Source organism: Phoca vitulina, unplaced genomic scaffold, assembly GCF_004348235.1.
Source record: "Phoca vitulina isolate PV1807 unplaced genomic scaffold, GSC_HSeal_1.0 scaffold6, whole genome shotgun sequence".
NCBI classification, from domain to species: Eukaryota; Metazoa; Chordata; class Mammalia; order Carnivora; family Phocidae; genus Phoca; species Phoca vitulina.
In genome coordinates this window covers 62443191-62515279 of record NW_022589709.1, presented here as the reverse complement: position 1 = coordinate 62515279, position 72089 = coordinate 62443191, and the positions used below count along the sequence as shown (strand labels likewise).

The window sequence follows — 72089 nt, the reverse complement described above, 5'->3', positions numbered from 1 at the left end:
TTTTTTAAGTTAGTTTTTAGTATTTATTTTGTCTACTTTTCTTTAAGAACCTCTATTATTCATATAGTAGATCTTTGATTGTTTTTAACATTTGTCACTTTTTTCCAAATGCTTTTTTTATCTCTTTTTACTTAAAAAAAGTAAATATTTCTCTTAAGACCTTTGTTTTTCCTATTTTTTCTTTCTTATGCTCCTAGTTTGGCCTTCATGTCTAAAATTGTTTTCTCCTTTTATTTCTAATTCTTTCTTGAATTCTGTCATCTCATTTTCTAATTTTGATTTATGCTATTTTATTTCTTACTTTTTAATTTTTTTTAGGTCGTTTTGAAATAGCAGATTAAAGTCTGTGTGTTTTATGGACATCTCTTTCTGGCATGCTCTCATTGACTTTAGGGATGTTATTCTGCTCCTTATTCTGTTTTTAAAAATAATAACTTAGTGTGGGACTTGACTTCAATACTTTCATGTTGCTTTTTTTTATGTGAGATTAGTTTTCTTTAACTTTTAGAAGGAGGCTTGGTTCATGTAGCTTTCGTAAAGTATTAACAAAATATGAGGGCTTGTGTTCTTAAATTTCCTGGTTTTGTTTCCCTCTCCCACTTGTATCTGGACCATCTCTTTCCATGGTCTCTGTCATCCATATCCTTCTCAAGTTTGATTCCACTAACAGCCTTTTTGCTACAGTGTGGGGCTCTGGCCTGGAAGGGAACTCTGGCTGATCATTTTCAAAAGTTCATAGACTCTAACCGCTTCAGATGCTGTTGTGCACTTGGCCCTGTGGTTGTAGGTAAAATCCTGCCACTTTTAGCTGCTGTTTTGTAGTTGGCCTGCTGTGCTTTCAGTGAATTCCTGTAGGCAGTTTTGGTATCTTCTGTTTTCATATCTGGCAGATATCCTATAGCTTTTCTGTGCTTCCCCTTGTACAGATGCAAATACTGGGCAGATCTTGTGGTTGTCCCCACCCACTTATGTTTTGGGTTTTATAGAGCTGATACTCTGTCACCAAGTTTGGTTGTAAATGTAGTCTATAGCTTTTGAGTTGTAGTGTCAACTTGCTCATTTTTTATTTAGGGGTTTGGTTTCCAGTACCACTCCATCCTCCTATAGCATTCTCAAGAAACTAGTAATTTTAAGCCGAAAATAAATCAGCCAAATCTCTCTTTGAATCAACTATATGGTTATTCTTTGTAAATGATAAAACTTCTTCGGGTGTGCCAAGATGATCAAATTTTATTTTTACAAGAGTGAAACAAAATGCACATCTGCTTTTTTCTAAACCACACTGCTGTGTCTCTTTTCTTGGAGCCCTATCAAAAATGACATCACAGAATGGAATATATTGTTCCTAATTTAACACTTTTGGGGTGGTTAGATCATATGCATGTAAATGTTAGAGAAGTGTTGAGATCTTTGGAAATCATTGTGTTAAAATATATGTTTCCGTTAGTGCATTAATATTATAGATGAAGTGCAGTTCCTGACTTCATACACAAGTGTTAATGAATAGACACATTTACCTACTGATTAAATATAAACAGCTTCCCCCACATTGATGGCTGAACAGACTAGGGCTTTAGAAAATTATTACTTAAACCTTTACCTGGCAGTCTCCTCAACTTTCCATGTGATTTATGTGGCGACTGATTTACCAATGGCTTTAAAATGATCTTCACTCCCTTGGCCGCCTGGCTGGCTCAGTCAGTAGAGCATGCTACTCTTGGTCTTGGGATTGTGAGTTCAAGCCCCATGTTGGGGGTATGCTTAAAAATAAATAATTTCTAAAATAAATAAAACAATATTCACTCAGAACTAGAGCTTTTTAAGATAATATAAGATTCCTTGACTAGGCCACTCTGTCAAGTATAGCCTCATAAGATCATAACAGATTACACCTCTCATAGTTTTATTGAAGAGATAATATTCAGTAGAATTTATTTTCACTTAGACTTTATTGTTGTAAATCAAAGTATAAAATGTCTTAGAAAAATTATTTAAATGCCATCACAGATTGATGGATGGATAGAAAAATGGATAGATGTTTATAAACATGAAGTGAGCACAGAAAAAAGTTAATGATAGAATCTAAGTGATGGGTATAGATACGTTTCCTGTAAAATTCTTTCAACTTTGCTGTATGCTTGAAAATGTTTGTAATAAAGTATTAGAGAAAATATCATAAATGTTAAACCTCTGTGAAAGTGAAGTAGAAGATACCTTGGATTTCACTCTAGAATCCTTATTTAAAACCAAAGTTTGTAAGAGCTAGAAGAATTATACTTTGAAAGTTTCTTCTGTGTGTATTCAAGCACATTTTTGTCACTTGTATGAAGGAAGAATTTCTTTAAAACAGGTTGTATCTGTTATTCATGGAAGCTCTCTGTCCCAAATGGCTTCAGGAAGGAGGTTTCCTTGATACAGGCTTAAAATAAAAATCAAATTAAAAAAATTTTTTTGAACTGGGTGCCAGAAGATGCTTTTATAGACAATTCCCTCCCCACATACTCATGCCTACGATAGGGTTTTGTTTTTGAGCTGTGACAGGAGGGATGTGTTTGGGGCATAGGTTCAAGAAGATTGTAAAGTGATGATGGTATCTTTGCTACCTGCCCATAGCATGGGTTTGGCCCCTCAGGATTAGAGAAGTAAAGGTCAGAAAGTAGACCTCCTGCAACTCTGGGCACCAGCCCATGTGGGGCTTACATGTCCCAATGTTCAGAGAGTGAAGGTGGAGGCCATTCTGCCAACTAGCGTGGAAGTCAGGTCAGCTGTGGTATGTTGAGGGCTGACAATTAGAGGAACATCCACAAGCAGCATCCTTGGCCTGGACCTCATTGTTCTCAGAGTGTGAGCCTTCTGCAAAGACCTCAGTGGGGTTCATTCAACTAGGTTCCTGAGCAGTGATGAGGACATCTGTACGGAAGAGGAAAAGGTGGTGGACCCACGTGAGACTGCCGTGCCAGACTGGGTAGTAGACAGAGATGAATCTCCCTTTGGTGGCTGATGGAAACAAATGAGGGATGCTTTGAGTACATTTATTGTTTGAGAATAAGTGCCCTAAAAAGCAGAGCCTGAGATGGAAATTCTTATTCAAGTAATTCATTTGAGAACTGTTCTCAGGAGAAGGGTGTGAGGAAAGCAAGATGGAGCAAGGGGAAGACAGCTACCCAAAAATGAGGTCTTAGGTAGAGGTTAGCTTCAATCAGACCTCACAAAAAGCTCTGGAGAGTAGATTGCACCTCACAACTGGTCCCTGAGGCGAAGGGAGTTGGTCTTCCATAATTTTCTATCAGCCAGTCATTGGCTGAAGTTTGGACCAGCTGTAGAGGTTTGGAACAGCCTTCCAAATGAAGAGGCTCCCGAGGGCAATTCTTTGGAGAAAAAGGAAGCTGTGTCTTATTAAAATCCAAACTAGAGTAGTGGGTGCATGGCCTATAAAAGGGAGCTGAGTGGGGCTTCCTCTTTCACAGGTTGGGGTCTCTGAGTCATTGTAATCTAGGTATAAATGGGAAGTGACCCTCATTTTATAGTCTCAGGCTTTTGAGGCTAGCCACACTCACCAAATATTGATCTTAGATTATCTTCAAGCTTGTAGACCACAAACGGGTAATGTGCTTTGCCTTTAGGGACTATACCTGATTATAGCATTGTAAGCTCCATACTCACGACTGGATGATTTTTAAAATATGAAAGGAGTAATAACAGTGTAAAAAGAAAATTTCATTCAGGGTTAGCTCTCAGGGAATTCAGTCCTGTTTCTACAACTTCTGTGACTTCGGCCAAGTCTTTAAACCTGTCTGGGTTCTTGTTAGATAAGGGATAATTGACATTTGCTACAACCTTAATATTTTGCTTATTCTATTTAGAAGGTAATAGGGAGCCGTTGAAAGTCCTCCAACAGAGGCCGTTTGGTTTAAAGTATCTTGAAGAAAGGTGAAGCCAGTAACACTGGGGGTACTGCCTGGAAGAGTGAGAAGCAGAGAGACAGACTAAAAGCTGACACAGTAATCAGACTTGAGGTAGTAAGGCCTTCCCTGCTTCTTCCCTCAACCAAACTAGGTTAGAGTCCCTGCAGAAGTCTCTCAAAGCATCTTGCAATTACACATTCAGTGTTCACTTTATCCACTAAACATTACTTTGCATAGGGGCAGGAACCATGCCTGTCTTATTCATCATTGCATATCCAGAGGTAGACACCATGGTGTCCAGCAAATATTTGCTGAATAAATGAGGAGCTTGAATAAAATAGAGGAATGTAGTTTAATTCAATTGGTCAAGAATAAATGACAAGTCTTGGTATCTGATGAAGGAGAAGAGTGACATAACTTTAAAGCTTTGAGCCTGAGAGGGCATTAATAAGTTAGAAGGGTAAGTCTATGAGTTTTCTGTTGCTGCAGAACGAATAACCTTGGATTAAAATGATGCACAATACACCTATTGGGTGGGGAATCTGGGCACAGTTTAACTAGGTCCTTTGTTTAGGGTCTCACAGGCTGCAATGAAAGAGTCAGCCAAAGCTGATATTCTTCTCTGGAGTTTGGGTCTTCTTCCAACCTCGTTCAAATTGTCAGTTGAATTCAATTCCTTGTGATGATAGGACCGCTCAGCAGCTAGTGGCTGTCTTCTTCCTAAGTAGTTCACAACATCATCATTTGTTTTTTCAAGGTCAATAGAAGAATGTCTTTGTTCAATTCTCTTCTTTCATGGAAGGGATACACCCTGTTTTAAAGGTCTCACCTGATTAGGTCAGGCCCACTTAGGATAATTTCCCTTTTGATTAACCCAAAGTCATCTGATTGGGGATCTTAATTACATCTGCTCAATTTCTTCATCCTTGCCATATTCCACTGGCTAGAAGCAAATCACAGGCTTTACCCACACTGAATGGGAGAAGATAACCCAAAGGTGTGGATACCAGGGGGTAGGAATCACAGGGAGCCACTCTGGAATCCTACAGATCACAGTAAGTCAGCTCCATCCTTGTCACATTTGAATATTAGTGGGAGACAAGAAGCCAGTGATGGGTGAAAGGTCATATGGACTTGTGGGTTGGACACAGTTGGTACTAGGAGAGAAGGTTTATTATCCAGAGAGGAAAGCAAAGGGACAAAGACACTCTAGGTTTTGGGAAGATGTATACTATTTAGGAAAGGAAGTGGACCTAGAGAAGAAGAGAAAGATCAGCAAAATAGAGGAAAGGAACTCAGAGTGAACTCTCACATAAGCAGGAGGGAATTTCAAGAGCTGGGAGATTAATAAAGTTGAAGGTCACAGCCCTGGAGGGGAACACTGGCAAAGCCATCCATTTGACCATGCAGTGACCTTAGAGAACACTGGTGTGGTGCTGCGGTGGTGGCAGAGTCGAGGCTGCGGGGAATTAGTGAAGCAGGGGCTGGTAAAGTAGCGGAGGAGGAGTGTTGGGTCGAGGCCTCTGAGAACTCCCACATCTGTCAGGGGCTGGGCTGGGTCAGGAGTCACTGCTTCTGCAAGAGAATGAGCTTCCACCGGGGCCTGTTTACTCTAGCTCTTCCTACACCGCCCTCTGTTGACTTCCATTCTGCAGTGTGAGGTAACCCCACAGTTTGCCTTCAGGCTGTTTGGGGGCTCTCCTGGGCAAGACAAATGAGACTTTTAGGAGAAAATATAAGTAATCTACCAACTTGGGGAATCGGAGGTAGGGAGCCTTTCTGCTCTCTGAATAATTAAAAATAGACTCTTCCATCTAGTTCGTGACTTGAATTTTTAATGATGAGTAAAAATCCCTTGCTTGGTTTCTTTTTGGCCAGGCCGCATTTCTTTCAAGTCAGGAGCCCAGTTGCCCTAGATGTTTTGCAGAAATCAAGTAGAATTCTGAGGAAATGAAATAATAGGAAGCATTAAGCAATTTTTGGGCCCAAGACAGATATTCTGAGGCTCTTGAAATAACCAGTATTGAAGAGGTGTCTCATTAATCAAATGCAGTGTTGCCATATAAAAGCTAAATTTAATTCCAGTGTAGGAAATCCATAAATGGGGCAGTTTCTCTTCATGGCATCTCAGGATTGTGTTCCATTCTGTCTCCTTTCATTCAAAAGATCAACCTGAAATAATTTTGTTTTTATTATGAGAGGTGTGTAGCTAACAAAGACCAACACAGTGTCATTTGATTGTATCAATATGGCAACAGTGTTGGACTTTCTTGTATCTCACTGTCATTATTTGTTACAAATCCTTACTTCCATCACCAAGCAATTCACATAAGTGTTTTCATCTTTTTTTTTTCTTTATCATTTGTTCCATGTTAAAAATTCCTGGTTATAAATACTATTCATAGAGAAATAGGATTAAAACCTACAGCTTTAAGAGTTTATAATCATCTCTGCAGCCCACTGCGTTCATCTAACATTTTAAATGGATTTTTCCATCATTCTAAACCAATAGGGTAACTGCTATACACACTGTTGTAAAGTGTATTTCATGGCTCACTGGGTTTTTCTGTCTTTAACTTTACAATATATGTAATTTGATTAAAAATTTTGGCTGGTCGGGATAAGGAGAAATAGAGGGAAATTGCTCTTAACGGAATCTGCAGTGTGCCTGGGATTATAATTGAAGCAGAAATGAACATCTTTCTCTGTAGGAAGTTAAAGAAAGGCTTTGTTCCATTTTTACATTGGAGATCATCTGTTATTGTAACCTAGACACCTAAACCCACTCCAGATTCAAAATGTGCCATTTATAAACATGCATGCCAAGTTTCAAATGCCCTTTTTAATGTTTGCATATAATTTGAAGCTTGCAATGCCAAAGTAAAATACAGTTTCCATTGTATTGCATTACCCACGCTGCATGTGAGCTGCCTCTTTTCTCTGACATTACTTGAATAGACCAAGCATAGTTTGACTTGGTTCAAAAGAGGAATGTTTCTCGGCTCAACTGAAATGATTGCTAGGTAGAAGCTGCCAACTTCATTTTCCCCCCACAGAAATGTACATTTTTCCCTATTATAAAATGTACTTATAATAGAAATGAGACAGTTCCCAAGAGTGTGGTTATCCAGAGGTAATCTCAACCCAATCTGATTAGAGGCAAGTGGCTCATGCCTCAAAATGCTCCAGGGTATGATTATTTTATGATAACCATACTCTGTATCATGTCTTATTGATTAACTAATAAAGCGTCAGCATTTCTATTTAGAAGAAAAGCTGAGAAACCAGGGGAGGATTCTGGTTCTAGAAGGAAGTGATTCTTTTGAAGGACCCAAACTACCTCTTTTGTGCCAACTTTTTACAATTTTGGGTGGAACATGAAAAGTCATCACGTGCCTATTTTCACATCACTTTGGCGATAAGATCATTCGTTTGTTAAATCTGATGTATTGATTTATATTTAAATGTACCATAAATTGTTGCCTCTCTCTGTTGTGAGAGGAGAATGTGTGAGAGCAGAATGACATTTCTTTAAAGAATGCTGCATTTTGTTCTCCTCATCCAGATGACTTCATTGCACAGGTCCAGGGAAATATAGATAGAACCCGAAAAATATAGCAACCAGCTTGCTATGGAAGCCATATGCTGGTAATATCAGCTAGCTTTGGAGTGAGAAGAGCATATGACTAGCAGGCAAGTATTTTGCAGCTAGAATAGCTCTTGGACTACCACTAGGAATGTGTCCCATGGCATATAAGTCCAACAATCAAGTACCCACAATATCCATATCTCTCCCAAAGGCTATGACTACGTGTATATGAAAAAAGGTGGGATAAGGAATTGAAGCAATTACCTTACATGATTCAGTTCAATTCAACAACCTGTTTTGTCATAGTTACTTTATGTTTTCATTGTAAATATAAGCTTATGGCCCAAATTACCAAATTATTGCCTCAGCATTCCATTTTCTCTTACTATGTAGAACCAGCTAATATATTCAAATTCAAAAATGTTCCACAAGTAATAGTGTCCAGTGGAGTTCTTGGTGATGTATGTTTTTGATGAAATTTCACTATCTGAGAAGTATCATCTAGTCACTTCTATAATCATTGGTCAAGAGGCCCTGGGTGTTGGGGTCAGGAGATCTCTTTCACTCCTCAATCCATATCCTTGGCTATACATTATTGATGTCACTCTAACAAAGATATACATAGGATTAGCTTAATTTATTCATTCCTGCTTTAAGTATCCCACTACTCACAGAGCCAGTGGTATTTTTATCTTCAAAATCCAAATCTGCTAGAATGGAATTTCTAATTTCCCAAAGAACATTTTACCAGAATCTCTATCTTTAAGGTTTAGGTTTAGTATTTGTCACGGGAACCATCCAGACTGTTTTCATAAGGACCTTAAAACTGATCAAACTGATTATTGAACACACCTCTTCCTATTAATCTGATATTGTTTCTTGCCCTTTTAAAAACAGGATTTTACTGCTCATCTCTTTTTTTCTCCTATGATGGCAGTGTTGTTTTTTTTCATCAGACCTTGGTTTGTGTTGCTTGTTTGTTTGTTTCTTCTGGACAGACACACTCCTTCTAAATTATCTTTGACAGTCTTGCACAGCAAGATATGAAGGCTCTGCCCCCTACGTTCTCAAAATTAAGGGAACACTGAACTCGCAAAGACTGATGATGACATTTGTACTAAGAAGAGCTGTCCAGGAAGAGCTCCCCCAACTTTTCTCCCTGGAGTGAAGAGCCAGCTACTCCATTGGTTCTGATCTTCGCAGATGTTAACAGATCCTGGGTGAGGATCAGCATAGATGAGTAATGATTGGTGTTCTCATGTTTTTTCTTCTGTTTGCACTTATTATGGAAGGGAGGCCTCATTAAAATGGAGCCAGGAGGCCAGAAGGGGGAGCTCTCGTGCCCTACCACTCCTTATCAAATGTAGAACCCACAGGAAGAGCAGAACCTTCCCAGACCAAATGAATACTGCTTTACTAGCCCGCAGAAGAAAGGTTTTCTCCTTGCCTGGCAACAGCCCAGCCAATGAGAAACTGCCACAGCTCTGCCTGTGAAAAGCCACTGCACTTCAAACTCCTAGTTTACTCCAGTGGACTTTTTGTTTATAAGACCCCCTCCCAGCTCCTCCCTTTCCTCTGTAAGAGTGTTCCTCTCCTTTGTTCTCTTGAGTTGCCTGTGGTTTTGACATGGCTTGCATGTCCCAAATGACAATTCTTGGCTCTTCCCAAATAAACCCATTTTTGCTGGCAAAATAACTGAGTTTTATCTTTAAGGTTAACATAACTGAAGCTGTTCTGTTTTGGTTTGGGTTTTTTTGTTTGTTTGTTTCACATTGACCAGTGGAAATAATTTAGGTATATGAACACATTTTAAGATATTGTGTGTCCTTCTATCTCTGACCTTCTCATGTCTGGGTCTCTGGCTGTTCCTTTTGGGTGTGTAGTTCAGTAACTCCCACATTTAGTTAGCACAGGCTACATTACACTGCAGTAACGCACAATTGTGAAGTTGAGGTGTCTTAAAATAACATTTATTTTTCATTCTAGAGGTGAGAGTATTGGTCAGCGGGGTAGGCTCTGCCCCACATAACCTCACTTTAGGACCCAGGCTATCAGGAGCATTGCTGTGCCCTGGGGCAGTGGAAAAGAGAGCTCTGGGGAGTCCTGCATAGGTCAAGTGTTCTGGCCCAGAAGTGATACACACTGACCAACATGATGCTCATAGTCCATCCAACAAGGATTGTACCAGAGAGAACAGACAGGACAGAGCTATTATAGGTCTGGAGTAAGGGAGAGCTGGAAGCACTTGGTGACCAGCATGAATGACTATCACATCCCCTCAGTTAAAACAATAGAGCAGGCTGCCTGGGTGGCTCAGTCAGTTAAGTGATCGACTCTTGATTTCAGTTCAGGTCGTGATCTCAGGGTCATGAGATTGAGCCCTGAGTCAGGTTCTGTGCTTAGCAGGGAGTCTGCTTAAGATTCCCTCCCTACCTCTCCCTCTGCCCCATTCTCCCCCCCGACCAAAATAAGTAAATAAATCTTTTAAAAACAAAACAAAACAATAGAGCTACCTTTTTCCAGATTATGGAGGAGCTCATTAGCTTTTCTTCTCACATTACCTAATAAATCCTTACCATACCTCAAAACCCCAGATTAAAGATACTGTCATCAAACTTTAAGGTTTGAGGGTACATTTATTAGTTTTCTATTGCTGCATGAAAAATTACTGTAAACTTATTGGCTTAAAACAATCTGTATTTTTTATCTGGTACTTTCCATGGATCAGGAGTCTGGATATGGGTTAGCTGGGTGTTATGCTCAGAGTCTCATCAGGCTGAAATCAAGGTGTCCGCAGGGGCTCAATGCCATCTGAGGCTTAGGTTCCTCTTACAGTCTCACTGGTTGTTGGGTGAATTCAGTCCCTTGTGGTTATTGGAGTAAAGTCCCTAGCTTCTTGCTAGCTATTGGTCAGGGACAACTCTCAGTTCCTAGCAGTCACACTCAGGTTCTTTGCCACACAGCGTCTTCTAGAAGCAGTTCGCAGCACAGTTGTTTGCTTCTTCAGGGTCAGCAGGAGATGCTTCTTCAGGGTCAGCAGGAGAAAGCTCTCTGACTTTGTTGATCTCTTTCAAGGGCTCTGCTGATTAGGTCAGGCCCACCTAGGATAATCTCTCTTTTGATTAACTCAAAGTCAACTAATTAGGGGTCTCAATTACATCTACAAATCCCTCTGCCATATAACATAATGTAATTATAACATAACGTGATGTATCAATGCCATTATATTTACAGGTTCCTCTCACACTCAGGTGGTAAGGGGGATTATACAGGACATATACACCGAGGGACAGGAACCTTGGGGGCCGTCTTAGAATTCTTCCAACATGGAGACATAGAGGGACCATATCTGTGCAATTAGAAGCCAGTCTTGCAAGCTGGTAGTGCTTGGGACCATCTTAATAGCTGGCTTTACAGAAGAATTTGTTGTTTTGTTCAGTGCATCAATACCCAAAACATAAAAAGAAGGAGAAAGGGAGGGAGGAAGGAAACCAATGTGAAATGACATCAAGTTGAGATGGCCATGAAGCGGTGAAGGAGCCACACGTGAATCAGATCAGCATCCCAAATGCTGAAGTTCCAGTTTATTTCCAAGTGTCACACTGTCTCTTTAATATAGATAAATGTGGCATTCTTAGATGGCCCTTGGTGTATCTTATTGTGTCTCCTTTTTGATACAGCATTTCTTTAAGATTTCCTTTAAAGAAACTTACTGTGTTATTCTTTTCTAGAGAGCAGCACACTGGTTGCTTTGCTTCTTGCTCAACTGCCTAAGACGGCTCATTATTCTATAATATGTGCAGTATTGCCCAGAAGTAATTTTCCTTTTATTTTTGCCCACAAGGTGGAAAATTAAGGTTGAAATACAACTTTATCTTTGCTTTTCCCAGAAGAGGTGACAGTGTAGTTTTTCCTGCCTGTTTTTCAACAAGCAATGAAATATTATTTTGGCTACAACTGTTGACTCCTTCATTCTATTTTGGCAAAAGTTTTATGTAGAGAGTCTCCTGCCTTTGTTTATGCCCTAGAGGCCCATGCTAGGGTCTTGCAGGATGGGGGATCCACTTTCAGAGCCTTTGTGACCTAGTTTTTCTGCCTGTCACTGCTCTCACATAGGCCTTCACATGCTACTCTTCCTTTTCTAATTGGAGAGGCTCGTTCCCCATCTCCTCATAACATTTCTGCCCAGGAAATACCACTTTTTTTTCACTAAAGAAACGAGGAAGCTCTAACAAAGACTTGAATGTTGATGGTTTCAATTTCTCTTTGGTCCTGAGTATGCAATACTAGTAGAAACATTGACCAAGAGAGACTCTACATGTTAAGAAATTTTATCTTGATTTCATTATTTTCTGTCCCCTGTTGGTCCTTTTTAAATAAATTCCAATGTGATAAAGTATTTAAAGAACTTTAATAATGAAGAACTACTAGGATTATCTTTTAGGCCCACTTTTATACACATCTTTTCCTCTAATTACATTTAACATCATTTCGTGACCAGTACCTAAGGTGAACTAATTTGATGGGAAAGCATTTTTTTTTCCAACTAAGGAATGTTTAAAGAGTCTATAAGGTCCTGAAGCTTCTATTCAATATTCATTCAGCACAAATTCTCGAGGCCTGGGTTTGAATTACTGTTCTGCCACCTCCTGAGTATGAGTCTTATGCATATTACATATTTCTCTAAGTCTCGTTTATTGTCTGTAAAATGGGTGTAATAAGCTCTAGCTCCTTAGGTCATGAATATTCAAAGACTGTAATCACATAAAAAATATATTACATTATCACCAAGTTAGGAATCCAAGGAATGGTCTAGTCATTTAATATAAAGAAATACATAAGTACAACCCATTAACTGATTATTAGCGAAAAACCATGGCATCATCTCAGCAGATGGAGAAAGGTATTTGAAAAACTTCGACATTTAATCATGATTAAAAACTCTTAGCCAACTCTGAGGAAATTCCTTTATTTGATAAAGATATTGACTGAAAACCTAGAGTAAACATTTTTATTAATGAAATGTTAGAAGCATTCCATTTAAAATCAGTCCAAAGATAATAGTACTCATCTATTACCACTTCTGTACTTAACATTATACTGCAGTTACTAGTCAACACAGCAAGGTATGAAAAAGAAAGAAAAGCATAATGGTTGAAAAGCAGGAAACATGATTGATAATATTTATGGAGGGTATGACCACTTTGGAGAGAACCCCAAGGAACCTACGTACATAATAAGAGAGTTTTTCAGGCTAGTTTGATTATATGATTAATATATTAAAACCAAAATTTTATTTGTATACTCAAACAACAAACAGTTGGGAAACATCTTTTAAAAGATTCTCTTTTATAAAGAACCTAGAAATTAGCCTAACAAAGGACTCCCCAGGTTGGTATGGAAAAGATTATAAAACTTGCTTGAAGTCCTTACCCAGCATATATTTCATGGCCAATAACTATAATCACTAAGAATTATGTGCAGATCTTCAACTCCCTTGCATTTTCATTGCATGCTGGCCTGCTTAGCCAAAATCATAGTCATAGCCAACACTCCCTCCACCCTAGCCCCATACCTGTGCAACTGAGTGTGACTAGAGTAAAATAACACAAACATGCCTGCTGGTTTCACTTTAAATTTAGGATTGCTCATTTTAACTGGGCCCTACTGCTTCCCTGAAACTATGCTGTGTTTTTTTTTGGTCCATTTCTATTCCCATTCTCCTATACCAGTGTTTTCAAAATGGGTACATGAACATAGAATCACCACGTAATCCAACCATTCCACTCCTAGGTAGACACTCAAAAGAATTAAAAGCAGGTACTCAAACAGAAATTTGTACATCCGTGTTCAGAGCAGCGTGATTCACAATTGCCAAAAAGTGGAAACAACCTAAATGTCCTTTGACAGATGAATGGATAAACGAATGTGGTATTTATGTATAATGGAATGTGATTTTGCTTTAAGAACAAGTGAAATTCTAACACAGGCTACAGCATGGATAAACCTTGATAACATTATGCTGAGTGACATAAAAGGCAAGTACTGTATAATTCCATTTATATGAGGTAGCTAGAATAGTCACATTCATAGAGACAGAAAGTAAAATGGTGGTCACCAGGGGCTGGAGGGAGGGAGGAATGGGGAGTTGTTTAACAGGTACAAAATTAGAGTTTAGGAAGGTGAAAAAAGTTCTGGAGATGAGTAATAGAGATGGTTGTACCACAATGTAAATCTATTTAATGCCATTGATTGTATACTTAAAAATGGTTAAAATGGTAAATTTTATATTACATATATTTTACCACAATTTTTAAAAGGGAACATATCTGGGACACCTGGGTGGTGCAGTTGGTTAAGCATCGAACTCTTAGTTTTGGCTCAGGTCATGATCTCAGGGTCATGAGATCAAGCCCCACGTCTGGCTCTGCGCTCACCGATGCATCTGCTTAGAACTCTCCCCCCTCTCCCTCTGCCCCTCCCTGCCTCTCTCTCTCTTCCTAGAATACATAAATAAATCTTTTTTAAAAATTACTTTAAAAAAAGAACATATGAAGGCTTCTTACGAGATTCGTGGTCGAGGCAGTCACTTTGTAGATATACTCTTTCCCAAAACTAATGTGCCTAAGAATGTCTGAGATCCAGGAGTCCTCTTTCACGTTTGCTCTTCTCTTCTTTATGAAAAAAATATTTTCAATCATGCATCTCATCTATTATGAATCTTATTATGGAGCATGGCCCTGGTGTGTAAGAAACTAGATAAAGAAATAATTTGAAATATTGTTGTACATGTTGAGAAAATGAATGAGTCATTGTTGGGAAATATTTATTACTACAGCTCAGTTATATTCCAACTCTTTACTTTTAATTAAGCTGAACAAGAACTAATTGAGTTGTCAGCAGATAGATCATTAAAAATAATTTTTAATGATCGATATAAAATATTTATACAGATAATCATTTCTTGAAATATAATTAATATACCATGTTGTATTAGTTTCAGGTGTACAACATATTGATTCAACAATTCTGTGCATTACCCAGTGCTCACCACAGTAAGTGTAGCCACCATCTGTCACCACACATTATTACAATATTATTGACTATATCCCCTATGCTGTACTTTTCATGTCTGTGACTTATTTATTTTATAATTGGAAGTTTGTACCTCTTAATCCCCTTTATTTATTTTGCCCATCCCCCCACCCACTTTCCCCCTTGCAACTACCAGTTTGTTCTGTGTATTTAAGAATGTTTTTGTTCCTTTGTTTGTTTATTGTTGTTGTTGTTTTAGATTTCCACATATAAGTAAAATCATATGCTCCTTGTCTTTCTCTGTCTGATTTATTTCGCTTACCTCAATACCCTCTAGGTCCATCCATGTTGTCGCAAATGACAAGATCTCATTCTTTTTGATGTGTGAGTAATATTCCATTGTGTATATCTATTGATGGACACTTGGTTGTTTCCATATATTGGCTATTTTAAATAATGCTGTAATAAGCATAGAGATATATGTCTCTTCATGCATATTAGTGTTTTTGTTTTCTTCAGAGAAATACTCAGAAGTGGAATTACTGGGTTATATGGTCTTTATATTTTTAATTTTTTGAGGAACTTCCATACTCTTTTCCATAGTGGCTACACCAATTTGCATTCCCACCAACAGTGCACAAGGGTTCCCCCTTTCTCCACATCCTCGCCAACCCTTGTTATTTCTTCTTTTTTGATTTTAGCCATTCTGACTGGTGTGAGGTGATATCTCTTTGTGCTTTTGATTTGCATTTCCCTGATGATTAGTGATGTTGGGCATCTTTTTATGTGTCTGTTGGCCATTTGTATGTCTTCTTTGGGAAAATGTCTATTCAGGTCCTCTGACCATTTTTTTTAATTGGATTGTAGATCTTAATATATTTTGGATATCAACCCCTTATTGGGTATATCATTTGCACATATCTTTTCCCATTCATTCAGTATGTTGCCTTTTCTTTTTGTTGGTGGTTTCCTTCACTGTGCAAAAGCTTTTTAGTTTGGTATAGTTCCAATAGTTTATTCCTTCAGTTAGGAATATACACATAAGATTCATATAAGAACTCTTTGCTTTTACTTAAACTGAACTGAAAAATAATTTTTGATAATAGATATAAAATATTTATAAAAATAATTTTCAATCATTGTGATTTTGATAAATAACTCAGGAGTTTCAAAAATTTTATAACTTTGCTTTAATAAAACTCCTCTTCCCAACTAGTTATAAGTGAATTTATATCTTATGCAATGATAAATTTATGGTGAAACATTTTAGATGTCATTTTAAAATGTATGAGGAGATACCATCTTTCAAAATTATTTTAGGAGGTATGCAAAGAAAAAAATTTGATGACTACTAAGTTAGTTGATTACTTGATATTTTTTCCTTTCTGCACAAAGTGCCAGCTTTTCCCAGATTCTGTCAGCCGATGACCCTGCTTTCTCTTACACTGAGAAAATTGAAGCAATCAAAAGAGAACATCCACAAACCACCAACTTCATGCACACACCTGCTAGCTTCTGCACCACACCACATCCCTCCTGTTCCTATAGATGAACTCCCCAAGCTATTAACTAAACCTAAGCCCCCTCTTTATGCCCCAGGTCCCACCCCATCTTATCTATTCCAGGGCATTGCTCTAGCCATTGACCTCTCTATTGTGTCATCCACTGTTTCTCCTTAATACAGAATCATTCCTGTTAGTAAACAGATACGCTACTATTTCCTTTTATCTTAAATACAAAAACAAAACCTGTCTTGATCCACATTCCCTTCTAGTGACCACCCATTTACCTCAAACCCTTTATATATAATTTTACAATTTACAGCAAAATTCCTTGAAAGAGTTATCTATTCTCAATTCTTTTCTCTCATCATTCACTCTTAAGATAGACCTGCTTTGGTGAGGCCCCTACCCATTCCCACTGCTCTTTGTCAGTGCCACCAGTGGGCTCTGCTTTGCCACGTCCAGTGGTCAGTTCTCAGGCCTCATCTTACTAGACCTGTCAGCAGCACTAGACCCATGAGACCTGTCCTTGAAATGGTTTCTTCATCTGACTTCCAAGACCTCCTAATTCCCTCAAGTTGCTTTCTGGTCACTCAGTACTCTGTGGATTCCTCATCTATTCAGCTTCTTGGACCTCTTCTCTTTTCTGTCTATATGCATTACCTAGTCATCTCATTCAATCTCTTGTCTTCAAATACCATCTTCTCTGCTTGTTCCAGGTATCTGCTCTTTCCCTCCAAGATCTCTTCTCCATCTTTCTCCAACCTGGTCTCTGCCTCAGGTGGTTGACTTGTCTGTACTTTATTGACAGGCCTCTGTGCCTTCTCACTTCTAGTTGGTTGTGACCAACAACAAGCTGTGGCAGCATAGTCAGGGAAGAGAGAAGACTGATGTTGGGATATTTATTTCCTCAACCCCTTCTTTGTGGGGACTCTTAACCAAGATGACTCCTCTCAAGGCCCCCTTCTCCACCTAACTTTCTGTTTCCAAGTTCCCATAACGCCTACCTCTCCTGTTCTTTTAGAATTTGGAACCCTCAGGATGTTCAGCGATTCCTTGTATTTCTTTGCACGCTCACCTCTAATAATCCCTTTGTAAATAAACACTCCTGAAATATTCCTAATTTGAGTATGTCATTGTTTTCTGTTGGGACCCTGACTGTTTTGGTGTAGATGACTTCCAAATTTATAACTTTATTTGGAGTCTTCCTTCTGAACTCCAGTCTTCCATATCTAGCAAGCAACAGAGCACCTCCTCTGATCCATCTAACAGAAATCTCAAAGTTATCATGTCCAGTATTGAGCTCCTGACATTCTCCCTCCAACCTATTCATCCACCACTCTTCCCCATCTTGGTAAATATGTCTGATGCTCAGACATATCTCTCAGGCTAATCAGTCCTGGCCTCCTCTCCCACCTCCCGTCTGCTCTGTCAGCAAGTTCTCTTGGTGCTACCTTTCACTGGCCTCTTCTCACCACCCCATTGCCACTACTCTGATCCAAGACACCATTATATTTCATCTGGATTATTGTAGGAGCCTCACGGATGGCCTTCCTGCTTTCTCCCTGCTTCATCAGTTCCAACACAGCGGCCAAGGCAGTCTTGTTACACACAGTCAGATCATGTCCCTCCTCTGCTATCAGCCCACCCTCACCCTGATCTACGTGATGGGTCTCTGTCACCTTTCTGACCTCATTTATAATTCCTGCCTTTATTTTCTGCACTCCAACCATTGTGGGCTCCTCAGAGTTCTTTGAACAGACTAAACCAGCCTAAACTTGCTGTCCCTCTGCTTGAGATGCTCTTCCCCTAGAAAGTCATATAGCTGGTTTCCCCACTATCTTCTGAACTTTTACATATTTATTACTTATTTATTTTACTTTTATTTATTCTTTTACTTATTTATTTTGTTTATTATCTTCTCCCAACCAGAATATATGTTTCACGAGGGCAGGGATTTTTGCCCTTTGGAGTAGTGTCCAGCACAAAGCAGTTGAATTTTGAATGAAATGAAAACATTAAAAAAGACCTAAATAAATGGAGATACATGGTTTTATTAAATAGGAAAGCTCAATATTATAAAGATGTCAGTTCTCCTCAAATTGATGAATTCAGTGCAATTCCAATAAAAATCCCAATGGAGTTTTTCAAAGAACTTGACAATTCTAAACATATATTAATGAGCACAGCCTAAGAATTGCTAAGCACTCTTGAAGATTAAGGTGGGGAATCTGCTCTTCCAGATATCAGCACTTTTTTATCAAGTTGTGGTAATTCAGACAAGGTGGTATTGATTCAGGACTAAACAAATTGGTAATAGAACAAAAGAGAAAACCCTGAAGCAGACCTATGCATTATGGCAACTTAATATATGACAGAGGCAGCTCTGCAATCACTGGAGGAAGGAAGGATAATTCAATAAATTGTCCTGGAACAGTCAGTTATCCATAACAAAAAAAATGTAATTGGATCCCTACCTCACACCATACATAAAATTAATCCCAGATAAATTACACATAAATGTGTAGGACAAAACTTCAACATTTTTAGCAGAAAATAGATCATTATCTTTATGACTTTGACGTAGAGAACCTGCTAGAAATGACCAAAAATTTGCTAGCCATGAAGAAAATATTGAAATATTTTTGTGTACATAAAAATGAAGAACGTTTGTTTATTAAGAGACACGGTAAAGCAAATGATTATTATTCAGAATATATAAAGGACTCCTAGAAATCAGTTAGAAAAATACAAATATCCCAAAATGAAAATGAACAAAGCCTTGAACAAGCTTTCACAGCAGAAACACAAATGACCAATATTCGTGATAATATACTTAATCTCTTTAGTAATCAGAAAAATTCAAATTTGCATTGGAAATCACAGGATTTTTGTTTTTATTAAAAAGTGTCATAATACAAAATGTGAGTAGGGATATGGAGCAAATGCAATACACACTGCTGGTGGAAATACCACTTGGTGCCCTCATGGGGAAAACAGTTAGGTATTGGCCTCTAAATGTAAACACTCACTTGGGTACCAGGAGACCTGTATAGGAATGTTTATAACAGCACTGTTTACAATAACAAAAATCAAACAACTCCCCTCCAAGAATTAAGAGGTTAGAAACAACCCAATGTCCATCGACTGTGTAAATAAATTGTATTAAAATCATATGATATAATATTTTAGAACAGTGAAAGTGAATGAACCACAACTACACACTGGCTTTCTTTCTAGTCCTATTGGCCTGTGTTGCCCCTGTCCTGGCAGCTAACGCAGCTCAGCTCTAGGACAGAATAGCCAGTCCTTCAGGCAACAACGTGGACTTTCAGTGTGAGCCCTTTTTCCTTCTCCTTAAACTCAGCTTCTGACTCATTTTGCCCCTGGCTTCACATTCCCTGGACCTCACCCCTAAACTAGGCTCAGTATGCGAGAGTGCGGTTAAGAGATGATTTGTGAACAGTGTTAGGCTTCTGACAGGAAGAGGAAGGAGAGAAGGGACCTCAGATAGGCAGCCATTGTCCACTGCAGATCTCCCTGGACTTACAGTGGGGTTACATCCTGATAACCACCTCATAAGCTGAAAATATCCTAAGTCGAAAATGCATTGAATACACCTAAGCAACCAAACATCACAGCTTAACCTACTTTAAACATACTTAGAACACTTCCATTAGGCATTAGTTCGGCAAAAATCATCTAACGCAAAGCCTATTTTGTAATAAAGTGTTGAATGTCTCAGGCAGTGGATGAAACACTGTGCTGCGAGTGAAAAACAGAATGGTTGTCAGTGTATCATTGGTCACCCTTGTGATCGCGTGGTTGACTGGGACCGGCTGCTCACGGCAGCTGCGCAGCATTAGGAGAGAGTATCGTAGTGCATATGGCTGGCCCAGGAAAAGATTAAAATTAAAAATTCAAAGTACAGTTTCTACTAAATGTGTATCGCTTTCGGACCATCATAAAGCTGGAAAGTCGTGTCCACCTGGGTTGTAGGTCAGACACCGTAGCGCTGGTTGACACCTCTTCCCTCTTGCCCCGCTGCAGACTCCTTGAGGGGAGCGGCCATGTCATCATTATCCATGCATTCCCCCAGCATGGCACCTGGCACATCTCAAGTATTCAAGTAATACCGAACAAAAGATGAGTCTAAGAAAGACCTAACTGGTCAGACCCAACAGAAACAGAAATCAGGTCAAGAGCCTCTTTGCCAGAATCAACACACTCACTGGGAAAGATGGTAGCTACAGATAAGGAAATGGGGAAGATGACAAACCAAGAAATAGAGGCATTTAGGGCTTTCTTTGGCTAGCAAAACCAGAGCGTACTGGTCAGGGGCACTGGTCCTCCAGAGCAGCAAAGTGTATAGGACACTTGCTTTTTGATGCACATCCTATGTGGCAGTAACTCCACAACAAGGTGATGTTTTCTTGATCTTAGAAGGAGCACAGCAGAAGCTTTTGTCCTTCAGTTGCCGGGGCGGGGAACATGGCTTACCATTCAACTGGAACAGTATTTTTGGCAGCAAGGCCTTTTAGTAGCTTTTCTCAGCCATCCCCTGCACCAGCCAGCCCCTTACTGGATGGGCTGGCTGGCAGCATAATGCCCTGGGCCTGGTTTCCCCAATTAGCCCGGTGTTAATGTTTTGTATCCCTCTGGCGATGACTAATTTACCACCCCTGTGTCTGAGGAGGTACAGAGCATTCAGAGAAATTTTCCTGACTTCTGGTCAATAGTGCCAAGACCTGGTCAGTGTATTCCAGCATTCAGAACAATTGTCTCTCATTCCTGCCTCCACGCTGGGGTCACCTCATGCAGTGATGTGCTTTGTGCTTTGCACAAAGGTTTTGCTGAGAGGCAAGGGGAGCTGAATCCAGACTACATTTTGCTCACTAAACCTGGAGGGAGGGTTTGCATCCTGTACCTGCCTGGAGGAGGGAGCTCTTTCTTCTTATCAGGGGCATCCACTGCTGGCCAAGCCTGGGCTTCGGCTGCCCAGAGAGGTGCCTTCACCCAATGGGCACAGAGATAAGTACTGCCTTCCCATCCTGTCCCTAGGAGGGACCCAAAAGCATTGGACTGATCTGCGATTGCTCTTGCTGGGAGTGAGACCATCTGCAGAAGGGCCATGATCATGGCCTGTGTTCTCAGCCCTGCTCCTGAGAGTTTTGAATCTTCCTGATCACTGCCTATCTGTGAGCATCCTCTGCCCAGCCTGCTGGCCGCCTGTGTTCTGGCTCCTTGCCTGGCTGATTCCTGGCTCACAGCTTAGCCCCGAGCTTCCATTTGTGCCCAGGCCCCTGCCTGGCTGCTGACGCCATCCCTGGATGCTGCTGGTCCTGGCTTTCCGTGCTGACTCTGGGCTTCAAAACTTAAAGGCTTAGCACTCACAGTAGCCTCAGATCCAGACAAGAAGGGATTGTTTTCCACCGAGTAAAGTATTTCTGTCCAGCCCAATAAGACATCGTTGAACAGCCGGGCTTGACCCACTGGTGCACTCTATACATACCCCTGTTTACAGATGGCCTCATAGACCCTTCTGTTCCAGGCATACCTCTACCCCATTCTTCTGGTCCATGACCACAGAGTTCATTCCACTCTTATCTCTTAATCTCTCTAGATTCTCTCTAGATGTGTATCTCTCTAGATTACAGATGATCTTTCTCAGTATTGTTTGCAGCAATGTGCTCAAATTCCAACTAACATCCTTCATAGCTTGACCCATCTCCCAAGATTCCCCAACCTGTGCCTCCCCCAGGAGTCACCCCATCACACCACATACACACACACACACATATGCATACATGCCCATGTGAGTGTGTATACATGTGCACACATACACACAGACCCACAGAGCCTGCTTTGGATTTAGGGTCCAGAGATTATTTGGCTTCTGAAGCCATATGCAGGATGAGTCAGAAGCCTGCAAAGAAAATCCATGTTGTTACTGGAAGGACTGGCTGTCCCATCCTGGAGCTGAGCTGCGTGACTTGCTAGGATAGGAACAACACAGGCATATAGGACCAGAAAGAAACTCAGGAGCGGGGAGGAATAAAAGATCAGGGAAATTGATTCTGTCAGAATCCTGGGAGAAAAGATCACACTTTGAAAAATGTGTTTGGGGAGCACCTGGGTGGCTCAGTCGGTTAAGCGTCTGACTCTTGACTTTGGCTCAGGTCATGATCTCAGGGTCCTGGGATCGAGCCCCACATCAGGCTCCACACTCAGCAGGGTGTCTGTCTGCTTGAGGATTCTCTCCCTCTCCATCTGCTCCCCCACCACTGCTCTCACACACACTCCCTCTCTCTCTCAAAATAAATAAATAAATAAATTTTTAAGGAAGAAAGAAAGATATGTTTGGGAGGGGTGCCTGGGTGGCTCAGTCAGTTAAGGCATCTGCCTTTGGCTCAGGTCATGATCCCAGGGTCCTGAGATTGAGCCCCACATGGAGCTCCCAGTTCATCGGGAAGTCTACTTCTCCCTCTCCCCCTGCTTGTGCTCTCTCAAATGAATAAATAAAATGTTAAAAGAAAAAGAAAAACGTGTTTGGGAGCCATCATGCCTCCGGCTCTTTTGCTCAGCCCCCGCCCCTTATCTGACCAGAAACTATGAACAGTCCAGCTCCCCTTTCCCCCATAATTCATTCTGGCCACCTAGTCATTCCAACACAACTTCTACGGCTTAAGCTCCAGGTGCTTGCCTCAGTCACCTTGGCTATAGGAGACTACTTTGTGCTGGCCTCCCCACCCCCAGCAGCTGGCCCTCTCCCACAGGGGGATCCTGGCTTTCAGGCTCCACTTCCTGCACCCTGGCTCCTGTGAAATGTATTTCAGCACCTCTAGGGCTGAGATCCCTTCTTGATGTACCTTTTCTACTCTCCACAGCACCTACCATGATTCTGTGCACATATCACACCATCAATGTTTGTTGACTGTTTGATGGACAGATTGATTATAAGCACACATTCCATCACATCTTATAAAGTGGTGTTTTTCAAAGAGTGCTGGGAGGATCCTTTGCACCAGAATTTCATTGGGTGTTTTCTAAAATGCACATGCTTGGACCGACCCCACCACACACAGACTAAATCAGAATTTCTGAGAGTGTAACTGTGGCGGTTGCCTTGTAATGGATAGAAGATGGCCACAGATGGACATTTCTGCCATCAAGAGGTGAGGTCTATTTCTCCTCTCCTTGAAATTGGCCCATGGCTACTCTGAACAATGAGGGGAGGCTATGCCAGTTCTAGGCCCAGCCTTGGTCTCTGGGAGGCCTGGAGTATATGGAGGGACCCTAAGACTGCATGAGGAGGAAGAAGAGTCCAGCTGAGCCAGCTCTCCATTCATCCCCTCCAATTTGCTAGGTGTGTGGGTGAAGCTGTCTTGGACCCTCCGGATGAGACCAGACACCAGCTGAAAACCAGTGGATGACCCCAGGTGATCACCTGGAGCAGAAGAGTCACCCAGCTGATCCTTGCCAGAATTCCTAACCCACAAAATTATGAAATGGAATAAGTTGGTTGTTGCTTTAAACCTCTACGTTTTGTGAGAACTTGTTACACAGTTATAGATAATAAGAATATGCAGATGTCACAAATTCTCCAGGTTATTCTTGTATATCCTAGAATTTGAGTCATTGTTGTAAAGGGATCTGACACTTAATGAGTAAAATTTTATCTTAAAGAAGAGAAGAGGGGCGCCTGGGGGCTCAGTCGTTAAGCATCTGCCTTCAGCTCAGGTCATGATCTCAGGGTCCTGGGATCAAGCCCCGCGTCGGGCTCCCTGCTCAGCGGGAAGCCTGCTTCTCCCTCTCCCACTCCCCCTGCTTGTGTTCCCTCTCTAGCTGTGTCTCTCTCTGTCAAATAAATAAATTAAAAATCTTTAAAAAAAAAAGAAAAGAAAATATAATTCACTTCACAATTTGTTGTTTATATATCCTAAGGGAAGGAATATATGGTAAAATAAAATCTCATCATTTATATTGAACTCATTTTGTTTATTGGACAGTTCTGACCATAATACAAACAAAAGAGGGCCTCCAACTCTCCTGAACTTTTCTAGACAATTCAGTTGCCTCAGACAGTGTTAATAAACAATGTCATCCCAATGGAATAAAATTCAGCTTTGGATTTAAAATGTAGTGAGTCCTGACAACATTTGGTTTGGATTGGACATGTTTCCTTAGTCTATGCTTCCAGGCCAAAACTAAGAAAACTGGGGGGGGGGGGGGGGGGGGGGGGGGGGGGGGGGTTAGTCTCTTGGGAGTATATTTTAAATCTGAAGCTTGTGGGTTTCTTTTGGGTTTCATAATGAAACTTTTAGACTTGTAAGTCACATGACCAACCATGACTTTAGCCATAGTTTTGGACGAAAACCACAGGACCCTACAAACCCCATTGGGATTAGTGATTTTTGTTTTGGTTTCTCAACAAAGCAATTTGGACAAATCTGAGAAATTTTTACAGACTCAGCAGAGATCGGTGTGAAACTCAGCGTCTTCCTTGGATGCTTCAGCTCAGCTTCAGTGGGTTTGGACGGGTCCAGTGCTTAAAAATGGAACTCCAAAAGCATAAAACCACACAAGCCAAAAATATTTTCCAAAATGAGTTTAACTAAGCTGAAGCTGCTGGGATTTGTGCCCTCTCTTTGCAGACAAGTAAATGTGCCCCTTCCAACTAGATTCCCAACCTGGCCTTCAAGCTCATTGGGTCTGCTGCGTCACATGCTAAGCAGAGCTGTCTCTTTAGAACAGAACCCTGGCCTCTTTAGATGCCCTTCAGAGGTGGCAGTGTGTTTCCCAAAATTCAATAGTTCAAAGTCTGGCAAGAAATCAACCCCACCACCTATTTTTATTTTGTTCATCTGAAAAACAAAGTGTCCATATGGTGGCATCACTTGAGAATAGCTGACAAATAAATACAATAATCCTTAAAGCCAGTGGTTCCCAAACAACCAGTCTGGCCCATGGCCGGGCTGCATCAACACTCCTTGAGGTTCTGGTGAAAAATACAGATTCCCAGGCAGCTCTCCAAATCAGAATTTCTTGGTGGGAGCCCAGGAATCTTTATTTTTCATGAGTTGTTCAGATGATTGTATACATCCAAGTTTAGGAAGCACTTTGGTGTTGAAAAAATATGACACCCCAGCTCTGGCCAAGATGGAGTAATATGGATTGGATTTATCCTACTGCCTGAAACAGCTAAAAAATGGCAACAAAATGTATAAAAGAACGGCTTTCAGACCCTGGATATCAGGCAGTACGGGATGATGATCCCTGAGAGGGCAACAAATGATTTTCCAGATCTCAGGAAAGGAGAGCGAGACAACGCTTGGTGCGTGATAATCACATCTACAGGATGAAATTATTAGGACGTGATTTTCTTTTACCCCATGAAGGATGCTTGTTCACTTCACAGAAGACTCCTCACCTAGTGGGGACTGGCTGAATAAACCTGCAGGCCTTCCTTCCAGTGGAGGTATTCAACAACACTGGTGTGCAGATGCTGATCAAGACCAAGGCCAAGCAAGGATTGGGTTTGCAATATGCTCCCGTTTGTGTTTTAAAAATAGAGGTATTTACATATTACAATATGCAAAACCTTTCTGTCAGAAACCTAAGAGAGTGGTACATTGGTTGTGTCTGAGGAACAAGCCTGACAAGCTGGGATGAGGTGGGAGGAAAACAAGTTTTACTGGATACTTTCTGTACTGCTCAAATATCTTAAAATGATCATGTATTTCCCTTTAAATGAAAAATTAAAATAAACGAGTCATCCTAAGGATTTCTTTAAATATTTAACCAGGGGCGCCTGGCTGGGTTAGTTAGTAGAGCATGCAACTCTTGATCTCAGGGTTGTGAGTTCAAGCTCCATGTTGCAGGTAGAGATTACTGAAGAATAAATAAACTTAAAAAAAAAACCAATAAAATCAATAAATATTTAACCAAATTTTATTTGATTTTCACAAACTCACCTATTCTGTAACTCTTCAGGAAGATATTGACCATGTAAAGCACTTGATATAATACACACCCATTCGGTAATTTATTCTCTGTATCATTCACAATTTAGTTTGTCTTTATTCATCTGACATATAATAGAATATTACACACCAAGCAGTGACAACAAATTACATCATTTATTGTGTTTCAACTTATTTGAAAAACAGGTTGTTGCCATTCCCCGTTCATTTCCAAAATATGAGTTTAAAGTTATGTAATTGTTTTTGGGGTCTGGCACAGTCCCACACAATGCCCACTGTCAATTATCTGGTCGTATCCACATTCCTGCGGTTGTTTCTAAAATCTACAAAGTATTCTATTTTAGACTCCCAAGGGTCCAAAGTGTAAGATGTTTGTATAAGGTCTGTGTTTGCTCTATGCATGGGTACACGTAAGATAAAGAAAACTTCAGGCTCAGAATAAATGTTCTTCCCTCAGGCAGGGTCAGCGTCCTGACTGGATGTCCATGTTCAGGCCTCTGGATTATGAGGAGCCCTTCTTAAGGGGACCCAGCACAACCTTTCCTGTTGTGCTTTTTCCACTCTTCTGAAGGATGGCACATACATGTTTTTGTTGTCAGGCAAAAGAGATGAGCTATGTGAATTACCTAAAATTTTGCTTCTGCAGATCATAAGGATTTGGGAAGTATAAAGAACTAAAAGCCCCAAAGAACCAAAGTCAGAGAAAGTGATTCTGGGAATCTAAGTAACTGAGAAATCAAATCCATTCTTTTTGATATTCCATTGTTTTCTCCGCTCATCCCGATTCTCACCACAGGACAAACAAGGTCAATTCCTTCTCTCTTAAATTCCTTCTCAAAAACAATGGGAAAAGAAGCAAAATATGGATATGTTTGTGTTGGCTTGTGGCAGCATAAACACTGGGAACATATGTAAGAAACTAGCAATATGGTTACCTATGAGGACAAGAGATGGGGGTGGAGAGGGCCTGGGGTACATGGGGACACACCTCTCAACATGTACAGTTTTTTAAATTGAGGTATAGTTGACACACAGGGTTACATTAGTTGCAGGCGTACAGCATAGTGATGCAATTTCTCTATACCTTATGCTGTGCTCACCACCAGTGCCCATCTGTCACCGTACAATGCTATTACAATGCCATTGACTACGTTCCCTCTGCTGTGCCTTTCATCCCATGACTTATTCATTCTGTCACTGGAAGCCTGTGCTTCCGACTCCCTTTGACCCTTTATGCCCATCCCTGCTAGCAACTGTCAGTTTGTTCCTATACTTATGGGTCTGTTTCTGTGTGTGCCCACTGTCTGCTTGTGTGTGTGTGTGTGTGTGTGTGTGTGTGTGTGTGTATGTTTTAGATTCCACGTATAAGGGCAATCATATGGTATTTGTCTTTGTCTTATTTCACTTAGCATAATACCCTCTATGTCCATCCATGCAAGATCTCACTCGTTTTTATGACTGCGTAATACTCCATCGTATATATTTCACATCTCCTTTATGCGTTCATCTATGAAGGGCTGCTTGTGCTGCTTCCATATCTTGGCTGTTGTAAATAATGCTGCTATAGACATAGGGGTGTGTGTATCTCCTTGAATTACTGTTTTCATTTTCTTTGGGTAAATAGCCAGGAGTAGAATTACTGGATCATATAGTATTTCTATTTTTAATTTTTCGAGGAACCTCCATACTGTTTTTAACAGTGGCTGCACCAATTTACATTCCCACCAGCAGTGCATGAGAGTTCCCTTTGCTCCACAACCTCGCCAACACTTGTTACTTGTCTTTTTGATTCTAGCCATTCTGACAGGAATAAGAAGGTATCTCATTGTGGTTTTGATTTGCATTTTCCTGATGATTAGTGATGTTGAGCATCTTTTCATGTGTCTATTGGCCATCTTTATCAACATATACATTTTTATAGTGTTTTCATCTTGGACCATGTGAATGCATCACCTGTTTTTAAAATTTAAGTTAAAAAATATTTCTCAAAGCTTATCTCTTTCCATAAAACCTTTATATAACATGCCTAAGGCTAGGTTGAATGGACTGGAGTTGCATAAACCGAATAAAAACAACAGGAAGCTGGAGCTCAATCTCCACTTCCCCCTTCCTATACTTATCGTTTTGGATGAAAAAAGATCTCCAATAATTATCTAAGAGATTTCCTTCTGGCTGCCATTTTCCATGGCTTATATCAGATGAGTCTGTAGGTTCCTAGAACATTTTGAAAAATAAAAGACAAAATTCTAGTTTGGGTAATTTTTCCTTTGGGAGACATTTTGGGTATTCACTACAGAATCACCTGTGTGAAATAACAGAAGTCAACAAAACAACGAGGATCCTGGGAAGAAAAAGCAATTGTGCTGTGTGTATGTGTGTGTGTGTGTGTCACACACTCATGTGCAGGGCAATGGGGAAGAAGGCAGAGAAGGCCTGGAGGTATTTCCCAGTGTAAACATTAGAGGTTTAATTTTTGCAAAGCAGCTTTTCTGGTGAAATATTGCTGACTGTATTTGGAAGTTGATAATATAATTCAGTTCTCCTCTGGGCATTGTGGGTATACTATGATTTTCTTGGTTGAAATGCCTCCCTCCCCACCCCAGAATAGTAGAAAGAGTGAATAATTTCATATTGGACACTTTCCCTTTTGGGGAATAATTTAAGCACTACCATATGTCTTCTTATTTTGTCCTTCTACTGTCTCTCAAGAACCGCTGGGCTTTGAAAATGCAGAAACAAAGCAAACACAAAAGAACACACTGAGATGTGTGTGTGTGTGTGTGCGCGCACACACGTGCATGTGCACACATGTCTGTGTGTGTGTGTGTTTAAAAGCACTCTGTGGTGATTGCCCAATCACTGGGCCGTGGTAATTATCCAGGAAGGTGTTTGAAGATATGCTCCACTGAAGGGGAGTGATAACAACCTTCAGAAACTGTTTAATCCTCAGGAACTAAAATCAGTCTGATGGTGGCTGCACAAAATGGGAAGGAATAATCATTGAAATTAGACCCAAGGAAGAATGCATGAAGTGTGCCTGCTCTCAGGCGCCAGTGTCAGAACAGCTCAGGTCCAAGGAGCATACATTTGACCTCAGATGAATTCTGGAGTGTTTTCCCTGCTCCAAGTCACTCCTGGTGAGTTGGTGTCTCTCTCCCACATGTTATGTGGCGTGGTTGTCCCATGTCCACAGTGACCTGCCAGATCCGCAGAAGGAGAAGCCTATTTCTGAAGCGTCTAAATCAATCTAGAAATTATAGTCTAGTTATTTGATTTTTCACAGTTCTTTGCCTTCTTCCTGCACTGACGAGTTATGTAGCTAACTTTATTCACATCAAACAGCGATGGAGGTTAAAGTGATCTCCGATTTGGAACCATATCATTTACTTGAAAAGTGCAGGGATTCTTTAAGTACACTCAATTCATGAGCACCCAGCCAACCAGATTGTTCAGGAAGCCTCTTATCTCAGGAAGCTGATTAAATTATAAAAATTATCAAGACATTTATTTCAAAGATACTGAGAAAAATCAGAGCATTCTTGTCAGGTGCCTGGGGCACTTTTAAAATTCGACCCCAACATTCTTTAACATCTTCTCATCAAGAACAGGAACCCCTGAACCTGCTCTTGAATCAGGATGGGCTGGTGACTTCCCTGAGCAATAAAGTGTGGCAGAAGCATCGCTCTGTGGCTTCTGAGGCTAGATTAGAAAAGGCCATGCCGCTTCTACTTTTCCTCCTGGGGTGCTTGCTCTGGAAGAAGCTGGCCGCTGTGGAAGGAGTCTCCCTCCCCTGAGAAAATCTTGCTGGGCAGGCTTTTGGTCACAGCCTCGCTGAGCTTCCAGCAGTGGCCAGCAATGGCTGCTGGCCATGTGGACGGGCCATCTTGGACACGCAGCCCAGTTAAGCCTTCAGATGTTGCCGTCCCTGCCAGTCAGTGTCTGACTGCAACCTCAGGAGACATTCCATGTGACTGAATTTATAGCCCACAAAACCCTTTTTTTAAAGTTGTTTTTAACACACTGGTTTTGGTTAACGCCACCAAGTTTTGGGGTAATTTGTTATTCGGTGCCAAGGGGAAGGAAGTTTCTCTCCTTTGACACACCTCATCATTCCAGCTGCTTACTTTCACTTCTGAGTGTTTACCCTGTGCTGTGTTAATCCATTTTTCCTTTGGTTCATCTTCTCATCCTCCACCCATACACACACACACACACACACAGCCACATGGCCACGGCCACCCGAATATGCACAAAATCGATCACTTGGCTCAGTTTTACTCCCTAGTTCACGCAGTTCAAACCTCATTTTTCAGCCGATAAAACATGGGTCTGCAGGGATTAAGTGTTAGTCCAAGGTCACAGGGCTCAGTAGTGGCCCAGCTGGAAGTAAACCCAGGTCTTTAGACACCCAGTCCAGTCCTTCTCCCACTAATTACTTTCATTTTCCACTCATCTCCTAAAATAAAATGGGTCAATCCTTGTCTAGTCCAAAGGCCATAAACTCTGAAAGTGCCAAACAGACCCCTGGGCACCGCGCCTTGTTTGGCCTTCCGGCGGTTCCAGCGGTGACCGGTGGGCTCCTGGTGAGGAGCTGCCGGGGGCCCAACTCCTGGTAGGAGAAGAGGGGCAGTGAGTGAAGAGAAGAAAGAGGGAAGTGCCAAGAGGGCCTGCCCTATGCCTGCCTTCTTCCTCGCAGGCCTACATTCTGAAGGCCTCACGCTAATCATGGTCGGAGTGCAGGCAGGGATTCCCGAATGTGCTGGAAAACTGCCAGGTAACCCCCCTCCCCCAAGCTTCTATGTGAGACCCTTCTCACAAACAGAAGTGTTTTTATTTATTTTTTTTTTTAAAGATTTTATTTATTTGACACAGAGAGAGACAGAGAGAGACAGAGACAGAGACAGAGAGCAACCACAAGCAGGGGGAACTGCAGGCAGGGGAGAAACAGGCTCCCTGCTGAGCAAGGAGCCTAAAGCGGGGCTCGATCCCAGGATCCCGGGACCATGACCCAAGCTGAAGGCAGCTGCTCAACCAACTGAGCCACCCAGGAGCCTCCAAAGAAGTGTTTTTAAATGGGATATTGTGTATTTCTGAGTCAGGCTTGGAAAAGGTGAGCGACTGGAGCCAAAGAGTGGGAAACCCTCTGTTAGACAGGACTGGTGCTGGTTAAATGTGGGGAGCGTGTATCTGTGTGTTTTATCTGCCACTGAGAGGAGCGGGCAGGCTGTCATTAATACACTCTCTGCTGCCCACGGCCCCAGCATTGCCCCAATTTTTCTAAGCCCTACAGCATTGTCATATCATTTGTGGCGAGGGAATTAGAGCCAGTGAGTAAGAAGGCCAACTCCTGCACCCCCCCGTAATGGTGTATTTCCATTCCTTGAGCTGTCTTGCCAACAACCAGCTCTCCCTTCCACCCAGCTCTCCACCATTCTCCTACACCGAAGGGTAAAGGATGATTAAAAGTCGTTTGTATGAGGTGTGGTTTCGTTCAATATGTACTGTTGGTTCTGCAAATATGCCGGTGGGACGTTGACCATGCATGTTATGTGTCATATGCCCCTCTGTTGGCGGGCATCCAGTGGAAAGCCTGAAAAGCAAGGGAGGGGAAGTGGATATTTTTTCTGCTTTTGAAGCACAGGCTTTAATAAAACAAAAAACAAAACCCCAAGAGTTTTGAGAAAAAAATACCACATAATTACAGTTTTGTTAATCCTTCATGGATTCCTTACGCTGTACACAATTTGCCTCTCAAAAAAAGCAGCAGCAGATTCATTCGACTGCCTAGGAGTCATAAAATTGTGTTAAAATAAGTATATCTCATTTTCTGTGCTTGATATATTCTGGGAAAGTTATATGTAAATTGAATTTTTGCAAATTTGGCCTTATTTCAAATATTTTCAAGGTGTTTTCAATTTAAACTGGTACCATTTTGTAAAGCAAATAATAATTTGGTAATGCAAATAGTCACTCCCTAATTTATTTGTTTTGTAAGTTTGGGCTGTTGTATTTACATTTTTTTCTAGAAACAAGATACAGCAAGATAAATGGTGACAGACAGTAAGACACTAACATTAGTAATACAAAGTAAACATTTTAAATATAAATGAACTATTTTTAGTTTTAGAAATTTAATCTAAGAATTTATATTTTTTTTAAACAACTTTTATCTAAAGTAAGAACTTGCGCCTGTCGCAAAGTAGGGCAATCTGGCAAAATACTGACATAGCAAAATACTGAATTTATCCTAAGAATATAAGAGGACAATGTGTAAAAATGTATGTACCAAAAAAAAAAAAAATCAATTGCAGCACTGTTTGTAATAACAAAAAGTTAAAAGGAACCCAAAATAGAGAGGTCAGTAAGAGAAGTCGTTTAAATAAAAACATTATTTCATTTTCGTGCAATGTTTAGTTACACTGCTATCAAAAGAGTGAAAGTGAGATACCATTTTCACCTACCATGTAGGCAACAATTTGAGAGTTTGTTGACTTCCTGTCGACGAGTGTAGGGTAATGAGGGGGTCAGAAGTGGTGTGGGTTAAGTACATAAAACACTTCCTCACTGGGTGGTTGTCTCCAGGAGTGGCGGTAGTTTTGGGTACGATCAAGTTTGCCAGTCCACAAATATTCTGGAGACTGAGACACTATAATCAATGTGACATCAACTTGAATTATTTATTTTAAAAATACTCCAAAGCCATTTTATATATTTAAGAGATTTAAAAAGAGATTTGAAAGAGTTACACTATTTAATGAGGAAGTATTAAAGTTTAATTTTCCTAAGATGTTTTTACTAGAAACATCTCTTACTGTTCTTTAAGGAGAAAATATGTATCCAGCTCTTTCAAAACAAGTTCTAGATAAGACCATCTTGTGTATTTGAAAGTTGGGTAGTGAATGCACTACATTTGGTAATACTCAGCATTACCTACTTCTTGGGTCTCTTTCAGGGAAAGGGTATACTTGCTCTTTAAAGTTTACTTGATTAAAATAAGTTAAGAACTACTTGACAATTCAGTTTATGGAAATGGACTGTTATTTAAGATGTGATCCTAAAGATTTCCATTTCGTTACCAATTTCTGTGTGTGTGTGTGTGTGTGTGTGTGTGTGTGTGTGTGTAGTACAGAAAAATAGAGATAAGGATACTCACCAATAATCACACCATCCTAACTTAACAAATTTTTTTGTCTGTTTCCTTCCAGGAGTTTTTCTTAGTATTGTTATGTTTTTTAAAAAATACAAAATACTGCAGATGTACAGAAAAATACAGTGAATAATAGACTAGAACTCCTGTTTGCTTCAGTATGACAAATTAGATACCCTGAACATCCCTTGCTGAAAACAACTAAAAATGCTAAATAAAATATCAGAATTAAAAATTATTTTTAAATGCATCACTGGGCTGGTAGGACACTATGAAATATTCAGAGGCAAATAAAGTGAGAGCAGGAACCCTGGAAGGGAACTGTGCTCTGAATTTACCCTTGTCCGTGGAGGCATCTGAAGAGCCCTGCTGGCATTGACCTTAGGTTTTGATGGTGGCGTGGGGGTAACACAGACAGGAGATCAAGGCAAGAACCCCATCAAGGTGAAGTCTAATAGGAGACACCCCCCCCCATAAAGCTAGGACGCCAGTGGGTAACGCCTTCAGTATACAGGTGAACTAGGTATAAATCCATTCCATAATGGGAATAGCAAGGAAACTTGCTTATCTTGACCATTGTGCTGGGTAGAGGAGGGAGAAAAATCTCCCTTGAAAATTTATAACCACAAGCAAACCCACACAGGGATTTGTGGTCCAGAATTTACGTTATCTGCGAGGACCCAAAAAACCAAAATTTTATTTTCAAGTGGTTTCAGGTTTTAATTGCTTCCAAACACATGGCATAAATAAAAGAAATATTCTCTGGAGGAACCCACCTTCAAATCAGGCCTCAAAAAATTCCCACAATTAAACACAAGAGAATCTGCCCTGAATGTCAAAACTCACAAAACACACAAGCAATCAAGACACCATGGGGGATATCCAAGAAACAAAATAGGAGAATCAGACACGAAATAACATTGAATATTATAATCATATGTAAGATAAGTGTATTTTTAATTGGCAAAAATTAATAATAGAGGGGATTTAAATATACAAGGAAAAAAGACTAAAAGTAATGATTTTGTAAATTTGCAAAACAAGTAGAATTTCTAAAAATAAAAAAATATATAATTGAAATAAAAACCAATGGCTTGGTTAAACAGAAGATAGGCACATTAAAAAAAAAAGGAAGAAATATTCTGAATAATGAGAGTGGGAGACAAAGAGATAAGAAATATGAAAGTCAAAAGACTTAGAGAGTAGATAAGATACTACGTGAATCTAACTGTAATTTCAGAGAACAGACTCAACTTCACTAGTAATCAGGGGAATGCAGTGTGAAACAATGAGATGCCATGTTACCTTTCTCCTCTTGTTAAAATTCATGATACCTAGTTCTGGCAAGAATATTAGACAACGAAGAAGTATTTTAGTATCTAGTGGGGGGTGTAAGTTGGAACAACTACTTTGGAAAGCAGTTTGGCAGTTTTTGTTTTGGAGGTTTTGGTTTGTTGTTTGTTTTTTTGTTTTTTGTTTTGTTTTGTTCTGTTTTGCAAATTACTGCATACTCCCATTCTTCAAGAAAGGAACACATATGAGTCCAGCCATTACAAAGCCCAGGGACAAGTTGTATCTTGTTCAGCTGCAAGGGCATCTGCAAAGAGAATGAAAGGTGGAACTGAGGCAGTTCTGGGGATCATCTTGGTCATTCTTTCAACTAATGATTACTGAAGGCCTTTTCTGTAGCGTAATAGTTTAAAGGGCTTACCTCTCCCAGCTAGAGTCAGTTCTAACTTTTTTGGGGGTGATGATACGGTGTGAATCCTCAAATCTGCTGTTTCTCCCTGTAGATCTCACTGTTTGGCTGTTTACTGCCCTTTAGACTTCCCACTAGGGATAGTCCAGAGTACATGAAAGAAGAGCACAGTTCATTCCTCCTGTCGCTGGGAAGGAAAGGTGGAAACACAGTTGAAATCCTTCACTCTCCATCCTGCAAGATTCCCCTCAGTTCTGACCTGTGCCTGACTCCTCCGGCTAGTCTTCTTAGGCAGTTCCCAGGCCTCATTTTCTATAGCAGTCACTTGGTTATTACAAATACACTTGTAATGAAATTTCTTGTAGTGGGGTTTAACTTGAGAGGGAAGTTTCTCATTGCTTGATCATGATTTTTAATTGTTTGAATGCCAGAATGACTCTACATCTCATTGTATATAGAATGTATACAATGTACCGTAAGCAAAGTTAATCATTAGTAAAGATTTCTTGAAAAAAAAAAAAAAAAGACTAAAAATATAAATGAATGGATGACTTAGCAAAAATTGGGGAATTACTTTTAAATTTTATTTACCAGTGTGGTCCCTTGTCCTTGTGTGACAGATACCTTTAACTGGAAATCCAGAGAGGAATTGGCATATGTATATCAAAATGTATCATGCTACATATAGTCGAAACCTAGGTGGAGATACTGGGAAGCACTTTGTCCTATAGCTATAAATTTGGTATTCTATGATTTTATAAAATTGGCTGCATCTAGCAAAAATAACAGTATCTCCTGAATTGATGTATCCATACACTTGAATGTACTCTCAAATAGGCCCACTCAAAGCATTTTTAAACCTTAATTTTCCAATATCAGATCTCATTTTTAATTAAGGCTTAACTTCCACTCTCCCTTGCATCTCCATAAAAGGATTAGGCCAGGCCACATCACATCTGGCTGGGTCTGTGATGTCTTGGGGATTTATGAATGACAAGTGATATTAGAACTGGGGTCGTGTGCAGTCATCCTGAAATCAAAAGCTGAATGCTCCCTTCCCAGCCGCATAGGGTTGGGGTAAACAGGTCATCAAAGGCAGCATCCTCTCTGCACTCTCCTTCTGTTTTCAGAATCTTGCCTCATAAAAATTCAGAACCAGAATCTTGTGGCATTCTCTAATGAGTAACCTGTAATCAAAAGCAAAGCTGTTTCTTTCTTAACATTGGTTATGAAGGGGGCAAAGGAAGAAAGAGGCTGGAATGGGTGTGAAGGAGAATCAGAAGGAGACCAGGGTGGGGGGCACTGGGAGTTCACCAGTAGGAGAGACTGCCTTTGCACCCGCCCGGGAGACTCATGGAAAGGGAAGGTCATGGGCCTTGTCTATCGGAGTTCCCACTAATAAGATGAAAAATATGCAAACCAGTGAGTTCACACAGAAGTTCAGACATTCTTGGGGCATTACAGAGAATTATTTTGAAAACATACAATAAGATTATTGAGGGGCTGGTTTGTCAGTAAGCAGCAACGGAGGCTCTGGGAACGTGGGAGCCTTTCCTGAAACCACACTGGTGACCGCAGGTCGTGGAGGGACACTTGTCTCCCTGTGAACAGGGCTGTCTGTGTCCGGCCCGTGTGTATCGTCCATGAGACCCGACTGGGCAGCCCGGAGCTGTCTTCATTTTCTTAGTGACCGCTGCCACCGAGGCTGTGTTCAGTAAGACTCCTGGGGTCACGCCCTGACTACTTGAGGCCCCGGGCTTCTGCCTCCCCTAAGGGTGAAGTGCTGGAAAACAGGAAGGAGAGGAACAAATATCCCTAAAGATTTCACTGGGAGAGACAGAGACCTACCCGTAGACCTGAAATAGCATCATAAGATAATATATGTGAATATATTTTGAAAAATTCCATGTGCTACATAAATAAAAGTTAATACTATTTCTCTATAATAGCATGTCTTAGTGGATCCACAAACTATAAGCACCGAGCCGTGGATAAGCTGGTCCTTCAAAATAGAACCAAGAGTACCATTTTACCTAATCCATAATTCAACCTCGTGGAAATTCAGCTGTAGTTTGTGATGCATGAGGGCTGGTCACCTGCCAGTAGAGTCGGAGACCTTTATTTCTTAACATTGGTTATGGGCAGATAGGAAACGAGAAAACAGACACTAGCATCTCATAATTCAAGTTAATATGCATCTCTTTCTAATTTTCGAAGCGCTCCTGCTGTGTAGCCTCGGGACCGTGTGAAATAAGTGGGGATTACTATCTCCATTTTCCAGGCAAGCAAACTGAGGCTCAGAGAGGTGGCATGGCTCGTCCCCAGGTCACAGGGCTGATGGGCAGGTGCACCGTGGCTCTAGCATCAGTGGCCTCTAGGAAGCAATGCAGGAACGTGGCAGGATAGAATTCTAAACCCAGAAAGTCAAACAACTGAACTGAAGCACCCTAGAGGCCAAAGTCCTTTCCCTATTTGCAGCTCCCTGTGTTGCTGAAACGTGTGTCTGGGGTGAGGATGTGTTTGACTTGCGTCCATTTATGCCTCACCTGTTGTACCTTCTCTTTCAGAGCCAAATGCTCTCGAAGAATCTGAACAAAGGAGAGCTAGCTCCAGTGTTAGGGTAATGGCAACATGGTCATACTTAGCACACTCAGCACTTTCCGCCTAGATGTTATCTCATTAACCTTCCCGTGTCCCAGGCAGGCATGTGCTACATGCAATGTTGCTGTAGCCTCCGTGGCTCTAGGAAGAGTCCTCCTCTGAGCGCCAAGATGAGGTCCTTCGGATCTGCAGCTATTTTGCTGGGTGACCGAGGGCCTGAGACTGAGGTTTCCTTTTAAGGCGAATGACTGGAGGGCCAGTGGCAAATACTATCTATTGCTGTATTCTGAGTGCAGGATTTAGAGGTCTCATTGCTATAAAAAGGGGTGTATGCCTCTCTCTAACAACACTGAGTAACATATAGGTGCTTTTTAAATGTCTATTACTTGATCCTTACAACAATGTTGGAAGCAGGCATTATTATCATCCTCTCCATAGGAAACTGTTTATAGGAGTCCCCGAGATTAAGTACCTTGCCCAGAGACATGCTGGTCTTAGATGACAGAACGGGGTTTGTCCCCAGCTCTGGATGACCTCAGAGCCTAGCTGTAAGGTGCCCGCATCCCGTGTAAGGGCTGCTTCCGTGCTTCGACCTCATGAGCTGAAGGAACAGAGCGAGGACCCGAACAGACTGTCTGGGTAGCACCAGCTAAAGGCACCAGGCGGCCGGGACAGGGAGGTGGGAAGGAGGGGACAGGACGGCAGCAGCCCGCACGGAGCGCCTCGCAGCTCCTGGGCCTCTCCTCTGAAGTCAGGAAGATTCTGAAACCCAGACACTATTTCCAGGGCTCTGGGGCCGTCAGGGAGTGTGGGCCCCAGTGCAGCGGAGAAACAGGCAGGGGTGGGAAGGGCTTTTCAAAAACTAGATGAAAGGAGAAGGGAGGAGAGAAGTCGGGGAGTCCGTTTCGAGGGAGAGGAGGGGATCCTGCCTGGTCTCTGTCAACTCCTGCTGTTCCAGTAAAAGCCTCAGAGGAGACATGCCTGGTGGGACCGAAAGAGTATTTGTTGATTTGTGAGCAAATGGTTTTCAATACACAGAACCCGCATTTTAAGATTTGTCCTGCCAAATTTATAAAGAAGAGAAATGCTCCAGGGGCTCCTGGGTGGCTCAGTCGGTTAAGCGTCTGCCTTCAGCTCTGGTCATGATCTCGGGGTCCTGGGATAGAGCCCCGCATCGGGCTCCCTGCTCAGCGTGGAGCCTGCTTCTCCCTCTCCCTCTGCCGCTCCCCCTGCTTGTGCTCTCTCTCTTTGTCAAATGAATGAATAAAATCTTAAAAAAGAAGAAAGAAAAGAAATGCTCCAGTTGTAATGCCAGTGAAGTGAAGGGCTGATGGGCACATACATAATCACATCAACAAGAACGAACCTTTTGAAACTGATTTTGATATGCCTTTATTGTATTTACATTAGCTTCCAGGGTTGATGGGAGAGTCTTGCTAATAATGGCTTTTATATAAAATCGGCTTTAAGGGGAGAAGTAGTTGTGGTCTCGGGTTACTTAGGATCCATGCCGTAATTTCACAGCTAGCAACTCAATTTGCAGTATCATTTGTTTGCATTGGTCCTTGAACCCAGGCCTTGGACTCAGGAATGGGTAGGCCTGAGCGGGGCTGCTCCCCACCGGCTGCCTGGTGACTTGCATGCTGGGTGTACTTTAAGAGTGTTGATGTGGTCAGAGGAACTGACCAAATCCAATACTCACTTTTACATTCTTGCCTGGAAAAGTGAATTCAGATTAGGATCAGCTTTACTAATAAACACTCGGGAAATAATCAGCCACCTTCCCTGAGGCTACATTTCTCATGCAGTGTCCTCGTTCTGGGCATATGACTAATCTCAAAGCTCTGATAAGTAGTGTGTGTTCAACGTAAATTATAAACTGGATGTCATGCTGATGTTTTGGCCTTAGAGTGATGAAACAGGTATTTCCAGCTCTGTCAGGTCAAACTTAGAGCCTAATGAACACTTTTGGAGGTCTGTAGCTGATTCCTCACCCACCTGAATTTCAGTAACTTATTGTCTCTAAACTAGCCTAAAATTACAAACTTCAGGTAGTCGTTTGGTTATTCCCATTGCCTTAAGTAGGTGAATAATAAACTGCCCAAAAGACTCATGTTTTCCACTCCTGTCTTTTTCCAAAGGGACAGACTCTCATCCTCAGGGGCCTATGTCAGGGTTTTATCATTCCTACAGGCAGATTCTCTCTTAAATCCAGGCAGAGTCTCTCCTGCTTTAATTCAGTTTCCGCTCCCAGTTAGGTCTTCAGAAGTCACGGGGAATAACTGTTTGATGTCCCATCCTTGAAAGCCTCCATGAATTTGAAAACAGCAACCAGGTTTATCCAGAGGCTTCTCTACTATGAGATAAAACCCTGATTCCTTTTAACTTTCAATTTTGACTCTGTTTCCTCCAATAGGGGCTCCTAAATCCCCTCCAGTGTCTTCCCATTCTTACTGTGTGGTGATGTAGTTAGGATGCATTCAGGGGCTCATTCTCTCTCAGTGACAGTCTGTAGGCAGATGACTCCAGCTCAAGCATACCATGGAGAATGTCTCTGCAGTCTCATGTCCTCCCCCATATTGCAAGACCTCTGCAACTGTTCCGGATAGCCCACGCAATGCCCAGGGGAGAGAGGGCGTCTCCTCCCATGAGTCTCTCTATACTATAAGAGAAGCCTTTTCCCCATACTCGCCAGGGGACTTACTCTCAGACCTCATAGGCTAGAATCGGGCCACAGGCCAGGGGAAGGGGCAGCCAGGATTGTGCAGATCAGTCAGCACTCGTGCCCCCCCACTTCAGCCCCACAAGAGGAGTCATTTCCTGAGCACAGAGCTTTGTGGAGGGTGAAACTTCAAACAAAATCAAGGTTCTACCAGCAAGGATAAAGGGGAGAGGGGCAGTGGTCACTGTTAGGGGTGTTTGCCACGAGTGAGCAAAAATGGGGAGCAAAATGATTCTCCACATAGTTCAAAATATTAACAGTAACACAACAAAACAAGTAATAACTGAAAACCCATTAAGCGCCAGGTACCATGGGAGCTGGCAGGCATGCAAAAATGAGCACCACGGGGTCCTTGACCTGCAGAGCTAGCAAGCAAACAGGGCATCCCATGTCATTTCAAAATTGTATAGAAAGTGATAAGAGAAAGGCATGCAGTGCTCTGGAAGCACGGAGATGGATCCCTTAGCTCAACCGAGGGGTGTGATTCCTGGGGAGAGGCCAAGTGGACTGGCTGTGGGTGCCGAGAATGAGTGAGAATGCATTAGGCTAAGAAAACAATGCTGGGGAGGAATTATGTGGTATGCGACACTTGATTTTCTAATCTTTGTATAATATTTTATGTTTTATTATTATGACTCCTCTACAGTTGATGAAATAGAAAATCCTTCAAGCCTGAGGGTGGTGTGCACTGCAAGGGTCATTTCCCATGAGTTCAGTTTTTCATATTTTGTATCTGGATGAAATCCATTTTATGATCACTGAATTCCATATTTAAACAAGAAAGCCACTCATCCAGTAGGAAAATGTGTGAGGGAGTGAAAATGAATGCAATTCTAATCATTATGATGTCACTGGCTCTGTAAACGGGTTTGTTTTTAAGTATTATAAGACAACTTCAGTAATTTGAACTGAGGAGGAATCAGATTGAGTAGAAGTCTATCACATAGAATTGTTTTATTACTTTTACTTACATGTATGTTAAGATAGGATAGCAGAGACTTGCTTATGAGGAATGTGTGTTAAATTGGTAAGAATGATTTCCTTAGCATATTCACTACCTCCTTAAAAATGCTCTTCATGGGCGCCTGGGTGGCTCAGTCGGTTAAGCATCCGACTCTTGGTTTTGGCTCAGGTCATGATCTCAGGATTGTGAGATCGAGCCCTGAGTGGGGCCCTGCAATGGGCATGGAGCCTGCTTGAGATTCTCTCTCCCTCTCCTTCAGCCCCTCCCCCCAGGCTCTATCTCTTTCTTTCTCTCCCTCTTAGAAAAAAAAAAATGCTCTTCAGATGGCAAGAGACACTGGAAAACAAGCTCTTCTTTCCTTCTGCATCCTTTTTTTCTTTAACAGATGTAAACTTTAGCCTGGTTTGTGCTGAGTTTATGAGAGAATTATGAATATGTAAAGAATAATCGCTTTTTTAAACCTTCTTAGATCCATCCTTGGAGTTCTGTAGTCATGTTTTCATGAGAATACAGTCCTCCTCTTATAAATAAATAAAAGATAACTATTCTAATAAACACCCAAGCAAACGTTATAAACAGGGAATTAAGGGTAACAAATCATATAAAATAGGGTTAGATTCCTTAACAGTCAAAGAAATGAAAACTAAAACAAGATATCAATGGACAAATCGGCAAAAGTTTTTCTAAAAGTATAAATCAGTAAATAAAGTGCTTATGCCCAGGGCTGGTGAGAGGGTGGAGACGTGAGCACTGATGTCTTATTCTGTATACAGAGATGTATGTATGTATAAGGATGTTTACTCTAGGACCATTTGTTTTAATACAAAATTTTGAAACAACTTAAATGTCCTTTAACAGAACACTGTTAAATAATGATATATTCATGCAATGGAATGTTAGACATCTGTCAAAAACAATGAGGTATCTCTGTGTACACTGAGTCTTTAAAATCTCGAGATGTATGTATGTATAAGGATGTTTACTCTAGGACCATTTGTTTTATTTTTTTTTTAAGATTTTTTATTTATTTATTTGACAGAGAAAGAGAGCACAAGCAGGTGGAGTAGCAGGTAGAGGGAGAGGGAGAAGCAGGCTCCCAGCTGAGCAAGGAGTCCTATGCGGGGCTCGATCTCAGGACCCTGAGATCATGACCTGAGCCGAAGGCAGTTGCTTAACCAATTGAGCCACCCAGGCGCCCCTAGGACCACATTTGTTTTAATACAAAATTTTAAAACAACTTAAATGTCCATTAACAGAACACTGTTAAATAATGGTATATTCATGCAATGGAATGTTAGACATCTGTCAAAAACAATGAGGTATCTCTGTGTACACTGAGTCTTTAAAATCTCGAGATGTATCACATACACCAAGCAAGGTACAGAACAGAGTAAGAGTTATCTATATGTCCGTGTATAGGGAGTTAATAATTACATTTTTACATTTCTGGAAGGAAATATAGGAAACTGTTAAAGTAGTTAAATAGTGGTTACCTTCAGGGAAAAGGACTCGAGGTAAAGGATGGAAGATTTTTGCTTTGCACTTTATACTTTTATGTATGGTTTGAATCTGTGCAAGAATTGCTTTATTTTATTTTATTTTTTTAAAAGATTTTATTTATTTATTTGACACAGAGAGAGAGAGCACAAGTAAGCAGAGCAGCGGGCAGAGGGAGAGGGAGAAGCAGGCTGTCTGTCGAGGAGGGAGCCCGATGTGGGTCTCCATCCCAGGACCCTGGGATCATGACCTGAGCCGAAGGCAGCTGCTCAACCGACTGAGCCACCCAGGCGCCCCAAGAATTGCTTTATTTTAAGAGATGAAATGTAGTTTGTTTGTTTGTTTGTTTGTTTGTTTGTTTTTTTAAATAGGTTACATCTTCATGGTTTGACATGGGAAAATCCCTGCACTGTAAGAAGAGAAAGTGTAGAAAAATCAGAATGTTATGACCCTGATAATGACCCTATTTATATCTAGATAAAGCTGTAGACCTACACAGTGTTTGTATTAAGAAGTCTGGACGAAAAGAACTTGAACCATTGTCAGTGTAGCTGCCCATAGCCAGGGTGGAGAAATACTGACATTGTAGAAACCTTCACTTTCTCTGTACTGTTTACTTTTGTACAGTGCTAGTGAATTATCAGAAAGAAAAACATAAATTTTTCCAAGTGAGGGGAAAAGTAAAAAAAAAAAAGAAAGGAAATCCAGTCCTCCCACTCCCTTTTGCATGAAGTGCTCCCGTCTGCTCGATGCAAAAACAAGGGTTTGGCTGGCTCTCACCTGGCTCATCCAAGCTTACTCTCACCTCCTTCCCTTTTAAATCCCACCTGCCAGGGAAGTCTTTGTAGTCAGACTGGGATCTCTCCTCTGATCCAACTTATCTACCCAAGGCTGACCCAACTAGAAAAACTGGAAAATAAAAATCAAAAACAGAACGTTCAAATAAGACGCTGAAAACGAGCCCAACCTGTAAATGAAATCAACATGCCTTATCCATGCACCATCACTTTGTGCAGCCTGCTGGAAGGACGGGAGACACAGGCTGGAGACCCAGGCCCCCATGCATCCCCCCACAATTTGAACCCTGTCATTTTTCTCACCTACTCATCATATCTGTTGCCCTAACTTAGGAGGCCGATAAGAGAATCTGGTGAGGCAGGAGGAGTGCTATGCAAAGAAAAGGTGATTAACCACGTCATTGTGCGAGCCCTGGAGGATAAGATTTGTATCGTGCCTTTGGTATGAATATTGCCTAGAAAATTAGGAGAACCCAAGATGTTCATTAACACAAATGTGCTCTGATTTTATGAAGAGAATGCAGTGATAATCCAATCCCGACGATTTCTCTTTTTAATTATTTTTCATTTCAGGATCTCAGCACACTTAAATGTCACTTTCAGTCTTACATCACAGCTGTACCATAAGGAGTGTGAATTGCTCCTGGGCCACCACTAGTACTTGTGTTGACACATTTTCCAGCACTCCTCCCTATCCCCGTTAATAATGAGGAGAAGTTCCTTGTTACTGGTGAGAGCCACCGGAACAGCAAGGAAAAACAGCCCCGATGTGTCCAGGCGCTGGGAGTTGAGGAAAGAAACCTCAGGTGAAAGTACCAATCAGATGACCGCTTCTTTCAGGGAAACTGGAAGAGGGGGCTGAGCAGAGCTCACGAGGGGAAGGGGCCAAGCGGAGGTTCCTACAGCCAAGGCGACGATATAACCTACCGCGCAGCTCTTCTTTACCATTTTTTGGATCTTCTTTTTTTTTTTTTTTTAAGTTTTTTTTTATTTATTTGACACGGGGGGGCGGCTAGAGAGACAAGTGGGGGAAACAGTAGAGGGAGAGGGAGAAGCAGACTCCCCACTGAGCAGGGAGCCCAACATGGGACTCTATCCCAAGACCCTGAGATCATGACCTGAGCCGAAGGCAGACGCTTAACTGACTGAGCCACCCAGGCACCCCTATTTTTTGCATCTTGTTATTACTCTAGTTCCAGAACATTCTACGTGCTGGTGCACCAAACAAGAGAGAGCAGTTTTCCTTGTAGGCTGAGACAATATTTATAGGGTAAGGTTGTCTACTGATGGTGGCTGAATTGTGTCCCCCAAAATAGATATGCTGAAGTGCTAACCCACAAAGGTCAGAATGTGACCTCATTTGGAAAGAGGGTCTTTATAGATTTAATCAAGTGAAAATGAGGCCGTTGACTGGTGTCCTTATAAAAAGGGGAAATTTGGACACACAGACAGATGCACAGAGGGAAGAAGATGAAGACACAGGAAGAACATGGTGAGGGGACAGAGGATTGGAGTAAGGATGCATCTACAAACCGGGGAATGCCTGAGGCTACCAGAAGCTGGGAGAGAGGCCTGGAACAGATTCTTTTTTTTTTTTAAGATTTTATTTATCCATTTGACAGAGAGAGACACAGCGAGAGAGGGAGCACAAGCAGGGGGGAGTGGGAGAGGGAGAAGCAGGCTTCCCGCGGAGCAGGGAGCCCGATGCGGGGCTCGATCCCAGGACCCTGGGATCCTGACCTGAGCTGAAGGCAGACGCTTAACGACTGAGCCACTGGAACATTCTTCCCCAGAGCCTCCAGAGGGAGCACGGCCCTGCCCACACCTTGATTTTGGACTCTGGGCCTTCAGAGCCGTGAGACAATCAGTTTCTATTTATTAAGTAGATATCCGCCCACTTGATGATACTTCGTTATGACAGCCTTAGGAAAGTAATATATCTGCTCAAGTCATGAATCCTTAACAATGGTCGGAAAAAATGAAGGGAGAAACCTCAGCCCATTCCAGCAGTGGATATTTGTGTGACAAAATAAGTATCAGGGGTGGCTTTTCCACTATGGTGGTAGATTTTTCTGGGAACCCTCAGCCTGGAGATAGTCCTGTTTCTGTGGAATGCAGAGAGCCAGTAAACCCTCCCTCTGTAGCATGGCAGAGAGGAGAGGTGCAGAGGCCAGTGTACGGCTGGTAGGGAGCATATGGTCCTAACTTGGAGCATTGCTTGGCTCTGTGCAGGAGTCAAGGAGCCAACACTGTGCACACAGATGCTTAGAGCCCAACATTTTAGGGATGCCTGGGTGGCTCAGTCAGTTAAGCGTCCACCTTCGGCTCAGGTCATGATCCCAGGGTCCTGGGATCGAGCCCCGCATCAGGCTCCCTGCTCAGTGGGGAGCCTGCTTCTCCCTCTCCCTCTGCCCCTTCCCCCTACTCATGTTCTCTCTCTCTCTCTCAAAGGAATAAATAAGATCTTTAAAAAAAATAAAAAGCACAACTTTTTACCAAATGGAGACAGAGACAGCGCTGGATTCACCAAAGGGAATGAAAGTCCTAAGACCAGGCAGTGACCCATCTAATGCCAACCATGGAGACAGGAATTAGGGGCAAGAGGGTCACAAGCAAAACAGAACTGAAAATCTCAAGAATACCAGGAACTGGACCCTATCTGGCCAAGGACTTCTTCCTTTTGCTTTGTTTCTTCTCTCTTTTTATTTTACTTTAAAATTTTCTGGGGAAAAATCACCACTAAATTGGAATGCCAGTGCTTAATCTTTGTATGTATATTTGTGGGAATATAATTTATTCCTAACTGTGTGTGTCATTCTGTTATGTGGATTCAGTTCTCCGCTCATCCTTTTGTTATCTTCTTAAAAGAAGCCGGGAAACAAACCCAAAAATCCTCAGATGTTATTAAAGAGAAGCCCCTGGACCAAAGGGTCCCCTTGTGAAGGCAGCCCTGAGCGGGCAGACCCAGGCCTAAAGCTGCCTTACCAGGAAGGCTGGCTGCCCGGGGATGCACTCTCCTCACACCCAACCTCGATCTGTGCAAAGTTGGACAAAGGCCTCAGCCCTGAACCTTTGTTTTCATTGTCCTTAAGACCCAGCTCTTCTCTCCTTTGTCTTAAGAGTAGGCCAGGGTGGGAGGAGCCCAAGGACTGACATCAGAGAGGATCCTAGCAAACAGTGTTACAAATTTAGGGTAATTTCCCCTATTTACCTCACCCTAAAAAGGAAAAAAAAAAAAAGACTTCTTTTGTCAAAATAAAAAACATGTGAAAAGTGCAGGTTTGTTGTTGTTTTGAAGATTTTGAACAGGCGAGGTGTTTTCCTTGGTGCTCAGTTTCAAAATCAACACAGTGACACCTGCCTGAAAAAGGAAAAACGAAGTCAGCTCTGTCATCATCCTTCCCCAGCAGCGCTCCAAAGTGAAATGAAAAGCGTCTCCTTGGCCCCTGCTGCCCCCAAACTAATGACTGCACAATGCTTCAGGACCCGCCCTGGCCACCCTGGGCCACCCTCGTCACCCCAGGTGTCGGGAGGGGAAGGAGGAAAGGTCATGTTATTTGTACATTTGGTCGTCTTACTACTACTACTGGGCTGGTAAAATTGTTTTTCTGAGAGCTTGTTGTTCGTCTGGCTTTTAAAAATTTATTATGCTTCCTTTTCTTCTTCTTCTTCTTCTTCTTCTTCTTCTTCTTCTTCCTTCTTCCTTCTTCCTTCTTCCTTCTTCCTTCTTCCTTCTTTCTTCTTCCTTCTTTCTTCTTCCTTCCTTCTTCTTCTTCTTCTTCTTCTTCTTCTTCTTCTTCTTCTTCTTCTTTTTCCTGAAGGATAAGAGAGAAACAAACTTCCCACAGTGGTGACTGTCACGGATTTTTCCTCCACTGTACAACTGAGTGGCAGCAAGGCGGTTCTAAAAGGCGTGATTTATTTATAAACATATCTGGAAATATTTTAAAAATTAAAAAAAATGTCAAGAGTGGGGCTGGGACACAGCCAAGTCTTGAGAAGGAAGATGTGTATTCTGGAGGGGGGCATTAGCACCCCGCTAGAGGTGGTTTTGAAGTAACTTAGGGTCAAGTGGAAACATTGATTATACTTACCTTCAGTATCGGATTATAGTGACCTTGGGTTTTAGGTTCTAGAGAGTTTGGGTTCTAGCTTGCCGGGAAGCTGATCTGAGTGGCTCCAGACTTTAAACATAGTCCTGTTTTGTAGAGTCTCGGATGAATGCTGACCTGGCGGTATTTAAGGAACAGCTTCGAGTTTGTCGCTGCCCCAGCACTCACCTTGATTTCCTCCTGCTTCCTATCCTTTGTGTTGCCTCGGTCCCTGGCTGTGACACTTGCAGACGGTGGAGGACCCTGGGAGGATGGGAAAGTCGTTAGCATGACTAAACTTGCCCTTCCCAGGCTCGGTCCACCACCTCTCTATTCTCTTGCTATTCTGTTCTTTCTCTTCCAGTCTAGACGGAGTGCTTCTTTAGTGGCTCTAAGTCGGGGGTAGGGAAGGGATGTTTGGTCAAAGGGCATCGAGATGGGAACAGGAGAATCAAGGAGAGGAAACAAGGGGCCCTGAGATAAAGAAATCAGAGCTAGAAGAAGAGAAATAAATAGAAACAAAGACGATGAATAATACCCGATACAAAATAGGGAGCAACGTGATAAAGAAGTGAGACACAGAGATGGTCCTGCAGAAAGAAACAATTCAAAAATAGAAAAATGTGAGAAACCTGAACACAAACTTAGAAGCCCATACAGGAAAGGAAAGAACCAACTGGAAGTAAGAAATAGAACCCCAAGCAGGAAGGACGTCTGAATGAGAAATGCGATTGAGGGAAGGAACAGAGAAGCCTTTGTGGCGCGTCTATAGACCAGAGGGAGAGCGATGGAACAGAGGGAATCCAGGAGTGTTTGTTCCTTGCACCGAGCAAACAAAAAATTCATTATTTTTTAATCAGGGAAGAAATGGCTCTAAGAGCACTGGGCCTTTCATGCTATCGGTCTGTCTCTCACTCATCTTAATCCCTTAGGACGTCTTCAGAAGTGTAAGGAAACCCAGCATGAGGGAAACCACATTTCCACCCAGATGACTTTTATATAAAGTTTAGTTTAGAGAGATAAGTTCTCACAGTCCTTAAAGCTGAGTTCCCTGTCCCGGGTGGTAAATGATCTCGAGCCTTTTAGTGCCTATAAATCCCAGGGTAAGTGACAAAAATATCTCAGTTCTTGGGGCACCTGGGTGGCTCAGTAGGTTAAGCGTCTGCTTTCGGCTCAGGTCATGAACCCAAGGGCCTGGGCCCAAGTCCTGCATGGGGCTCCCTACTCAGCGGGGAGTCTGCTTCTCCGCCTGCCTTTCTGCCCACCTCTCTGCCTGCTTGTGTGCACTCTCTCTCTCAAATAAATAAATAAAATCTTAAAAAAAAAATCTTGGTTCCCAAAAATCTGGATAAAAAAATGAAATAATTATTTGTGTGACTCCCATTTCAGAAGACTGCTTTACTGTTAATAAGTTAGAAGTTGTCTTCTAAGTTTAAATAATTTAACAAATGGAGTAATGAGAAAATGTAAGTAAAGCATAAATGGATAAACGCAACACGTACTCCGGAGAAGTGAAGATCAGTTATTGCATTACTGCAAATTGCTGTTACTAAACATTAAGATAAATTACCAAAAAGATGCCTCTCCGCCCCCTTCTATAATTTCAGGTTATTAATTTTATTCATATATGAGTAATTCTTTCCTCGTGTGCCTCTCTTGCCCTGTTTCTCTAATGAGGAAACAGAAAAAAATAGGCAGTAGATAAAATACTCCAATTGGAACTGAAGCAAATGAAAAAAGATATCAGAAACAAATAACATTATCAGCTTTTAGCCCCATAATAAGTTCTTATTTATTTAGGCCCTATTAATTTGGAATTTATAATAACTTGATTGGGATCTGGGCAGAAATTTTCCTTCATTTAGCAAACTCTGCCTTCCTAAGTAGTACAGAAGAGCGATGTAAATGAGCTTACGAGGGGAATGTTTGAAATACATCTTTGAGCGCTTGAGGCAATCTCATATATGAATAATTAATATAAGAATACATATCATTCTTATCCAATAATTATCTGGTAATTCAGAAGGAATTTGTTAGGTCACCCTGCAGAGGAGGGAGCTGGGGGTTTATCACCAAATAGCTCTGTGACCATAGGCAAGGCACCTAACTTCTTCAGGGCCTTGTTTTTCTTACCTGTAACATTAGGCTGATAACACCATGTCTGCCTAGTTCAAGGGCTTCGTAGGAACATGAAAGAAGACAATGGGTGGGAATCCACTTTGAAATTCATATGGTATTATGAAAATCTATCTTATTTAAAATGAAGTTGCAATTTATACTTTTCACTAATTCAATCTGACCTTCTGTCCAACTGTCTACAGCAGTGAAGTTTTTAAGCTTTATGTAGCTTCAGTGAAAGGAAATTCCCCAGTGAAACATTGTGTATGTGTGTGTACACACACACACACACACGTATGGATATAAACATTTATCCTCTTTCCACTCCTTCTACCCCGTTGGAGTCATTTTTGGTATCCTGAGTACACTAAATGTACTTAACAGGTTACAACTGAAGAAGCTTGTGTGTACTTGAAAGAGTCTAGGGCGCCTGGGTGGCTCAGTTGGTTAAGCGACTGCCTTCGGCTCAGGTCATGATCCTGGAGTCCCTGGATCGAGTCCCGCATCGGGCTCCCTGCTCGGCAGGGAGTCTGCTTCTCCCTCTGACCCTCCCCCCTCTCATGTGCTTGCTCTCTCATTCTCTCTCTCTCAAATAAATAAATAAATAAATCTTTTAAAAAAAAAAAAAAAAAAAGAAAGAGTCTAAGTGTTGGAGTCTGACAGGCTTGGGTTCAAATTCAGGATCTTCCATCTAGATGATTTAGCTTAAACAATGATCTCCTTCAGCCTTCTTTGTCTATAAATAATTACACTAACTGTATAGAACTCTTATAAAGGCTAGGGGAGATAATGTACATAGCATAGTGCCTTAGAACGGAGTAGGCACTCCAAAGAGATGATGATTATTAATATGAAAGATAGGTTGCCTCGAGTAATATTTGCATTGGAGAAAATACTCAGGACTTGTCACTTTGAATCTCCTGCTCCTAGTACAACTTAGCTCCCAAAATATGAAGCCAAGTAGAGGCCTAATCACAGTGTCTGGTACAGTTTTCTTTTTGTTTTTTTTACACATAGACAACCTAATACTGCTTTTAGTGAAATGTATGTTGCAAAGTATCAAAATAATGTTTTCTCAGTTTTAAGACATTTGCTTTTTCACATTTGAATGTTTTGGAAATCAGAATGAGCTTTAGAATCATTGTCAAAATAAACATGTCAACTGCTAGGTATAGGAGTTGCTAAGAGGAATTGTCATTTGCCTGTGATGGGTGAATTCAGACAGATCTTTCAGAATAAAGAATATTTACAGCCAGGAAGTATTGGTGTTTCTGCTTCACTCAGTTGCAAAACATCTGTCTGTCAAGCTTTTCAAGAGAAGCTGTTGAACTTCCCGTAAAATGTAATCAATTAAAGAAAAAAATTTTTAATATTCTAAGTCAGGTCAAACTCACAGGCACTTTTATGAAAGGGTCACCTCTGCTTGGCAACTGCCAATGTTCCAGTGAATCCAAGGAATACGTAAAAAAGGCGAAAGATTTATACGATCTGAAGAGAAACCAGAGTATAGGAATCCGTAAATATGAGTGAGGATGGTGGATAATTATGTGAATAAAATGTGTGCTATTTCTTGGTAAAAAGAAAAATTGTGTATATTCAGTGTTACATTTCTGCTTTTCTCTCTCTGATTAAAACTGTCATTTTAATTAGATAAAGTAATCTTTCTTCTAATTGACAGACTCAGCAGAGAAAGCTTCTCGATTCTAAAGTCATGGGTTAATATATAATTAAATTTATACTTGAGATGCCTGCACTTTTACTGTATGTGTGTTATATACTTCAATACAACATTTAAAAAGTACAAAGAGATGTTCCTGTGTATTTAGGTTGAATAACTGAAGATGTTTCAAAATACACCAGTTATAGCTTTTGAACTAAAAAGTATAATTTTTTTTAAGCTTATTTATTTTTTTTAGGAATCTCTACACCCGACGTGGGGCTCGAACTCATGACCCCGAGATCAAGAGTTGCATGCTCTTCTACTGAGCCAGCCAGGTGCCCCTGAACTAGTAAGTATAATTAATCATTTATAGAACATACCTTCCTGGCTAAATCCTAGGCACTTTACACATGTTATTTAATAATAATAACTGCTAATATATATTAAGCATTTTACTCTGTGCGAGATACTTACTTGCAAGAGGTGTACCAACATCTCATTTAATTTTTAAAAGAACTTACGAGGAAATGTTTATATAAGGCACATGTAAGTTAGTTACTTATATGAAGTCACACAGTGGGAAAATGGTCAGGGAAAAATGAGAACCTGGGCAGTGGGACTCCAAAAACTTGCATTTATGTACTCCTTCACAGTCACACTCAAAAATATACACGGCAGGTTCCACTGTACTTACTTCACAGATGAACATTCTAGCACTCATTTTTTTTTGAAGATTTTTTTATTGTTATGTTAATCCCCATACATTACATCATTAGTTTTAGATGTAGTGTTCCATGATTCATTGTTTGTGCATAACACCCAGTGCTCCATGCAGAACGTGCCCTCCTCAATACCCATCACCAGGCTAACCCATCCTCCCAACCCCCTCCCCTCTAGAACCCTCAGTTTGTTTTTCAGAGTCCATCATCTCTCATAGTTCGTCTACCCCTCCGATTTCCCCCCCTTCATTCTTCCCCTCCTGCTATCTTCTTGTTCTTCTTTTTTTTTTTTCCTTAACATATATTGCATTATTTGTTTCAGAGGTACAGATCTGAGATTCAACAGTCTTGCACAATTCACAGCGCTTACCAGAGCACATACCCTCCCCAGTGTCTATCACCCAGTCACCCCATCCCTCCCACCCCACCCCCCACTCTAGCAACCCTCAGTTTGTTTCCTGAGATTAAGAATTCCTCATATCAGTGAGGTCATATGATACATGTCTTTCTCTGTTTGACTTATTTCGCTCAGCATAATACCCTCCAGTTCCATCCACGTTGTTGCAAATGGCAAGATCTCATTCCTTTTGATGGCTGCATAATATTCCATTGTATATATATACCACATCTTCTTTATCCATTCATCTGTCGATGGACATCTTGGCTCTTTCCACAGTTTGGCTATTGTGGACATTGCTGCTATAAACATCGGGGTGCACGTACCCTTTCGGATCCCTACTTTTGTATCTTTGGGGTAAATACCCAGTAGTGCAATTGCTGGATCATACGGTAGCTCTATTTTCAACTTTTTGAGGAACCTCCATACTGTTTTCCAGAGTGGCTGCACCAGCTTGCATTCCCACCAACAGTGTAGGAGGGTTCCCCTTTCTCCGCATCCCCGCCAACATCTGTCATTTCCTGACTTGTTAATTTTAGCCATTCTGACTGGTGTAACACTCATTTTTTTTATTTTTTATTTTTTATTATGTTATGTTAGTCACCATACAGTACATCATTAGTTTTTGATATAGTGTTCCATGATTCATTGTTTGCGTATAACACCCAGTGCTCCGTGCAAGCATTCTAACACTCAGAGATGTTAAGTACTTTGACTGCGTCACGTAGCTTGTACCTGGGACAGCCAGGGTTCATACCTGGTCCTGTCTCCAAAGACACTCTATCACAGACAATGTAATGCCTTTCCTGGGGAGGACATGTTCTTCAGACATAGCTTTCTTTTACATCATATCACAGTGTAGCCTAAGAGTGAGGATGGGCTGGCGACAGAGGGGCAGGGCAGAGAACCAAAGGAACAGCTCTTAGAACTTGAGAGGAGTTGCCATTGACCTCTATAATCCTGGCACTCCACAAATTGGAATTTTCCTCTTGAAGCGACCTTCTTTGGGCACAGTTGCCAATTAAATTTAGTTCACATCCATTGGGATATTATGCCATCAAGTTTCTCTAACTGGGCGATATATTTTCCTTTCTGCTCCTCCCTTCCTCGTTTGCCCCTGTACACCTATCCCCCTTAAGATAGAAAACAGAACCAGAAAGTAATAAAGGACTTTAAGAAGTGTATTCCTCAAGCTTAGAAACCCCATCCAGGCAGTCCCTGTTGTCTTGCTCAAAGAGGGACCCACCGGATGCCAAGCTGTGTTCCTTGATCCCAACCTGGAAGGTGAGGCCTCTTTGAGCTTCCTCTGTGACTTACCATTTGTAAATTAGTTCTAAGCCTTTGAGATTCCAACTATACCAATTTTAAAAATGCTAGTTTCAACAACAATTTATTTTGGGCCATTTCAGTTGGCTGCACTTTTCTTTATTAGTAACCAAAAATTATGATTGGAGTCACCTCCGCTACACATGGAAAAAAAGCTTCATTTCTCCCCACCCCGAGGACATTTACAATAATGACGCAGGAACTTGCAGTAGAGAGAGAGCATTGAAAATCAAAATACTGTTTTGGCATTTTTAGCATTTCGGAAGGCATGTACTACTTGTGGCTTAAGAAATTTTGAAGGAATTTTCTAAATGTTGGGTTCTTGAGACAAAGGGGAAGCAGATACTGGAACAATTTTACAAAATTGCCTATCTTTTGGAGGAGTTAACCGACTATAATAATTTGCTGGTAGGAGCATCTTCTCATTTCCATGTGGCTCAGTCTTCATAAATGTCTGTTACAGTAGTGCATATTACAAAGAAAGGTGATCCTTTCAGATCAGTGTCAACCTAAACAATAAAAGTAAAAAGTTAAAAAAAAAATTCCACAGTCCACATGTTTTGAATGTTTGTCTTTAAACAGTGGGTTGAGGGGTGTGTCATTTTTTTCTTTGTGCTCAATTTCCTTTTCAGCTGCTACATAGTGACATGGTTAGCACCTTCAGCCATCAAGAGGGTTGAAAAAGAAAATAATGTGTCCCTCTGGATTCTAGTTATGGGTCTGCACCCCAGCACCTGTTAGCTCAAAGTCAAATCTCCATGGATGCCAGGATTCCAAGCTTAAACCTCCACTCACAAGCAAAAGGGTTAGATAGGAGGTGGGGACAAGAAATTATTTTTAATTAAAGAAGTGGAATCTAACATAATAAAAAAAAATAAAGAAGTGGAATCTAAAAGCAATGGTTATGAAAGGTTAGCTGAAAAATGCTAGCCTTTCCAATGCATTTGAATATTAGGACCTGTGATGTGAATCTCCCTTTTTGTAATTATTGCAGTGGGTGGAGCCATCATGCACCCAGGGCATGTCCTTCATCTGGTCACCAAACAAGAGAGGCTCAGGTGGACTCAGGGAAAGTGTCTGTTTATTAAGGTGGGTCTGTTTTTGAAAACCTGTGATGTGACTGAGTTTCCTGGGGCAGAACTCTTAGGCAGGGCTCTTTCTTAGGAAAAGAGGAATCTGCAGAGCATTGAGCAACGTCAAGTACACTCGCCAGTCAGTTGGGGCCTCCCTGGGCACATCTGCACTGATGGGATCAGCAGGACGCACAATGCCCTAGCCTAATGCTGGGTTTGCGAGTTTCCACATTAGCGCTAGGTTCAAATGCCTTCTTTGCCACTTACTTGCCCTGTGATTTAGGGAGAGTTACTTAGCAGCCCTAAGCCCCACTTTTGTCATCTGTAAAATGGGGATAATAATGGTCACTATCTTATAGGGTTGTGTAAGGGCCAATGTATGTAAAGCCTTTTAGCACAGCACCTGGCACATCCCGTGTGCTAATAAACGATTGAAATATGTTTCTATCCTTTTATTACTTAGGCCCTTTTTTAACTCTGTGATTTGAATGTTATGATGACAGCTTTACAAAACATTGCACACCACTTTGAGGCTTCATGAGTAGCCGGAAGCTCGAAGTTCTGCCCTGGGAAAGGGTACGTGCTGGGCTTTCCATTTACTTTTCCATAACTTGGCCTCTCACGCCTTCCAGGCTCCGAACTCCCATCTGTGGGACTCTGGAAAATGCAAAAGGGCGGGAGGGAGACAGCTACCTGCTGAGGAAGCCCAGTCCCACCCTGCCTGCGTCCTCAGCCCTGTGCTGTCTGGCCCTTGGGCCTAGGACTGTGTGTAGACAAAGAGAGTAGCTGTCACTACACGTAGGAAGGCACCCAGCTGGGGCAGGCAGCATCAAGATCTGCCTCCAGAAGGACAATGTCCAGCAGAGCTGATATGGGTTGGTTCACTGGGGGTCTGGAAGGCCACACCCTTTAGATCAAGTAGGGGGAACTGGTGCCCAGAGTAAACACCAAAACCCAGCAAGGAGGCCCCGAGTCCATTCCTGGAGCTGATTCAGGGATTTAGGCACTTCTGCCTCCCTCCCACCCACCCACAGGCTGACAATGGGAACTCAAAAGAATAGGGCCTTCCTTCCTTCCTACTCGGACTGCAGGCCTGTTGGTCAGCAATGGCCTCAGGGAATTGTAAACCTTTAGGAGAAAGAAATCACAGGCCAGGCTGCAAACAGACAGTTAAGGGAAAAGCTATTCAATGTGAGGAGACCTGCAGAGCTCTGTACTTAGCTCCGGATGCAGCGTGGTGGCTGCCCTAAACACCAACCTTCTTCATGTCTTCTCCCTTCCGTAAAGCCTACTTCAAACCTTCTCCACTCTTAAAAATCAATAGGGAAAAGACCAACTACCTAGTAGAAAAATGGGCATGGGCATTATATTAGTCAGCGTTCTCCAGAGAAACAGAACAATAGGATATATATAGACACATAGATTTATTATGAGGAACTGGTTACACGATTATGGAGACGGAGAAGTCTCAAGATACGCTGTCTAAGCTGGAGACGCAGGAAATCCAGTGGTGTAATTCAGCCCAAATCTGAAGGCCTAAGAACCAGGGGGGCTGATGGTGTAAATCTCAGTCCCCGGACAGAAGAAGATGACACACTTCAGCTCAAGCAGTGAGGCAAGAAAAACGGGCAAATTCCTCCTTCCTCTGCCTTTGTTCTGCTTAGGCTGTCACCGGATTAGGTGATGACCACCCATACTGGGGAGGACAATCTACATTACTGAGCCTAGCAATTCCAATGCTAATCACGTCTGGAAACACCCTCGCAGACAACACCCAGAAGTAATGCTTCCTCTGGGCCGGCCCCTGTGGCCACTCACCTTGATCAGTAAAATGAACCCTCATTTTCCCTAGTAGACACTCTTGTGTATGCATGAGAAATAGATTAAAGAAGGTATCCTTCATAGTGGGGTGGACTTAGTGAATATTTTTATTTTGGCCAATCTGATAGGTAAAAAAATGAAATCTTGTTTTACTTTGGATTTTTTTTAACTGTGAGGAAAAGAATAAGTTCCATCTTAACAGATTTTCTTGCCTTGCACTAACAGACAAATAGAAACCTCAGTGAGAACATCTTCAGCCCGTCCCCACAGCCAAGCCTATGCTCTTTCCTCTCCCACACTTATCCTTCCACCTTCTTTACCTTCCCCAGTCCCTGGATGTCATCCCCAGCTTCCCCTATGCCTCTCTTTGCTGAGCTCTCAGCCCCTTCTTCCCTCCTGAATTTTTAGCATTGATACTTAAATTCACCAGAGTCTCCCAGATCTAAAACTACCACCCAGCAGCTGCCCCAGACCCTCTTTTCCTTTTTCGTTAAACTTCTTGAAAGAGATGTCTACACTGCCTATTACCTGCTCCTCTCCCTGTGCTCGCCCTGCAACCAGCCTTCTGTCTCCACCACCCTCCTTGAACTTGCCCCTTCAAAATCACAAGTGACTTCCATGTTGCTAAAATCACTGGACACCTCTTCTTGAACATTCTCATCTGCTCCTTCAGCTAGCTTCAGTTACATGTCTCTATCTTTAGTCTAGATCCCTCAATAACTAGCGAATTAAATAACTACCTTGCTGGTAGTGGTCATCTACTTTGGGTGTCCCACAGGCACCTCAGCCTCAGCCTGCAGAAACCTGTCTGACACCACTCTCTCTGCCCCCTCCCCCCCCGTCAGGTACCCCGTGCCCTCTCTCTCTCAGTGGATGGCTCTGTCATCCGTCCAGTTGGCCAAGCCGGAGACTTGGGAGTTGTCCTGTCACCTTGCCCCTCCCCTGCTCTCCTCTGGCCAACCTTCCAGTAACCCTTTGAATCTTCCCCTCAGCTACTATCCTAGTGCAGGCCACCATTTTCTCTGGGTCATTAAAATAGCTTCTCCTCATTCGATTCTCCACACTCCCTGCTATAACCCTTTCAAGGGCTTCCCTCTACCCTCAGGATAAATTCCAGATTCCTTAACATGGTTATAAGACCCTTTGGGACCTGGTCTCATTCACCAACCCCTCTCTTGCATTCTAAGACCCAGCCCTACTGGACTTCACAGTTCTTTAATGCCCACTGTTCTTGCTCACTTCTGAGTCTTTGAATATGGCATTCCCTCTGCCTCTTCTTTTTCCTTCTTCTCTTCTCCAGGATAACTTCTACTCATCCTTCAGGTCTTGGCTTACAGCTCTCTTCCTCCAGGAACTCTGAATTTGATTGCTTCTTTAGTCCGATTCTCCCAATAAGATTGAAATTTAAGATGGAGCTTATGCCCCTTCTAGCACATCACTGTGCCCCCTCCCACAGTCTCTGGCACTAGTAAGCACCCAGTAACCATTACAGGAACTGATGAATGCACGATCTACCCCCACTTCCCAATGCATTTTAACAAAGAAGCCTAAATGGAGTCTAGCTGCTTTTGTGGAATCATTAGGGGAGAGATAGCTTAGCCAGAGGTACCCTACAAAGTTAGAATTATAATATTGACTAATTTGTTAAAACTGTCTGTCTGGTGATAGATTTTAGAATTTACAGAAATTTTGCAATACTACATCCCCTCATCTTCCTTTTTAAAACTGTGTGTGTGTGTAAATGCACATATGTGTATCAGAGAACAGCTCTGCCAAGTTGGTTTGTGTGGTCCAGTAGTTTGAACTTAAAATCTGTAAGAAGATTGTTTTTTAGCAAGTTTTCCAAAACTAATCGTGAGGCAAGAGAGTAGGAACTGTGTATTTAAAAATGTATTTTAGTGGCAGCTGTACGTAAGAACAGTTCATTTTGCTTAAATTTGAACACATAGATACCTGAAGTGCACCGCTGAGATAAAACAGTGTATACCTTCTGAGGCTCAAAGCTGACCAGCGTCAGAATTAGGAGCGTCAATCGTCGTTTGGAACAGTGTTTGGAAGCTAGAAAACATGGCTATTTGTTCAGATTAATTCTGAGAAGGGGGGATGCAATCCAGGAGCATGTGAATCCAAGCAAAATTCAGACAGAATTTCTAGGAATGCAGTCAGAGCGAAAGCAAACCTTTTACCAACTAAAAGAATTTAAACACCATGTTGAATAAATGAAGCAGGAAAGAAATGGTGGAGGCCTAGCTTTTAAAAGAAGAGAACTAAAGTGGTTCAGTCTTAGCGGACCGCACGGAATTCCCACTAAGAGGAGAAGAAGGCAAGAAAACCTGAGCGCTCACACTGGGTTTCCAAAGCTGTCTTCTTTTCCTTAGGTCCAGAACTGTAAGGAGGTCCCTACAATCCACCCAAGCTCCCCACCTCCAATTGGGCCCATCCGGAGCCCCCTCTGCTGCAACCCCTCCCACCTTCTTCCCACACAGGAACCTGGGATTCTCTTCACTCCAGCTGCCGGCCTGAGTCTTTTCAGTTCTTGCCACTTAATAGCCGTAGGGTCTGTCTGTCCACAGCCATTAGCCAGGGACAAGCCCCCTGCTACTGCCTCGGCTCCTGCCTGGCCTGAGGACAGGAAGGAGCATCTGTGCTGTCGAGACTGAGTGCTGAGCTGTGGGATCTGGAGATGCACCGCTGGGTCACAGCCTGGTTCCAGCACTTTCTAGCTAACCAGTGCTGGCCCAATTTTCCTGTGTGTCAATCTCCTCTTCCGTGAAAAGTGAGGGATAGTAGCGTCTGGCCCATAGGGCTGTGTGAGGATTAAATGAGCTGTGTATAAAGTTCATAGGCCAATACTTGGCCCGTAGTAAAACATGTTCCATAAACATTAGCTACCGTGATTCCTTATTTCCTTATTCCCTCGCTTCCTTTCTTGACTCATTTGAACCATTTTCCTAGAGCAATCATCTTCAAATAAACTCTGATCCTTCAACTTACTGCTGAAAACACTTGGAGAAATTCCCCGTGGCTTTTAGGGAAATCCTAAATGCTGAAAGAGGCCTACAGGCCCTATGTCCCTCTCCAGCCCCATCCTGTACCCCATCCCCCTGTTCTCAGAGCTCCAGACACTCTGACCTTCTTTCAGTTCTTCAAACCCTCGGAGCTTCCTCTCACCTCAGGGCTTCTGCACAAGCTGCTTCCTCTGCCCGGAATGCCGACTCATCCTTCCCGTCTCCGCAGGAGCCTCCCCACTTCCTCAGGGAGACCTTGCGTGGCCTCCCTAACTAGGTCAGACCTCACTATGGCACGATGTAGTTCTCCTCCACGGTGCTTCTCAGGGTCCCACTGACACATTTTCATGTGGTAATTAGATTTTCCTCTCTCTCATCCCGAAGATGGAAGCTCTGTGAAGGCAGAGACCGTGTCTGTCTACTTTCTCCTCTACTCCAACCCTCAGAGCCTAGCACAGTTCCTGAAAGCAACATCACTGGTGCTCCATTACTATCTTTGAGATATGGAAGGGAGGGGGGGCAGGAGGAAAGGAAAAAGCATGCTCCAGTGTCCTTGCCTTTTTCTGGAGGCCACCCTGCCCCGAGGGTTTGTGGTGGTGGCGAGGAACCATCTCCTAAGCACAAGCCCGCATGCTCTTCCTTCCGCCCACTGCCTTTGATTCATTCCTGTGTTTCATTCTCAATGAAATTCCAGTGTTTGTTCTTAGGAAAAATGGTCCTCACATAGGCATTATAATGTGACCTTTGAATGCAATTTGTAGCCTATTTTTTCTCATACAGACATTTTGTGGCTCCAAGAAAGGACAAGGTCATAGGCGTGATCCAAACGGGATTCCTTGACCAGCCTGACAGCTTGCTCCCTGGTATTTCCGCCCCACATTGAAAAGGGAGCCACATCAGGAGCTCCAGCACAAGCAAAAGGTAACGGAAAGAAGAGGGGAGAGAAAGGTCTCCCAGGTTCACCATTTCCACCACCTAGGGAAAGCACTAGAGAATGAAAGTAAGCATAAGCAAAAGGACTCCATTCTCTGAACTAAAAGCAGAAGAGAGGGGGGCATTCCTCTCCTTGCATGTGGGTGAACATAGATGAACTCCAGAGGAATCAGAGAAGGAGGAATGTCCGAGTAGAAAGGGATGTTTGCCCTCAGTTCAGCCCCATTCTTACCTGCACGAACCAGCTGAGGGCCACAGAAGTGAAAGGCCTTGCCTGAGCTTCCGGAGGCCTGGACTCCGCAGGGCCACTAGAGAGGGAACTGAGGTTTTTAGTGGCTCTTGCTTTGAGTTCTTATCCATCCCTTAGGTACTTCACCCTGGTTAAATCCTTCCATAACTGTATGAAGTCGTTTCATCACCCCCATTTTACAGATAAAAACACTGAAGCACAGGAAGGCCTGGCACAAGGACGAAAGCTGTTCAGTGGAAACATTCTGAGGTTAACACTGCCAAGTATCCTTGGCCTTGACTCTGCACCTGAGCAGACTTATCTGCAGGGGGACCACGTGCTCTGGTTCCCCTGGGTCAGTCCTGGTTTACACCTGTTGTCCCACTATCAGTAGTAACAGCACCTCCTTTTGCTCTCAAAAAGTGTCCCAGTTGGGATAATACTTTATTGGGTGATCACTCTAGTATCTACAAAATGTGGATATTTATATTACTTGCTCATGGAGTGGTTGCAAGGAATCAGCGGGATTTTGCACGGAAAATGCATGGAATCTGGCACATAACGCTAAATAGATGCTAGCTGTTATTACCATTATTTCTGTTACTATTAGGAAGGCATCTGAAGAGGGGACAGGAAGGGGGGAAGCCACGCTTTCCCGCTTGGCACGCCCATCAGGGTCTCTGCGAATGCCGCTCCCGGGAGTCATGCAGCACCCACTGCACACTGACACTTGGGGGATGGCACCCCCCACTCTAGACTAGAGGCCATATGGAGGCACTGAGCGTACCTCTTCCGCCTCTACGCCAGTCACGTTCACTGCCTGGGTCTCCTTGGGTCTGGAAGTTGAAACCGTATTTTTTTTTTTCTTTTACTCTAAAGTCTAGAGCCCAGATTCTGAGGAAGAGTCACAGGGAGAATCCTACAGAGGACCCCTTCCCCCAACCCCAGCCTGTGCTTAATTAAGTGAGTGGCTTAAGGGACTTGCCTCCTCTCGAAGATTAAGAGGTGGGTGTGAATATTTTCCTCTGGTCCCCTTAATGTTCTTGATTACAGTAATAAAAATGCTAAGCTCTATTGCTTCTCATTGGAGTAAAGGCGGCTGAAAACTCCTCATTCCCTGAAGAACCTAATTGTTGATTCTACTGCATCTAAACAGGTGTTCTTTAGATTGCTTTTTCTAATGCCTTTTCACTGGAAAGATCAATTTAAATGTTGCTTTGAGCTAATCAGTGATTGCTTCTGTATTCATCCAAATTTATATCTTTGCTTCTGTGTGCTAGATGAGACATTACTTTCAAAGTCTATAAACTTAAATAAGGTAGGTGATTTTTAATTTAGCTCTTTGTCCTCTTCTGTTTTCCATATTTTATGCAAAATATGCATATATTTCTTTTATTATTTAAAATCCTAGTTTAAACCTATACTTGAACTTCCTGAGTCATCTTTGGATGTCTTATAGCGCCAAGTGTGGTGTGTCCTACACAGTGGGTAGTCAATAAATATTTGCAGAAAAGATAAATTAATACCTTAACCTGGATTGCAAACAAATTGGATTTGTTGTCTCTAGGTGTTTGAGTTCAGGAATTCTTTAAATATTGTCTGAACTTCCTTATGTCTGCATCTGTGTTTATTCTGTTCTCTCTGCCTAGAATTCCCTCAGTTTCATCTCTTGGAAATCTCACGTTCGTGCAAGGTTCTCAGCAAATGCCGAATACTCCATGAAACCCGCTTGCAGTCTCCAGCCAGCTCTCACGGGCTCAGTCTTCGAACAAAGGAGCTGGAAAGGGTCACATCTGTGATTTTCCAAACCCCACAGTCCTCTGCACCTCTCTTATCTCAGCCCGTGGGTAGTTGTGCCCGGCCTTTATTCACCCACTGTGAGCACGTGAACTTCTTAAGGTGAGACAGAGGGCATGCTCTGCTGAACCACATGCGGAGACTGAATAAATAGTCATTGCTTCATGAGTTTTAGGTTTCTCGTTTTAAAGAGTGACATTTTAAAAGTAGAGTCTACCCAAATGGAGACATGATGAATGTAGTTCTTCAACCAAGTCCTCAGAACACGGAGCTTGAGAACTTAGAAGCCATCAATTGGCCCTCTTTCTCACATGCGAAGAACCTCTGGTTCCCAGCGTCCTCGGTCTTGGTTCAGGTCAGCTGGCTGGCAAAGACCAGAGTTTGGCCAGCAGATCTGTGGAGTGCTCTCCCAGACGTATCTGTGGGTACAACTTAACATGTGATAGTTCATCCTTGAGTGTAAAGTGCACTTCATGACTGGTTATGGTAACTATTCATAGTTCCCCACTCCCTCCCGTTTACTGCCTGTTTCTAAGCAGCAAAGTTGTGGTTCAGTGACTTCTGTCTGGATAATATGAAAACAGGGCACCCAGCCAATTTTGATGAGCTAACTATTTCCCTAAATTATCATGCCTAAGCAAAGGGCCCCAAACCTGCTGTTCAACACTTATCATCGGATCCGGGGGATGGGCTATGTTCAGGCATATCATCAAATAGCTGAAATTTTACATTTAAGATTGTCAAGCAGTGAAAATTGGCATCCTTAGAAATGACTGACAGTTCCCCTGCCTCATTTCTGCTACACTGAGTTAGGTAAAGGAAAAAAAAAAATCTTCACTCTTTTTACAGATTTCTTGCTGAAGACCCATGTGACAGGACTATAAATTTTCACCAGAAATTGATGGGAGAACGGACACTTCAAAGTGCCTGAAAGACTTTGCAAAAGGTCCCAATTAACAGAATGCAGCTAACACCTCAGAAAATAAAATAGAATAAATGTTGCAGTGGGAATGAATCTTGCTCAGAGTCCTGTGTTGTTGGCTGATTGCCTGGCGAGAGTAGTGGCCAGGACTTGCCAGCTGGCTGATCCACACGCCTATAAAGGATGCGGTCAGCTTACACCTTGGCAAACTATGATTTTGATGGAAATCTTAGAGGTCGGCAGGCGTTCTCCCTAGTAAAGTACCTTAGATCAGGTCATTGCTTTTGTTTGAGTGAAGAAAATATCCTGATGGCCAGGATTAGTAGGACCAAGTCGGCACTCTGCTCCAAGGGAGAATCCATTACTGGATCAGAATAGATATATACCCTGAAAGAGACACAGGGTGTAATTGAAGGTGGCACATTCATCTACAAAATCCCCAAGTTAAACCAGTCATGCCACTGAAGCAAACCAACTGGCTCACCAGCAACCACACATCTTCCCCCAAGTTCCTGTCAACAACCAGTTTGTCAGACTCTCAACTCCAAAGCTACTGCTATCCTATCCTCTCATGTTTACTCATAGTCAACTGTGAGGAGTTGTGTTGCTTGTTTGTTCTGCATAGATCTGAAGACAGGGATCAGGTGTAAACATTCTAGTAGCCCCCATGACGGCTAGCTTAGCACTTGCCATATGGAGGCACTCAATGAATGACAGACGGCCAAAGGAGCTTCCATTGCCCAGAGTCCATACCCAACATTTAAAACTGTTTTCAAAACTTGACAAAACCTCTATCAGTCTCCCAAATGGAATTATTTTTTGAAATGTATTAAAAACTGATTTTAACATTTATTTTTTAAAAACTAGCATACAAAAATAGCCAGAAAAAAATCCTGGGAACAAGTTTAAAAGCCAAATACGGACCGGGAAAAGCATTTGTAAGACTGAAGATGTACATAATAAAGGGTCTCCTTACTATATAAGAGTGAACAAAGAACGTGATCTGGGAATTTACTAAATGAGAAATGACTATTCAACATATGAAAGCATTTTCAACCTTACTAGTAACCAAAGAATACAAATGGAACCAGATACCTCTTTTCATCTATCATATAAAGAAAAACCTGAGTTGTACTGGATGGGTTATTTGACACTTTCATACACTACCCATGCAAAATAAAACCACCTTTCTGGAGGGCGAATTGTCAATATATATTTAAAGGTTTAACTCTATGACCTGCAGAAATTCATCCCAGTTGAATGAGTAGATCTCAGATAAGTATGTAAAGATGTGTGTACAAGCAAACCAGAAGAGCCTAAATGTTGAACAACAGAAGATAAATGAGGTAAACTACAACCATACCATCATGTAGCCATTAAATTGGTAAAATTGGTATCTATTAGTTGGAATAGAAAGATATTTGTAACATATTAAGAAAAAAAGCAAGCCACAGAAAAGTATGATCAAGTTTTTGAAAAACATATTTATATATATATACACATCTGTTTATATTTACACACACACGCAAACACACAGATAGGTTTACCTCTGCAAGATCGCTGTGATTTATGCCTTCCTCAGAGTTATTTTCATATGAAAAGATTGATTGAGCTTAGCTCTGTGATAATAAATATGAGGGTTTTGTTCAAACATACTTAAAGGTTTTATTTATTATTCATTTATTAATTTTCAAACCAATCATTTAAAATATTTAATATTAAAAATATTAAAGTATTAAATACTTAAACCGAATATTTAAAACCCAAAGATTCAGTTCGCCCAACAGAGGTTTGGACATACACAAGAGTCCACCAGAGGAAAACTTCTACAGATGCTTGCTGGATTAATGATGAATGTACTAATGATTTGTTTTTTTTCCTTGCCAGAGATCAGACTAGGTTAGGTTTGTAGAGTTAAGTATTTGTCAGTGTGAAATGTGCATATAAATACATATGCATGGAGGAATGGGAAGGTTGGATTAAATGAAACCTAAGAAGTCTTCCATGCTTTAGATTTGCTCCATGATAAGCATATGCAGACAACCCTTGACTTGTACTGGATTGGATATTGGAGGATTATTTCAAGTCTGAGGTTGATTGTACCATTTCAAATATGTGGAGGAGGGGAAATTATTGGGGAAGCGAAGGATCGTAACAAAGCAGGAGAGAAAAACTATAAAAGGGTAGGAGAAAAAAAGAATCTTTGTTGTAATGCCTTAGAAAATTAGCTGGTGGAGAATAGTTGAAAATTGCGAAAGTTGAATATAGTAAATCAAATTAGCATTAGTATTTGTGAGTCTGTGATTGTGAAAAGATGGGCTAAATGACTAGCTAACTGTCTTTTCGAGACCATTGGTAATAGAATCAATTATGGTTCATTATTAACTATATTAACAGAAAATTAGCCTTTACTAGCTCCTAAAGATATGAGGTTGTTATAATAGACTGTGGTCCCTTATCAGCATATGTAAAACTTGGAGGTTTATAAAGCAGCTCCCTTCCCAGAACTACACCAGATTAGATGATCAATTAATGGCTAAAACGTTACTGTATCTCTTTTTAATATTTCTTGTCAAAAACTTAAATATTCCTGATTCAACTTGTGTTTCTATTTGAGTAATATAATTTTGTCATAATTGGTTTCATTTCGATTGTCTTTACATTTTGGGTACTTATTATCTTTTCTCTCACCCGCTGGGAATGCCAAGTACAAATTTTTGCTATTTAGCAAGTCAGTAAGGAGCTTCCCACTGAGTTCCTTAATTATTGTTAATTGAATATTGTAAATGGTTTTTCAGGATCACCATCTTGGCAATCTATGTGACATTTTTCTCAGTTAGCAAGAGTTAAAGCACCAAGAATCCCTTTCTACCCCTTTCCATACAATCATCGTATCAAATAACCGGTTCCTATAAAAACTAGTCTCCTCTTTTCAAATGTCAAGTCATATACATGCTTCTGTGGCACTTAGAACATGGTCACCGCTCAACGAGTATTGAACAACAGCTGTCCTTTAAAATAGAATGATTCCCAAGTCCAGCCTGTGAAGGAACATCCCCTTTCCCTTTCCAGAGCTCCCATAGTGCATCTCACCCAGCCATGTCAGGCCTGATACTCTAGGATAGAACTCATCCATTATGCACCAGGGCCAAGCTTTCTAGTGCTTTTTGCTGCTCTATAATCAAAAGAAAGTTAAAAAAAAAAAAAAGTAAATAAAGAGCCTCAGAAGATCTGAGAATGTCAGAAATGCTATAGGCAAAAAACTGGAGAGTGGAAAAATCACTGAGCCAGCCGTCCTATATACTTCTTGCCTTACAATGAACAATAAAAAAGAAGTGAGAAATTTATGACATGCCTTTTGAACTTTCAAACCATGTCTCCATTTTGGGAGGAGGGAAGGGGGTAAGCCTTCAATGTACTGAAGTTGTGTTGGAGGTTGGTTTTAGCTACATAAAATCTTGCCTTCTTAGTGATTTGTTCTCTTGCTTGGTCAATGAAATCTCAACCATCCTTAAGAGACCAGAACCAGAGGAAGCCTTGAGACCTAATCTGGAGTCTCCTTTCCCATCACAGTGGCCCAGAAATTACTAGAAAGAGAGAGACAGGGGCGCCTGGATGGCTCAGTCGTTAGGCGTCTGCCTTCGGCTCAGGTCATGATCCCAGGGTCCTGGGATCAAGTCCCACATCGGGCTCCCCGCTCAGCGGGAAGCCTGCTTCTCCCTCTCCCACTCCCCCTGCTTGTGTTCCCTCTCTCGCTGTCTCTCTCTCTGTCAAATAAATAAAAAATCTTAAAAAAAAAAAGAAAGAGAGAGAGAGACAGAGAGCGAGAGAGTGATTGTCTCTTTGGAGGGGTAGGCTTCCATAGGCTTGGCTAGTAACCTATTTGAATGTAAATGACATTTTCTGCCAGGACTTTTGCCTTGTATCTAGCCAATTGCTATTAAGCTTGGCAGGTTTCAGGTTTAGAGACAAATTCAAGGCCTACCTTTGGTAATTTTCCAAAGTTGAGTTTTATGTACTATGTGGTGAAAATTTTGTCCCTGGGTTTTTATTTTTCTATTCTTAGAAAAATAAGAATTTGCCTACATTTCTCAACTATTTGATCCTTATTTATTATATATAGATTTGTAAGCCACCTCAAATCTTTTATGATAGAAGATGAGTCAGAATGAATAAATGATTGAAGGAATAAAATAATAGAAATGTCCTGAAGCTCAAGTTTAAGAGCACATTTGCTAGTCCTGAAGAAGAGCTGGTTATCACTACTTTTTAATATAGACTGCAATCAGAGCTGGTTCCACCACAGCCGTTTCTAATGAGAAATGCCCCGAACACATCCTTTAACTTCCCACCGCTCATTTGCTCCTAGGAATTGGACCAGAGGCAGACACCTGACCATTGCATTGGCTGAAAATGGCCTATCATGTAACCTGGCACCAACAGGTGAATGGGGCCAGGCAGACTCAGTCCTCTAAGAAATTAAAGTGCAGCAAGAATGTGCTCATTAGTAGCAGAGAGCTCAGACGGAAGGGTCTCAATTAGAGAGGGGCCTGAGAGCTCTAACGGCCTGCGCATGCGGGTTGAGGGAGCAGAAACTACAAGGAAGCTGTGAAGGTGGTCAGGGGAGAGAAGAGGCCGAATCGGGGGCCTATGGGACAGAGAGGGGAGAGCACCAGACCCCTGACCTGCTGTCCTTCCTGGTAGCTCAGCATCTGCTTGCCCTCCACGTGCATTCTCCTGGTAAGCCTCCTGTTTTTCCCAGGAAACCTGACAGAACCTTTGTTGTTTGCAGCCAAGAGTCTCAATATGTGTCAAAGCATTTTCTCTTCTTCCCGTTTTCACTCAGTTGTAAATATTTCACTTGATCCCTTTGGGCTTTTCTGTTTTTCCAGTAATATTAAAAATTGTCTCATAGAAAGATGTTTGGGAGCAGAAGTTTAAAAGAAACCAACAGAAAGGGCTAACTATTCCCATTTCCTTGTCTCTAAATAAATACTGTATTAAAAATTCCTTAATATTTATGAAAGGAGATTCCCTACCTTCCGCCAATGGCTTGCTTGCTCTTCTTGCAAGTACTGGAACTCATTTGCTGTGAGGCCCCACCGTCTGATATTTGCATATGCTGGGGCTTTCTCCACTTTTTCAAGTTGCCTTGGATAGAATATCTGGCATTTTGACTTGACTTCTGCCTGAGACATGGCCCCTGTCTCCACACACTGCTTCCTTCTTTAGGGCTCGGTTCCCCACACCAGAGGCCGATTTGTCGGGGTGGGATGGGTGGAGCATGTCAGCCTGTTTTCTATATGTGAAGCTGAACCTTTTTAAACGTTAAACATGGTCAAACTGACAGACTTTGCTATAGAGAGATCCACAACTTTCAGTCACTCCACCTCCTGCAAAGGGAAGACTGGCGATTAGCTTGATGGAAACGTAGACCCCATGGGGGTTCTACCATAATCGATTGTCTCTTAAGTCACCGTGTTAGCCACTGTCCTTCAGTTCTCAGAACCGAGCCACCTCAGGCTTTCAGAAATAAGCAGCCCTTAAACCCCTAATGCTTCGCGTTTTCATTACTTCTGTATTCTTTGGGCCTAGGATACCTGCCACAAAGAGTCCAAAATTTTAAATAATTCACATATTTGTCAATGTTTAGTCTCTTTTGGGGGTCATCTTAATGACGACATCGCAATCAAGTCAGTTGTGCAAAATCCAGTTTGCGCCTCAGCTGAAAATATCAGAAGGACTTTTCAATCTGACTTGGTGTGGATGCTGGATGTTCCAAGAGGTAGGATTCTGAGTCACAGTCTGATACGTGTTAACTACAGCTGAGTCCCAGTTCATGGTGGCCGGATTTGCCACATTATCTTTTATGGCAGGGTCCTCTTATTCCTAACCTTATGAGCTGTTCACACCTCCTCTATTGAGAAGCTTATTCGGTAAACCTCTTGCTTACTTTCTATGGGAGACCCCTAGCTGCTTAATGGTACTTACGCAGCAACGCCGCCCCTGCCCCGGCATTCATGCCACCCCGTGGCCCATAATGCTCTCATTCTACTCAGCTGGAATGTCCTCCTTTTCCTGTCCAGCTGTCGGAGCCTGGCTTAAGTCTCCCCTTCGTTCCAAGTTCTTCTCTGATTTTTCCAGTTCTTCTGAACTCTCACAGCCTTAGCCATCCTTACCAATCTAACTCATTATTGTAAACTGCAGTGGATTGTTTCCTGCTATTTGTCAGATCAGACCTGCAGCCAGATCACAAGCTCAGAAATGGAACTGGGACTGTGGCCTTTACTATGACTTTATGCTCCACACCTCTTGCATGAGCACATTCATCCTGATACTAAAAAAAAAAAAAAGTTTTGGTTGATTTACTGCAACTGCATTTTCTTCGCACGTGGGAAAGCAATACAAAGCAATACAAAGCACAGTCACCGTAATTTCCTCTGTGGGAAAAACTAGAGGGGGCACAAATCCCCTTGCAGATTTGAATCCTTATGGAAAAGGACCCTTTATCCCCCCAGGAGCTGCCACTGCAGGAGGGCAGCCTGGAGAGAGAAGGCAGCTTTCCAGCTCTCCATCAACTTGCTTCATTAAGTTGTTGTAAGGGAATGCTCAGATGCTCTGACGTGGCCCATATTCAAGCACAAGTATGAAAACCTACCCGAAAATGAAGCCTAAATGATTCTTAAAACCGTTCTCCTGGGGGTGCCTGGGTGGCTCAGTGGGTTAAGCGTCTGCCTTTGGCTCAGGTCATGATCCCAGGGTCGCAGGATTGAGTCCACATCAGCCTCCCTGCTCAGCAGGGAGTCTGCTTCTCCCTCTGCCCCTCCTCCCTTCTCATACTCTCTCTCTCTCAAATAAATAAAATCTTAAAAAAAAAAAAAGAAAACCAAAACGACATTCTTCTGAGAGTGGACAGTGCAGCCTGGCCTCAGTAGAACCCGCCATTGTCAGTACCGCTCCCTTCCTTCCCAGCTCACAGGAGGTCAGAGCGGTTGCAACTGAAAAGCGGTCTCCACACTGGGTGTTGTGTGTAAGTGATGAACCACGGAATTCTACTCCTGAAACCAATATTGCACTGTATGTTAGTGAATTAGAATTTAAATAAAAAGTTGAAAAAGAAGAAAAGTGGTCTCCAAATATTTGAGTTGAAATGTTACTAGAAGAATTTCTTTTTCTCAATTTTTCCACATGCATTGAATATCAAAGATGCAAATTTATTTTTATCGTGCAGTTCACTGGCTCCATGCTTTTTGACAGTTAAGGTGATTGTGGCATTTGCTCACAGCCAGTGGGTTTAAGCTTGTAAGGCAAGCCCTATAAAGCCAGGCTAATTTCCCCTAAGCCCCAGGACTGGAAATTAGGTTGCTGCCACTAGGGTTTTCACATGACTCAACCCTTCTCCAAGCTCTCTCTGCTGAGGCACAGCATTTAGCACACCATCCAACCAGTGCCTTCAAATGAGATCATAATTGGGAACAGGCTTTGTCAGTGTCCCCTTCGCTGTGGGAGCTTAGGTCTGACAGCAGTGACCAGAGAAGAGCACAGGCAGTTGTCACCGGGCCAGCCCTCAGGACTCTAGGACACGAGACATTCCAAGGCCTTCGCTTCTCACTGTGGTAAAGGGAGGCAGTACCTTTATTACATACAGGGGCCCTGGAGGAGCGAAAGGCCTGGGCAAGTCACCGAAGCCAGCTGCAGGATAAGCAGAAGCAGAGCTGTGTGTGTTGGGGGGGGGCGTGAGGGGGCCCAGGGAGGGCCCGGCACGTAGTCGCATCTAAGCGGGGAACACCGCAAATGCTGAAGTCCTCGAGAAGGTTCGTGCTGAGGGCAGGTATCGGGGCAGACAGGCTCCGGAGACACGCACGGTCTGGCCGGGCCTGGCCATGGCAGCTCTGCTGCGGGGAAATCTCTTTTGGAGGCTCACAGCACCGCTGGCTCTGAGGCGCGTCTGCCATTGTGAAGAGACCGCAACTCGGAACGGAGCGCCTCCCCCCAAACCCCTGGAACGGAACAATGGGATGAACTGAAGAAGCGGAGTCGGAAGCCTTGGACTCCCGTCCGCGCGGTGGAGTGCTGGAGCCGGCCCTCTGGAGCCAACGCCTCTCCCCGCAGCCCCGCGCTCCGTGCTGTGGGGCTGATGCCCCGACTGGCCGTCGTTGGGAGAGTCACAGCACGGGAACTGGCAAGCGAGCTCAGCGTGGTGGGCTCTGCGCGCTGCCGGAAGTCACCCCTGCGCATGTGCCGCGTGAGCCCGGGGAACCCGGCGTGATACTCATTTCACAAGGGTGTTCGTGTAAATCCGACAGTTAACTTGGAAGTCCTCTGTAAACTGTAAAGGTTCTACAAGTGCTCACTTTTATTATTTGAAGTAAAATGTTAACTATAAAGTTTTTACATTTACTAAGATGAAAGCATATAATTCCCACCTTTCATCACAAGCTTCAAACCTGCTAGAGGACAAGATTGCAAAAAGCCGAACAGGAAGCAGCATCTTTGTGTCAGTTATGTGCAAGTTACAAAACTCCTAGCTCCACCTGCTGCGACAGTGAAGTGA

The 72089-nt window shown here is 42.1% G+C and overlaps 1 long non-coding RNA gene across 1 annotated transcript; it reads left to right on the top strand.

The window, feature by feature from the left end:
- Window positions 1-51622: 51622 nt before the first annotated feature.
- LOC116632401 lies at window positions 51623-67157 on the top strand. Its single transcript, XR_004299408.1, has 5 exons — window positions 51623-51659; window positions 54747-54841; window positions 60435-60575; window positions 61696-61821; window positions 62466-67157. It is a non-coding gene; the product is annotated as an uncharacterized LOC116632401 (long non-coding RNA).
- The last annotated feature ends 4932 nt before the right edge of the window (window positions 67158-72089 follow it).